Genomic DNA, 72,089 nt, shown 5'->3' with positions numbered 1-72,089 from the left:
AAAACAAAGAACCCAGTCAAAAATAGGGGGAAAAAATAAATAGATACGTTTACAAAGAACATATACAGAGGGCCAACAGGCACATGAAAAAATGTTCATCATCATTAATGAAGGAAATAAAATCAAAACCAAATGAGATATCACTTCACACCAGAGAGAGAGAGAGAGAGATCACTTCACACCAGGATAATATCAAAAAGATTAGAAACAGCAAAAGCTGGTGATGCAGAGAAAAAGAAATACTTGTTCATTGTTGGTAGGAAATTAGATTGGTCCATCCCTTGTGGAAAATAGAATGGTGATTTCACAAAATATTTAAAACAGAACTTCTCTATGATCCAGCAATTTTGTTCCTAGGTATCTAGCCAACGAATGAAAAATCACTCATTTGAAGAGCTAAATGCATTCTTATGTTCACTGCAGCAATATTGACAATAGCCAAATAATGGAAACAATCTAAATGCCCAAAAACAGATGAGTGGATAAAGATGTGGTAAATACACACAATGGAAAATTACTCTACTATAAAGAAAAATGACATCTTGCATGTGTGGCAACATGGATGGAACTGGAGAGGATGAATGAGACAGAATAAGACCAATACAGATGACTTCACTTATATGTGGGAAATAGAGAAACAAAGCAACAGAACAGACAAAACCAAACCAAACAAGCCCCAGAAGTTTGACTGCAGAACTGAGGGGGAACATAGGGATGGGAAACAAAATAGGGAGGGGGCCCAGTGGTCTATGGTTGTTGGTGTTTTGGATGTGGTGTGGTATGCTAACAAACATTTGAAGAAGTTTGAATCTATACCCCTAAAACACATAATGCATCGTAAACCAACATTTCCTCAATAAAATAAATAATTCAACTTTTTCTAATTTTAAGTAAAATAAAATGCTGTCAGATCATATACCTCTTCTACTCAAAATCCTTCAATAGTTTTCTGTATCACTCAGAGTAAAAGTCAAAGTCATAACCATTGCATATGATATCCTACATGATTTCATCTCCTATAACTGCTTTTCATTCAGTTCTCCCCAGCCAACACTGGCCTCACCCACCAATCTTTAAACACTCTTGGAACGATCTGTGCACTGGTTGCTTGCTCTGCCTGGAATATACTTCTCCCAGATATCCACATAGACTTCTCCACTTCTTTCACAGATGTCCCCTTCACATTTTGACCCTCCATGGTCCCTTACCTACAATTTTAACATACTACAAAAATTCTTATTTCTTTCCTTCTTAATTTTTCCCCTTAGTACTTACTTTGCCTATTTACCTTGCTTACTGACTGTTATTACAATTGATGAGTTCTATAAGAGATTTTTGTTGGCTTTGTTCACGTTCATATTTCAGTGCCTACAACAGTGCCTGGTATATATTAGACTCTCAGTTGTTCAGTGAATAAGCATTTTTAAACTCATTTGATTTATAGTGAAATTCTAATGCTAAATGTATTAATTGCTATTTTACACTCAGCTCCTTTCCATTGAGAAATTTTAAATCTTTCTGTACATTTTGTTCTAACAGACAAATCTGAATTGAATACAGACTGCCACTATGTGACTTTGGGCAAATAACTGAACCCCACTCAGCCAAGTTTCTCCATCTATAATATATTGACAATAGTAAGAGAACCTAGCTATTATAATGTTATGAGTTTATGCAAAGATTAAATAAATAAATGTCTAAAGCCTAGAACATTAAAAGGACTATAAACAGACAAAAATAATTCAAATTTTACCCTTATTCTTTAGGACTTTATGGTAATAATATGTCAATAGATTACACAAAAATTTATTATCTATATTGTATAAGAATTAAAAATCAGGTAGGAACATTAGCCCAAACCAGCATGAACATGGGTCCTACAAAACATTTTATTAAAAACAGTGAATATTGGTGACTTATGGGGTCAAAAAATGGTATTTGGAGATTGATTCTCAGTTACACAACTTAGTAACTATGCAGGACATAGTACCATTTCTGAAACCTACTTCACATAATACTTCATTAGGTGTTAATGAAGATTAATTAAGATAAGGGATTGATTAATAATATAATTAATCATTAAGAATATTTCTAAGATTATATATAGCAGACTTTAGCATAAGATCTGTGAATACTTTCACTTTTACCCTTCTGCCATACCAAATCAGTTTTAAAAATTCATCTTCCCAATATCGGATTATGTCACTTATATGTGAAATATAGAGAAATCAAACAAGAAATCAGATAAAGCCAAACTAAGAACTAACTCTTGAAAGCTGATTACAAAACTGAGGTTACCAGAGAGGGAGGGATGAAAATAAAGTGGAAAGGGAGCACCATACACTGTGGTGATGGACCATGGGTGTTTTAATGGTGGGTGTGATGTGGTAACAACACCTGAAGGGAGAGATCTTATATTTCTAAAACACAGACATGGTGTAACCTAATGATACCTCAATAAAAAAAAAAATTTGGTCTTTCCCTTGCATAGCCATATTCTACCTTCATTTCCTTCCATTGAAGCTTAACAAATGGAACTGAGTAGGAGTCTTACCAATACTTACCCATTCACCCAGTCATCAGTCATTGAGTCAGTATGTTATCAAGTTTCATCCTTCCTATAAGGCCCAACAAGATGAATCTATTCTCTTCATACCTGACCCTTGGATTCCAAAGGATTTCTCCTACCTCAAAATTTTTATAGCATTCTTCTGTAGTAATTTCCCAACTTGGGCAGCATTATTATTTGAGGCTGGATAATTTTTTTGTAGGGGGTCATCCTGTCTATTGTAGAATGGAATGTTTAAGAATTTGCTCCTCTGTTCATTCCATGAATGAATATTCCTCCTCCCACAGCTGTTCCCCCAGCAAATTGTAACAATATCTCCTATCCCCCACACACTTCTAAATGTTGGGGGGAAGGGAGAGGAACAAAAGCAACCCTGATTGAGAATTACTATTCTATAGCAACTCATTGTAAAAGTAAGTTCATGTGGAATTATGTCTTCTGATATTACGTGTGCTTTCTAATTGAATTATTGTTGATTTATTGTATTCTTCATTAATTATTTTCATGTAGCTCTCGTCTTTAAATAAATTATCTGATTAATTTCCCTATAGGAGATGTACTGTTATATTTCTTTGTATCTGCCAATGACTAATTGGTTCAGGTCATCTTCCACTGGATGACTTTGACATCGTGTAGAAGAGCAAGGGCTCTGGAGTCAGATGCCTGCACCTAAATTTTGGTTTTACCACCTACAGACTGTCGCATCAGACAATTTACTTTACCTTTTTATAATTTGGTTTTATATTGTATAAAAGGGGAGAATAATGTCTTCATAAAATTGTCAGGATTAAAAGCATTAATGCAAACAAAATAATGCCTCCCCACACTAAATACTATGCAAAAATGATTAACCATAATCTGCATAGAAACCACAGCCTGCAATTTAACAGAATGGGTGATTCCTGTTCCACAGGAATGTTTTATATGGCTGAAAAGACATGAAAACTATATCTAAAAAACTAGAAGACCACATGCACTGTAAAATGTTAAATATCTATAGGCAACAAGCTGGCATAATATAGTGTATGAATGATTACCAAATATTTGGAATTCAGAGAAGGAAAAATTACAGAAGAATAGAATATTGGAGGAAGGAATGACAGAAAGGTTAAATTTGAGTAGTGGATGATTTCATTTATATGTGAAACACAAAGAAACAAAACAAAGGGGAAGACAAAACCCAACCAAACAAATCCTAGAAATCTGACTGTAGAATTGAGGTCACCAGAGAGTGAGGGGGAAGGGAAAGCGAAGGGGAGAGGGCCCAATGGGATATGGTGGAGAACCTGGAAACTTTGGTGATGGGTGGGGTGTGGTGAGATAACATACATCTGAACAGGGTGAACTATACCCCTAAATCATACCAATGTGTGAACTAATGATACCTTAATTTAAAAAAAAAACACAATTATGAAAATATGAAAAAATTAAATTTGAATAACCTTTGAAAAACAAGTTGCGAATATATGAGGAAAAGTCTAGGCAGAGAGACAAGCCTAACTAAAACCTCAGGAAGAGAAAAATTATGGCCTATTCTGGGGAGAGTGAGTAAACATGTCTAGCTGGAGTAGATATTTGAAAAGAACAGTGTGTCAAAACAAAGCCAAAATCAAAGTCTGTGTTTTGTCACAGGAACTCCACAAACCATTCTTATACATTGTAACTAGTTGTAATAGTAGCCCTTGACAACTAGAAAGCCCCACCATTCAATATGAACAATTTTTAGCATGTCTCTCTATTTCAACAAAAATTATAATAACTTGTGGTAATTGAATATTTTTTACATACCAGATAACAAGCTGAACACTTTATATTCATTATTATATTTTATTAAATTAAACTTATGCTGTGGTGTGGTGGACCATATTTCACAGATGAAAGTACCACACATGTGCAAGTTGAGTAACTCCACCTGTGCTGCAGAATCGAGGTCACAGGAGGGATTTGAGCTGCTGTGCTATCAGTCACTGTACTAACAGCTTCCATAGGATCTTCTTTCTCTCGAATTTTCTTTATAATGTTTTCTGTTTCCTCCTGCATCTCAAATCTTCTGTCATTCTGAGATTTTTTTTTTTTTTGCTGTACTATGAACACAGCTTTACTTTTTCCGATGGTGTGCTGGTTGTTCTTTATAGAGGGATAGTCTACATTAATGACCTAGCTTGCAGCAGTTGCAGTAACTTAACACCTATCAGAAACTTTCCTAACACTATCAGAAACTCATTCATACACTCATACTAATTTCCAGGGTTTTTTAATTGAAACATTTTTTCAATAGGTTGTATTAGGATTATTCCTGCTAATTTTCTTAATATCATAAGCCAAGAATAAAGAACTATTTACTCTATGCGAAATGAGACCAACTTAAATGATTACAACAACCATCATTATTACTATATTAATGCACATAGTAACACACAAAGTGGGAAATAAGATTGGAAAGGTGAGTTGAAATGTTAATTTGACTTTCTAGTTACAGAGGGTGAACTTTTTACATTATAACCTTAGGAGTCCTTAAAAAAAACTTTGAGCAGGGTTGTAACATGTTGAAACCAACATTTTAGGAAGATATGTTTGGTATCAGTATGTATGTAGGAAATTAAAGGGGAAATAATCTGGAAGATGACAATCCAGGGTGATTGTAAAGGATTTTAAAAAAAGTAAAAGCAGCAGAACTTAGGATATATTGGACCTGGTTTATGAGCAAAGCATAACATATGAATTCTACCAAAATATCATTACTAGTATGTTAAAATCATTCTCATAAACCATAAAAGACATAATATATACATCCCATTGCCCAGTTTGGCAGTCAGCTAAGAAGTTTAGTTAAGTCCATGGACTCAGCATTAACTTCCATGCAGAAGAAATGCCTCCACCAGCTCCCTCTTCTACCTTCCTATGGTGCTTAGATACCTAAATTCCTGTTCTCTTCCTCTTCTCTCTCTCTCTCCTTCTCTCTCTCTCTCTGTCTCTCTCTGTCTCTCTTCTCTCACACGCACACACACATCTTTGTGGTCCCATGTGTCATATAGTTTCTCTCACAGAAAGAACAAATCAGTTGACACACTGAGCACACACTATGTGCTATGCTGCATCTTTATCATCTCAGCAAATTGAAAAACCTAACACCTGTGGTAGCAAATGATTACCCTTTTGTTACATAAGAACAAGCTGGGACTCAAAGAGATGTTGGAGCTGTTTAAGCACCAGAACAGTAATAAAGAGAAAACAGATACCGGGAGGGAGGGTGGCCAAAGTAATAATTGCCATTTCAACATCAGCTTGGTACAGGATTTCAACATCAGTTTGGTACAAAATATTTACAATCCTTATTTCTTTGCCTCTTAAAAATAATTCTGAGACTTTTCTGGAAACATAGCTTTTCAAGGAAAGTTTCTGGAATAATATTATTTTAAGGGTTAGGCCTACACTTAGGTAAGGAGACATCCTTCTCCCAAAATACCAGCTTCCTTAAAGTTCCCTGTAATTGACAAGATCCCTACTTTCCTAAAGTGTGGACTGACTCATCGCTTCTTAAAAAATGAATCTTAATTGCTTATCCCTACCTCCTCTGAAATCACACCTTTGGAAAGATCAAGAGGGGCAGAGAAATAACAAAAGCAGCAGTTCAATAGACATCCAAAACATTCTTATCTGTCCTTGAATAAAATCCATCCATGTTGATGTTAGTCTTTTAAGCAACACAGAAAAAGGTGACTTTATAACCTAGCTAGATTCTAAACTTTTGAAAATAGTTCTATTTAAAGGGTGAACTGAGAGTTGTACCCATCAATTTGATTGGTAGAGAATGTTCTGATTTATTCTTCAAGGAATTGGAACCAAAGTTCTTCCTGAAGTGATTATTTCAGAGGACCGCACTGAAATTTCTTACAAAAGTGTGGCTTTAGGTATATTATCTTCAGTACGAAAATATCTATGCAAATTCAAAGGAAAAAATACAGCATATTCATTATCCATCTAATAATTTCATTGTCTCTTTCAAGTCCAGAAATTTCTTTTAGTGTTTCTTTCTAGATTGTATGTATGTTGGGAGAATGGAGGGAGTTACTTTTACCACAACAAACATGAGTGAAAATCTTGGGAATACTGGCATGCAGTCACAAGTTTTATATGCAGATAAAAGCCTGCAGAAAACAGATAATGGCTTATTTTGCACCTATTTTACATATATTTCCCCCAGCTCACCAAAATGATCGTCTTCAGAATTTTTGTTCATTATTCCTTCAATGCCTTCCCCATAATTGAAACCTCTGAATAAATACAGGGACTGAGTTACAATTTAAAATAATGAGAATCCACCAGGTCAATGTCCTTGCGTGCAATAAAAGGGTGTGGGTAATTGCAGGAGCAGATTTTTTTTCCTCCTCGTTTTGCCTTACTTTGATTGGTGGGCTGGCACTTTAAATAAGGGTTTCAGTTCTTCCCTGAAATGAGAGGTACAGAGGGAATCCCAGGCACAGTCCAGAAAAAAATTTAATCTTCTTTTCTTAGAACTATCTTGGTTGGTTGGCATCTCCAGGCCCTGAGAGCACAGTACATGACAGCATTGAAGGCATTGAAGGTAAAATGTGATTTTATAATTTCCATATGATTCCTCTAAGTTCTTTTTCCTATCTCCAGGCAACTTTTATAGAGGATTTGTCTTTATTTGTCACCAGAAATTAAATAACTTGTTATAAATCATTAGCATGTACCAGAGAAGACGTGGCTAATACCTGCCAGCTAAAGGGGGGTGGAGGGAGCAGGAAAGTTGCTCTATAGACCCTTTTTTTTTTAACTATTTGTGATTATTAGTAACAGTGCCTAATGTAGGAAAGTATTAAAAGACAAACAAATCTCTAGACTAATCAGATTTCTGTGCAGAGATCACTACAGAATCTTTTGGACTTTTAGAATAAACTTAAAGAGAGAATTCACATTTGAAAGAGAAAAACTCAATTTTGGAACATTTTCCACTAACATCAAATGAAATTAAATATTCATTTCATTCTTATTAGAAAAAATGAGTTTTGACTTGGTTATCTGGAGAATCTAGGCATAGAATGATATAACTTACACATCTGCAAATAAAAGTTTGTTATGAAGTGATTTTGGTTGATTACATTTCCAGTGCATTTTAAAATTTTCACTGGAGGCAAGCGAAGTATACTCCCATGAATATTGCTTAAAGACCAAATTTTCATGTAATGGAAGGGATTTTTTTAATCATTTTGTGAACTAAACACAACATTTAAAGACTACCAAGTTCATAATGTAGTGTAAAGACATCAAGTAATTCCTATATATTTGTTCAGGTTGTCGGTAGGTTTTTTTAATGAAAAAAAAAACTTAGGTATTGTTTTAATTTCTTTTCAATTCATTCCAAAAACTAGTAAATGTAAATTAGTTATTTGGCAACATTTAGTTGTTTTTGTTGTGTTTTGAATCTGTTTGGAAGTGCAGTATTTCATTTGAAATAGTCTTTCAACCATCAAAATAAAAATTCATCTTCTTTAAATCTCCAACTCCACTCTGTTTCAGATTTTACTTTTCAAAATGAAGGACCTGATGCTGATCCTGTGCCTCCTAGAATTGAGTTCTGCAGTGCCGGTAAGTCAGTCTTTTAGAATGTTCCTAAAAGCTCTGCCAGACACAACACTGAAGGACATTAGCTTAGTGACCCTACAGGGACTCATTTGAATTAACCCACTGGTATGGTTCCTAATATGAGTTGAAAGTTATAGTTGACCAGACCTCATGCTACTATCAAAACAAATAAGTCAAACAATTTTTCTGTTCAAAAATATATTTAAAATATTGTTCAAACAATGTCCAAGTCTTACTCCATTCATTTAAAATTAAATGATTTATGTGTTCTCCATAAGCGTATTGCACATTGTTTTATCAACTACTTGCTATCACTATGAAATTGAAGTGGAAAGTGGGAAATTCTCCAAAAAGTAAAGTACATTTTCTTCATCATTTTTGCAAGAACAGTATTAGCCGAATTGCTATGGTTACAAAACTGAAATAACTAATTCAATTTGTAGCTAGTAATTAAACAGTGAATTTACCACATGTATATAGTTTGCTCTTTTGCACTGAGGTGGCTTTTTATTTTCAGTTTGCAAGAAAGTGTATCTACCAAAGAGAACTCAAAATTATTTTTGTTTCCATTTAGATGTTTCCTCAACAACCTGGGACACCAGGCATGGCTAGTTTGAGTCTTGAGGTATGTATTATTAGAATATTTACGTACAATCTTTACAATGGTGTGTTTCTGGAATAAGAAAAATATGAGGAACTCTTCTGTTTTTGTCATCAAAAGTTAGAGATTCTTATACTTACCTGGCAGGGGAGATACCATGATGATGAAGGTGGTTTTCCCAGACAAGGCTTATCCATTGCACTCCAGATGTGCTGACCCCTGCAATTTCCCCAATTGTGGGACACTCGACTGCATAATTTGTGGTAGTGGGGACTGCGTTCACGCTCTCCCCTAAAAAAAAAAGGCAGATACTCTAACTCTGCAGTCCTAGAGAATCTTATATTTATTGTAGATTTATCTTAAAATTTTACTGTAATTTCACACTCTCAGGTGTTTATTAATTTGAGGGCATTTTTGTTTGGGAAGAAGGTGGGAAAGGTTTAGGAAGAAAGGAAGTATTGTTTTGATTTGTTTGTCTGTTTTTTTTCAAATTGCTCTTCAGCCTGAATTTGTAAGAAGCAAAGTAGGTAAATGGGGGATGAAAAGAATCAGTGAAGCAATGTCCACAAAATTACATGTGTATTTCAGTTGAATCACCTACTCTACCATGTTTCTATGTGGTCTTAATTAAACTTTTTCTCTCTTTTCATTAATGATAAAATGCAAGCTCACTATTTTAATAGAAATAACAACAATAGCAGGAACCACATGTATTATTTACCACTTTTCAGTGGTAATTTATATCTATGTTTATTTTATTCAGATTGACCCACCCCTAAGCTTTGTGCAAATAATACTATATGTTAAGAAATCAGCTGTGTTACACAGAAAACAAATATATGTGGTCAACACTAACTCACATTTTTTTCTTGACAGACAATGAGACAGTTGGGAAGCTTGCAGGGATTAAACATGCTTTCTCAGGTAAATTTATTTACAACTGTTTCTTATTGTAGGTAGGAATGATAGTGGTGGTAATAACAGCAGGAACATCGCCATTCATAAGATTTGTTTGAACAAACTATCTTAAAAACTGAAAGAACAAATAAGTAATTGAGAAAACCTAAAACAAAATAAGATTCTGGGGTGGAATACAAGGGTCAACAAAAGCAATATTGAAATTTATTTACTTAAAAAAATCCTTTTTGCTATTAACTTTACTATATATACAGCCTAAAATAGTCATTAATAGCTAAATCTCAAAGAAGTTTATGAGAATACTGAATCAAATTCAGATGAAATATAAGTCTGTTAAAAGAGTGTTTACCATCCATAATAATTTAACCAGTATCACTGTTACTTTTGTTATTTCTTATTTTCTATGGACCTTTTATAATTGAAAACTACATTTAAGCTAATATTGATATATAGCATGCTTTGTTGGGATTTTTTTTTTTTCCTCCATATATACAGTATTCACGATTTGGTATTGGGAAGTCATTTAATTCCTTGTGGATGCAAGGCCTCCTCCCACCGCATTCTTCTTTCCCGTGGATGAGACCAAGGGAACATGAAACTCAACAGGTAAGTTAACTACATCCATGTGTTTTAAATGTCATACTTGGGGCCTCCCTGGTGGCATAGGGGTTAAGTCTCAGCGCTATCAATCTGTCACCATGTGGCCTGGATTCAATCCCCAACCAGGGAGCTAACCCATATATGGTAAAGCAGACCTCTCCTGTCTCCCTTCTGCTCCCCTTAGCAGTGTATTTCAGTACATCTGCCTCTTCTGTGCCCCACTCTGTCTTTGGTGAATAGTCTCACACCCCGCACCTCTGGCCTACACCCCAGTTCTGCTATGCATAAATAAATAAATAAATATTCACCCAAAAAATAAACAAATGTCAAACTTTAAGTCTTTCCTACTTGCCTTCTCTATGTTGTCATAGACTAGCCATAGGTAGCTGATAGTAATGAACAAAAAATTATACAATAAAACAAAAATCTCTATTTTTAGGACTTAAAAAGATAAAATAGCCTCAATTTTCAGCTGATTGTATATTTCAGATAGGAAGACGTGGCCTCCAAAAGATATGAGACCTGTGTTAATGATATTAATAATAACAATCCACAAACTATCCTATAGTAGGCTATATCCTGGGCAATTCTCATCTTTATCAAAATTGCCTAAGTAGTTTTTCAAAACCACATTTAAAATAATGCCAAATACCCTGGTTAAAATACCACAAATTCGATAAAAGTCAATGTCTATATCAGTCAGTTAGCCATTATGTGTTTAGAGCCTAATAAACCAAATTGTAGGTTGGGAGTGAAAATTAAAACATTTAAGAATGGCTCCAAGGCTCATGAAATGGCTCCAAGGCTCACTTCTGACTGGGAGATAAGACGACACAGCACAGTAGCAGGGGCCACATTGTGAGGGGCACATAGTGAACATCGGGAGAGTTAGAGGTGTGAAGGGCTGAAGAGCTGAAGCAGAGCCAGGTTGTTGGAGGAGTCTGCCACCAATTTAAATAATGGGGAGCCATTCTTCATAGAATGATTGTTTTAACTGGAGTTTTAATTCCATATGGCCTTCCAAAAACATGTAGTATTGCCCACCAAGTCACATTTAGTGGAACAGTAAATTTTGTTAATTATGATTATTTTTCCACCTGAGTGTTTCCAAAAAGGACTCCATGATGCAGGAATTTGATTGATTTCTTTTCCACTTTCCTTTCTCCTTTCATTAATTGAAAAAAAAATTTAAGTCGCTTTCATGTGTCAAGCACCTATTCAGAGCTATATTAAGTCCTGGGGTTATAAAGATAAATAAGACATTTTACTTTATCTCAGTTGACTGGGGGATAAATACAACAAAAACTTATAATCCAGTGAGAAAGTGGTAAAATAAAGATATATCGAGGCAGCTATGGGAACCCAGAAGACATTAGTCATTCTACAGGAAGGTCCATGGAGCGTTCCATCTTCATGAGCAGTGGTAGTCCCGGAGGAAGTGGGGAAGTCAGACATACACAAAACCTCTTTAAGTAACATTGACTCTATGTAATCCGTGCTTTCTTTATAAGCACAGCTTCCAGACATGTCCCCTAGACTCCCTTCTAAGTAGAAAGCTCCCCAAGCTCTTTTGCTTTAGAAATTCTAGACACCACAGTTCAGTGAGTCATCCCTTCCTGACACTCGTTTCAAATTTCTCTGCAGTATGAATATTCTTTGCCTGTGCATCCCCCACCTCTCCCATCGCAGACATCCCTGCAGCCTCAACAGCCAGGCCAGAAGCCTTTCCTCCTGCCCACCGTTGCAACTGCCATCCAGAACACTGTGCAGAAGGGAGGACCTCAGCCTCCAGTGTACCAAGGACATCCGCCCTTGCAGCAAGCAGAGGAACCAATGATTCAACAGCAGGTGGCACCATCAGATACGCCACCAAAGGCCAAGGTAATTCCCCTCTCTGAAATCAGACCAGGATATAACTTGCAGAGAGAAAACTGATTTGCATAGTACAGTTAAGTAATTAGAGCCTTTAGGCATAATGCATGAAGATACCAATGCGTTTTTAAGCAGTGGACACATCTAGGGATAGAACATAAACGTCTATTCCTGTCTTTTGCCATTAGAGACAGTTCGTGAATTCTAAAAGATCCTGTGCCTGTAAATCTGATTTCTTACTTGCAAAAGTTGAAAGCTTCCAGAGGAAATAGGACAGTCAGAAAAATCTAGGCTTCCTATCATCAGGGTTTCTTTCAGTTTTATAAGGACTGATAGGGATGATTGATTCCTCGATTTTGCAAAAAGTATTTTGCATTATTATTTCTCTCATAGTAGAGAAGACAGTCATACAAAAATACAAAGGATAAGTACAATCAACAAAAAAAAAAGAAGGTACCACATAGCAGGTATATTGTAGGAATTTAACATTTCCCCACAATGTCCTGACTACAGTCCTAGAAGGATAGGCTCCCTATCCTTATTACCCTTTTTAGAAGGGTTTAAATACCGATTTTGAAATTATGAATTTTCCCATTATTGCACAAAAATTCAATAGCAGATCCAGGCCTCAAATTAACCCGGCATTCTCTAACCCCAAAATTCTTTACTTTCTAATCTGCAAAACATAGTGAATCCACAATAAACAGACTTCATCTCCCTGCCTATTATTTCAGTTATACCAGAAAAACACTACTATAATCTCTTGCGATATAACCCCAGAAGACTGAATGAAAGTGAAATAGAGAAACTCATCTCAGATTGTTTTATCATAATCATAAATAAGAACATGTTCAGTTCACTCTTTCTGTTTTGACTGTTTGATAATTTTAATATTTATCTGTGATGCAGCTTCCAGAAGTGGACTTTCCTGAATTACAAGGTCCATCTGTAAGTAGGGATCTCAATGAACCCTTTTCTTGGGGAAAATATCTATACTGCCAGAAAAAAGAGTGACCATTGTAAATTGTCCCACTTACTTATGAAGTATAATGGGTTCCTTTTAAAAAAGAGTATTTTATATTTCATACTAATCCATCTTAAAATGTGTTTCATATAACTCTTAGTAATGACTGTAAGGGATGTATGTGTGTGTTCTAGCAGATATGAATTACTTACTCTGTTTTCTACCACTTAAAGTTATTCCCAATAGCCCGTTTGATAGCTCGGGGACCAGTGCCACAAAATAAACCATCTTCGGTAAGTTTTTTAATGCCACTTCTCTGTCATTTACTTAAGAGTTTTTCCCTTGGAAATGCATTTTGTGATCATTATTGTATTGTATTTATATTTAGCTTTATCCAGGAATGTTTTTCATGTCTTACGGAGCAAATCAATTGGTAAGTCTATATTCTATGGAAAGTATGATTTTTATTGTGTCTTATAGTAAAAGTCAAAATTATAAACTCCAGGTCTCACAGAATAGATTCCATAGTATATGAATGCCCAAGTTAACAACTGAAATGATAAGGCACTTCCTATTTGGATAATTCAGGACAGAAAAACAGACATACACTCAAAGGTATTAAAGAAAAAATAAGAAAGAAAAAATATAAAGAAAAAATAAAGTTTCTATCTGAATTACCCAAGATGGCCACATTTATTAGACTTTCCATTTTACTCTGTCTCTGGACACAGCATTAATATTAAGCCTTCAGGAAAAACTCGATGACTTTTTACTTTGTCCTGAGTAGCTGATGGTTCATAATATGATGCAGTGTTTGTTTTTGAACAGAATGCTCCTGCCAGACTTGGCATCATGAGCTCAGAAGAAATGGCGGTGAGTAATGTCTTCAAACTCCTATTAAAATAGTGGCTAAGAGGACAGTCAGAGGCATTGGTCATAAAAGTAGCTGAATATAGAGGATGAGACTCAGATTGATCCACTCCAAAACCAAAAGTTTGATTATGAAGTAATCAAATAGCATGTGGAGATTTCAACACATTCCTTACATAGTCATTTTTGAGTGAGGGCCATTCTTGAACAGAGGGGTTTGCCCCATTTCTTAAATATAAGCAGAGGAGAAACCCCTCTTGAAAAGTCATCAACCATTCAACATCAAATCATTTATAACTCAAAACTGGGAAATGAAAAAAAAAACAAACAAGTTTAAAATGTGATTAATAATTTTAGACTACCAAAGTACAGTTAGTACAAGCATCTCAAAGATACATCTTTCTGATACACTGTGATTAAAAGTAGACTGCCTAGTTTTTTTCTTTTTTTCTTCAAATAATCTTTTTATTACTATATTACTTTTGTTGCAACATCATAATTCCAGAGGCTGATATGTCCACAACTTTTAGGTTAGAGAATTTGAAAAAAATTATAATTTATTTTCTCCTTTTTCAGCTTTCACAAATTATCTTTGTGTTTTAAAGCATGTTTGTTATGACCCTGATCTTTTACCTGTGTCTTGAATAAGTGGTGTTTAAGTAGCAATAAATTAATTAATCTTAAGATGTGATTATTATAAAATATCAGGTACAATAATAAGTTAATTTGAGTAGATTCTTACTCTGTTAGCTTTGTCCATGTGTATTACAAGTCTAAAATTTGAGATCAGTCAACTCACAATTTGACTTTTTTCCTCAGAAATTTCTATTACATGTGTGAGAGCATAACACAAACCCGCCCCCATCTTAGCAAATCATTATCAACTAAAAATCTTATCAAATTAATAACACACTGGTTCTCTCACTGGAAGAAAACGTGTCTCCCCACATTTTTGAATGCCCATGTGCGTTAGACGTATATAAAGGTGTTATGGAGGTAAAATGACTCAGACAATGTTGCTGTTATCAGGATTTTACAGTCTAATCATTAGAAAAAATAGGTGCAAAAGCAAAGAGTGTCAAATCATGTTGTGTAAGAGAATTAAGAGAGGGGAAGGGAGTGTCAGTTAACTTAGCCCAGGGGCTCAGAGTGCCTTCCCTGGAGGAGATGAGGTAAAATAGGACTTAGAGAGTGGAGACCAGAAGAAGGTTAAAAGGAAAGTATATCTATATGGTATCCATCCTAATGGCTGAAATTCAAAGGCTAATGATCATCTTACAGCTCTACTTAATTTATTATATTCTGCTTCACCTTCAAAATATTTTGCTGTGGCTTATGAAGAGCACAATAAATATAACAAAAAAAGATCAAAGACAGAGTTTGAAATGAGTCAAAATTTTGAGGAAATGAGAACACAGATATTAAGTCACAAAGCCCTGCATAATTGCTGTTAACAGCCCATGGTTTGGACCCAAAGTTTTTGTTAGCAAAAGTGAAAAAGGAAACATGGTCCATTCTAGAGTTCCAAATGTCCACAGAAAATAGTTTACAGACTACTTCAGTTCCTCCAGACAAATCAAGATTTTATTTCTTACATGTATTCTAGGAGAGAAGGAAGGGAGGGAGGGAGGAAAAGAGGGCAGGGAAACATCCTCCAAAATATCCCTCAACAAACTCAGATATGGATCAGTTTCTGTTTTATAAAGGTGGTGCCATTTCTGCTGCTTATTGTTTTCTTAAAATTAAATTCAAAATTATCTTATTGTCTGTAGTCTTGGTTCTGCCCTACTGCCACGCTTCTCCCCTTCTACCTTTCAGCCAGAGGTAGCAGAGGGTCTCCAGCTACCCTTTCACAAAAGTAGGCATCCCCCACTCAAGAAAGTGCAGAATCTTCCCCCTTATGTTTCAAAGCCACAAAATGTGCTTACAAAAAGCTATCAGTCTGTGTTCCCTATCAGTTTTTTATGGTGTCTAGGTATAATTACATGACATAGTTGATAATCTGTGATAACAGTGCCTTTGGTAAATGTTTTTTTCAAAGGGAGGAAGAGGAGGCCCCATGGCTTATGAAGCCATGTTCCCAGGATTTGGAGGCATGAGACCCAGCCTCAGGGGGATGCCCCACAACCCAGCCATGGGTGGAGACTTTACTCTGGAATTTGACACCCCAGTTGCTGCAACCAAAGGCCCTGAGAAGGGAGAAGGTGGTACACAAGGCTCCCCCATGCCCGAGGCCAACCCTGTTAATCCCGAAAACCCACCTCTCCTTTCAGAGGTAGCACTTGGTGCCCTAGGGGGGCTTCTTGCTCCCCCTAAAGGCAGTGTTCCCAGCCTGGTAAAAGGCCCTGCAGGGCAGAGTTGGGGAACACCCAAGGTCACCCCAGCAGCAGCTGACCCATTGATGACTCCTGGATTAGCTGAAGTTTATGAGACCTACGGTGCTGACATGACCACACCACTGGGTCTCCAGGAAGAATCAACCACAGATGCCACTGTGTCCCCAGACACTCAGCAAACATCGCTGCCAGCAAACAAGGCCCAGGAGCCCCAGGTTATGCATGATGCCTGGCATTTCCAGGAGCCCTGAGAGCTCTGAAATGTCAGCTACTTTCTGTATGCACAGGCGCCCCTGCTTTGTCCCCATAGGATATCTTTTTGCTAAAATACTTTTTATGCTTCTGCAGCAACAGCAGTAAAAGCACTAATCATATATTAATAAATACAAGTGGTTAGAAATAGTCTAGGTACCCTTCTTGCTTTCCTTCTCTTATTGAAATAAAATGTGTTACCTGTCTCTGTGATTTAGAAATACTATTACTATCATCAGACAGAGTCTAAGTGTCTCTGCATTTGAAAATCACTGTTTCTTAGCTCTCTTAAGCATTATAGAATTTCTCTTACTGACATGACACTGTTATATGCAGGAACTGTGATGCTGCTTTGGAAATTTTTCTCTAAGCAAGGCACATATTCTCAGAAATATAAGCTATTTCATTGAAACATTATTAACAGGAATTGGTGGACAATCCCTGACTGGTACTTTGGATTTAAAATTCTCATTTGTAGAGCATTTTATTTAATCAAGTTTAAAAAAAAACATTTAGCCTATTTTAAATAAAGAATGTTTCTCACTGAAAATATCAGGAATTATATGCTTATTATTTATATATATTTAAATGATTAAGAAAGGTATACCCATCCCCACCAATTCTGCTCTTTAACCCATTTCATTCAATCCATTCATTATTTCATGAAAAATGTGTTGGGTATCGGGCCTCCCCGGTGGTGCAGTGGTTGAGTGCTGGGTTGCGAAGGTGCCCGCAGCCTCTGCAGCGCTGGTTTGATCCCCGGCTGCTCCCCAGCCACGGGAGGCGGGTTCCACATGGTGCGCAGACCTCTCCTGCTGCCCGCTGCTCCCCTCAACAGTGTACTTCGTCAGTCTGCCTGCTCTGCTGCCCGCTCTGGCTCTGGTGAATTCTCTTACCCTCCCGCGCTTTTGACTGTACCCAGTGCTTATATAAATAAATAAATAAATCTTTTTAAAAAAATGTATTGAGTATCTACAGATGATCTAGACACAATGCTAGGCACTATGGGACAGAAAACCACAATAATAACTTAAATGACCACTCTAAGCCAAGCCCAAGTACTTTAGAAGTATTATCCAATATTACCTCGCATTGCAAAATAGAGACTCCCAAGCCCACAACACACCTAAAATGTGCTATGAACACGCCAAGCACAGGATGCTTCCAGAGTCCCAGAAAAGAGGCGCCTAATGGCCCCTAAGGGACACTGGAAAGACTGGGGGCAGAGAAATCAGACATGTTTTCTGAAAACAGTATGGAAAACATCTGCAGAATCAGGACGCCAAGAAAAAGAAACCCATGAGTCCTGCAGGAGTCATGTGAGAATTAGCTCATTCTTGTGAAATGTTAACAGTAAAAGAGGACCCAGAAAATGATCATTACTTGTCACCAAAGCTAAATACATTATCAGGCAGGGCTAGTATCCTAAATTATGAAGTTCCAAGGTCACATCTGGTTACCCTCTAAAGTAGCCTCCTACTCCATCCTCCCAACTACTTCCTAAAATTTCCCAGGTATTACACTGCAGAGAAATCAGACTCTCTTCAGTCCTCTGTGGAGATTTTGGGGGTGCAGCAAAAGGAAGGAACACTGAGACGTCTCCCTACCTGGGATACTTTAAGAGACTTCGCAGAGCACACAGCCGCCACCTGTCTCCTACTCTCCTTTGAGCAGAGTTCTGCTAACCTCTACTTTATAGGCTAGAGTTAAAGGAGAAATTCAAGAAATAAAAATTCCTCTGCATCCCCTAGTGACCCTGGGAGGTGCATGGTGGAAGATATTTTCTTCTTACATTGTTGTTTACTTTTGTAATGATAGTTGATTTCTCCACTTGTGTGTAGTCCCCATAAATCGTCCATCACCATAGCTCCCATGAACCATCACAATAGTCCCTTATGTTCTTCCCTCCCCCTCCCCTGTTATAAGCCTCAGATCTAGAGTTTACCTACAAGTTTCGTAGTAAGGAGGAAGATTAACCTCACAGTAGCTGACAGATGCCAACTAAGACCCACCTTGGCATTCCAGTCTCCTAAAAAGCTGTATGCTAGAAGACATGCAGACAGATCAGATCTGGGATCAAGCCTTATGATTAGCCTCATCTAATCATTATGAATCTTTGGAAGTGACTCTTAACTCCCCTGAGCCTGTGTTTTCATTTCTGTAAGACAGCTACACCTAACAAACCTCACAGGTTGTTGTGAGAATGAAGTGAGATAAAGAACACAAATAAAATTGCTAAATCATACCAGTTTCCTTTATTTCAAAAAGAGAACCTAGCAAAGTAGCAACAGGAACAATTGAAGAACGGAATTGTCTCCATTCGCTGATGAATTTGTGCTTTTCCATTCACATCCCACACATTGCCCTTCTGATCCCTTTTGTAATTTAGAGCATGCATTTGTGTAATCATATGCATATTTCGATATGATGAATGCTGTCATATCGAGGACGCTTTGTTGGCCTCTGCTACTGGCAGGCTAGGCACTTAATCACATTAATGGTTAGAGCAACTTTGAAAATGGGGGAGATCGTGTTCTTGAGTCCCTGAATAACCCCTATCCCTACTGCCCTAGCCACTTCAAACCTTAATCCACTAAGCAAACTCGAAGGCCATGGAAAAAGGCTAAATGTCACCACAGGAGTGATTGTAGTTAGTGATAATTTCCTCCACTGAGCACTCCTTCCACCAGGCATTTACAGGAGAAACAATTATCTTCTTATTACATCACATTCTGAGAGATCGATCCAAATAAATTAAAGACCTCTTTTCACTAATCTACCAGTTTTATTCTTTTCAAATCCCCAACAAGCTGACCAATCTGGTACTGACCCTGAGTTAGTGTAGAGCTGTATCTCAGACCATATCTCCTCCCATACAAACAGGCAATCAGACGAATGTACCATTTAAAGTTGTACAGATATAAGACTTCCCCCATCAAGACAAAACTTTGGATTGAGGCAAAAGCACCAAAGTTATTAAGAGGAAGTACACAGAATTCTGACCCGCTTGTGCAATCTACTTGAACTTTGAGAACTGCTGAAGTCTGCTGTCATATGCAGTTGACCCTTGTACAATTGGGTTTGACTATACAGGCCCACTTATGCATGATTTTTTTTCAATAAATGTATTGCAGTATTGTAAATGTATTTTCTTATATGATTTTTAACATTTTCTTTTCCCTAGTTTATTGTAAGAAAACAGTATAAAATATATAAGACAGACAAAAGATGTGTTAATCAACTGTTTACATTATCAATAAGACTTCTTGTCAACAGCAAACTATTAGTAGTTAAGTTTTGGTGGAGTCAAATGTCCTACGCAGATTTTCAATTTGCATCTCTAAGCCCTGTATTTTTCAAGGGTTGACCGCACATAATTTTCACTTACAATGGAATGCTGCTCTCTATTTTCAGTTTGGGGTTCAGTGACTCTTATATGACCTAGTTCAAGATGGGCTACTCATATATCATAATCACTTGGCATTTCATAATCAAGCACATAACCTCTACTGGGGCCAAAGAACAACACAAGAGCCACTTTTTACAGAGAAAACATTAAGATTTTAGGTCCTGTGCTGTATGGCTTGCTAGAGCCCCATATCACTATAAATTCTTCAGTACTTTTGGGTCACTGTGTCATGACACCCAAGAGACCGAGAAGCACATGCTACAGCTTGGACCCCTTTCTTACCCTCAAAACTGTCAGCTTTTCCAGTTATACAGAATGCAGTATATATTGCCTTCAAAACACAAAGAGGTCCAAAAAGCATTGTGTTTTTCTCTTCTTGTAGAGTGGTGCAAGTTGCGGCAATTTGTCTTTAACTTTCCTGGCATACCCCAGACTACTAGACCACTAGAAAAGTCAGCAACTCCACAACAACTTTTGTAGTAGTGTTTATCTTCCACCCTCTGGCTTACTGCTTCATGCTAATCAAAACCTGTTGTGCTGTTTTCAGTATAATGGACTTGCATGGTGTCTTGTGGGATGTAAAAATAATCAAGCACCCTAAGGACTATATTATGTCAGGTCATCAGAGAAGTGACACAGTGCTGAGAGGTCATGTTTATATTTGCCCTACCTTTTAAAAATAAACCGCTTCTCCTATTTCTTACTGATTAGAACAGAAAGAAAGAGTCTGCCAGATCAGTAACTACAGATCAGGTGCGAGGAGCTATGCTGATGTGTTCCAATAAAGTTACAACATTTGTGGAATATAGAGAAACCAAACAAAAGGTCAGACAAAGACAAACTTTAAAACCAACACTCAAAAGCTAACCATAGACCGAGGCATCCAGAGTGGGTGGGAGAGGAGAAGGGATGAGAAGAGGGTGGAGGGGGAGCAAAATACACTGTGGTAAAGGACTATGGGTGCTTTGGTGGTGGGTGCACTATGGTCACAATGCCTTAGTGGGGAAAGCCTATACTTTCAAAACACTAACAAGCTACTTCAATAAATAAAGTTACCACATCTGGAATGGCAGCTAAAATAGAAATTACCACCTGAGTTTGTGATAATCCACTGTGATTTCCCATGACCCATCTAGTTTTTGCATCAAACAGGTGAGTTTAATGGGCATGCGGTGGGACACCTACCCTGTATCTCTCAAGTCTTCAATGGTGACACTATTTTCTGAAATCTCCCCTATAGAATTTACCCTCCTATTGGGAGGTGGGGGTTGAGGGAGAAGAGGAATGGAAAGAATACAGTTTCAGGAGCTCCCTTCCATTTGGCCCTTCCTACCATAACAGCTTTCATTCCATTGTTGTAGGAATTGGTGTGGGATTCTTCCATTTATTGGGTATATCTAGTATCACTCTGTATGTTCTGGGACAGGGAAATAACCACAAAATAGATACATTGAATCCACTGTCAAATGTGGACCAAGATTCCATCTCTCTTCTGATTTCCCTATACCTCAACTGGTAAATTATGGATATTTTCAGGTTCAAAATCACCCCTAAATTTCCAAAAATCTCAGTATTCTCCTTCCTGCACACCACCTTACACATTCACCCTAGTAAACTGTTGCAAGTCCCTCTGGAGAGGCTTAGGGGAATTTCCATGCCATACATATGTGGTCAATTGCAGAGCTTATCATTACTGTTCCCCTCAGTTGAGGGGCTGTAGGTCTGGAAATGACCAGAGACTGTGGATCTCACTATGGTGACTGAGCTAGTTTCAGTGAACCTAGAATTTTCTTGTCTTTTTATGTCAGGCAGCACCTTAACAAGATGTCCACCTATTTTTTTTCTAGAGCCCCATGATCTGCTACTCAGCACACAGATCCCTGCTGGTCAAGCACCCTGGCTACCATTCCATCCTGTGATAACTGCACACTCCTTGTCTCTGAGAGAACAATCACTGCAGCCATGCTCTGTGATCTCACAATCTTAAGTTTCTTATTGAGATTCCAAAGCAGCATCTACATAATCATAACCTCCCTACAGTGGATAAAATCACAGAGGTCTTCACTATGCCTTAGTGAAGGTAGTGTTTTCTAAAGCTTTCTGGGTGAAGAAGGGCAGAAAGTGAATTTGAAGAGATAAATATGATATATTCATCGCATTCATATTATATGTAACAACTACAATCGCTGTAAAGAGAATTTGTTTTTAAAAAAGACAATTTTATCTAATGCATGAATAACCTTATTTCTATTTACATCAGGTTATGTTGGTTTTTCACTTATAAATGCAAAAATGAGGTTCCTTTTCAAATAAATTTTTAACTGTTTAAGAAATACTAAGTAAATAATAGAGGTTATAGGGCCTCCCCTCGTGGCGCAGGCAGTTGAGCGCAGCGCTGTGAAGCTGTCCGCAGCCTCTGCAGTGCCAGTTCGATCCCGGCCAGACAGCAAGGGTCCCACATGGCACAGCAGACCTCTCCTGTCACGCCCACTGCTCCCCTCAGCAGTATATTTCGTCAGTCTGCCTGTTCTGTTCCCCACTCTGTATCTGGTGAATTCTCTCACCCTCCCGGGCATCTGGCCTTTACCCCAGTTCTTGTATAAATAAATAAATAAATCTTTAAAAAATAACAATAGAGGTTATAGTAGAAGACAACAGTCACTAAGGCAGTACATAAATGACTAGGTACTTGACTATAATTTGGGAAAACACTGATTTACTTCCATTTTATCTTATATGGGTGAAGAGACTAATGCACAGAAAAGGAATGTATTTTTGTCAGTTCTAGTTGCCACTGGAGGCTGAGGAACCCAGGCCTACAGCTTCCCATTAAGCACTCTCCCACACAGACCCTCTATAGCCACCAAGCATCCATTGGAGATCTAATGGAAGTTATGAATCATCTCTCCTAAAAAAGTAAGTAGAGAGAATGCACAAAATTCTACCCAGAATTTAAGTGATTACTCAGACCTCTTAAAAAGTTTAACCACTCAAATACCTACCAGCATATGATATTATTCAAGTTGAAGCAAATTTTCAAACCAACCCAGATTCACAATCTGAATTGTTTTTAAAATTTGAAAGTATTCTCCAAGGGAAAATAAATCTGAAACACATAAAAGGTTTGAATTCCTAAGTGGGTTCTGCTCCATCCAAAACTGCTCAGCACAAAAGAGTTGACTCTTCAACATGTCTGCAACAGACAAACTGCTCTGCATTTTGCACAGAGGGAGACCACACCACCAGTTTGGCCCATTCCTTTCTTCCATAAACATCAGAGATTAAGGGAAAGAAGTATCACCAGCAACCACACTCCACAGAACCAGACATTAGAACCTAAATCCAGCTTTGAGAAATGATCATTATGATGTTGTCTGCCATAATACCTTTTGCTGATGCCTTCAGCTCTCGCCATGCGCTTTCATCTTTCCCCAGGTTTCAGCAGCTTTCTAGACCCTTCTAACAACCGGTTTGATAATGACTTAAAGATCTGCTACAGTGAGCACAGTGAAGGAAATGACTGTGGGTTTTCAAAAGGGGATGGAGAATTACATTCTAATTTATTCACAAACTAGAACTGTGTACGTGTCATTTAAATATGAGTTTAAATGAAAAACTCATAAAAAAGGTCAACCCTGGAGTTATGTGTCTAGCACACTTTGCACATCATTTCAATGTCTAGGGCTCTGCTACCTCCAGGAAGCAATGAAGACTGGTCCGAGATAACAGAAGCCACAGTATTTCTACCTTGTGAAACATGGAAGAGGGAAATCCTGATAAAAAATTATCTCTCTGGCTTGGACCTCTGAGACTTTCTTTCTTGTCCTCCCAGTGCCCAAATATGCCAGGTCAACTACTTTCAAGCTAAGTTTTTAAAACATGGTTTTTCCTTTAAAGGGAGATTCTAAAACACAAAGCATTTGTCTTCCTTTCTGCAGTTTCAGAGATGTTAGCACAGAGCAAATCTTTTTGTGAAAGACCCCAAGATGGTGCTTAGTATTGCCACCTACCCCAGTCTCCTGGAAAACATATCTGTTCGACAAAGTTTCCAGTGAACACCATGCATTGAGCACTGCTTTAGGAACTAGGAAAACTGGAGTGAACAAAAAATCAAATCTGTGACACAATGGCAGGTAATGATAATCCCTGTGAAGAAAACGAAAGTAGGAAGAAGGAAGAAAAAGGAAGAAGGGATGAGGTTATGGTCAGGGAGAGTTCCCCGAGGAGGGGATATTTCCAAGTCATGATTTCAAAACTGAAAATTTCTTAGAGAACTAGTCAAACACACACAATAAAATATGTTTAATCCACCAAATGCCACCACATGGCCACCATGTGCAGCTCACCAAGCTGGCTAGGGTCACAAAATTGCTGGGCAGGGGCAGCTCGCAGGACAGTGCACACAGGTGTGGATGGAATACATGGATGACACGAAGCTGCTCCACCATTCGACATGGTCCCCCTCCTGGAGTCAGAGCAAGAAGCCTGGAGACTGCACTGAGCTCGGTGCTGGGTCCTGGGTGATGTCAGTGTCGACCACCTAGTCATACAGGATTAACTTGCCACTGTTAATATTTTTAGTATATATAAAAACTGTATTGATGATGGTGGCAATACCTGATGGGGGAATCCCAATATTATCTCAATTAAAAATTAATTAAGGAAATTCTATGGGGACTCATCTGAGGGGTGGGGGGAAGCAAATATTGTCTAAAATATATAGAAAATGATAAATGTTAAAAATAAAAAAATCTTAAAAAATAAAATAAAAAATGTATATAATAAAAATTTTTTTAATAAAAAAATAAATAAAATGCTGACTGCTGCAGCTAAATAACTTGTTCAAGGTTATACAGAGAATATGGGACCCATGGTTAGAAGTAGTCTAACCAAAACATTTCCAGTCTGGTATAACTATGCTACATTCCACCACATTCTAAAGCACTTTCTTAGTCTTCACATTTAGATGAGAGAAAACATGAAATTCAACCTTGATTCTATGTCTGGACTTCATTGGGACTTGAAGCTATCCCTCCTTACATGTGTACAATACAAGGTAGCATAGCAGTTTAAATTCCATTTCTGCCCTTCCTGGCTTATGACCCCATGACTGAACTCTCTGAGCCACAGCTTCCTTGCCTAACTACAAAACAAAGGCTAAAAGAGGTAAAATTCAACATGTTAAGAACTTCCAACAGTGACTTGCATATTAAGAGCTCAATAAATATAGCCATCCCTTGCTTTTTGAAAGTTTGCTTTACACCATTTCATTTTTACAAAAATCTGCATTAGTTAGCCTGTCCACTGAAAGAAATCTGAAGGGGATTTTGGCTTTTATGACAACAGGTAAAACATGAAACTAGCATCAATGTTTGTTTTCCATCAGCCATTCTAGAGGCAGCACATACCCTGAGCAGCAAGCACGGCCCCATGGAGTGCCTTCCCTGGGAACTACCTTACACAAGCTGAGTATGTATCATATGTTCCTAGTTTCACTAAATATTCATGCTATTTTATGGTTTATGTGTTATTTGGTATGATTTCATAAGTTAATTTTCACATCTGGGTACACTCAAAATTTTTTCCACATAGGGCCTCCTTGCTAGCGCAAGGGGTTAAGAAGCAACCTATGAAGCTATCCGCAGCCACTGCAGCATGAGTTCGATCCCTGGCCAGGGAGCTACCCACATGGTGCAGCAGACCTCTCCTGACTTGCCCGCTGCTCCCCTCAGCAGTGTATTTCAACCATCTGCCTGGTCTGCTCCCACTCTGTCTCTGGTGAATTCTCTCACCCTCCCGTGCCTCTGGCCTGTACCCCAGTTCTTGTATAAATAAATAAATCTTTTTTAAAAAAATTTTTCCACATAAACTAATGGTAATTGCTTCTTTGCTTTATGCCATTCAACTTAGGAAAGAATACATAGGAACATTCTACTTTCAGATAATGGGGGAAACCTGTACTAGGTATTCTCTGCTTTTTAGAATTTCTGCTATATGTAATGTCATCTGTTATTACAACTATAATATACTAATTATTTGCATAATAATTGTTTAAGATCTGCTTCCTATGCTAGCCTGTGGTGTATCTAATGGCAGGGATATATTTGCTTGTTTACATTGGTGTCACGAAACCTCAAAACAGTTCCTGACTCGGAATGTGTTCTCAGGAAATATTTACTAATTGAATTGATGAATTTAAAATGCATGATTGCCACAGTTAGTAAAAAGGAAGAAATGTTGATGAGGATTTTATCAGTAAAAACTGCCAGTGCACATTTTGACTTAATAAGGTTCTAATCAGGAACTTGTTATTGAAATAGAAGGGCTGACTTGCCAAACCTAACTTTATATTGTAAATGCAGCTCCATCTATATGGTCCCCTACTTCACATTGCTCAGAATCACTAATCATATGAACTAAGTTCAACTCAACTATTAAAAAGATGAAATTGTGCCATGTGCAACAGCATGGATAGATCTAGAGGGTATACTGCTAAGTGAAGTAAGTCAGGTGGAGAAAAACAAATACCATATGATTTTGCTTATATGTGAAAGCTCAAGAACCAACACAGAGCCTCCCCAGTGGCAGCAGGTTAAGCGCCGCTGTGAAGCTGTCTGCAGCCTCTGCAGTGCGGTTTGATCCTGGCCAGCTGGGGAGAATCCCACATGGCGCAGCAGACCCCTCCTGTCTCTCCCGCTGCTCCCCTCAACAGTGTATTTCAATCAGTCTGCCTGTTCTGCTCCCTTCTCTGTTTCTGGTGAATCCTCTCACCCTCCCGCTCATGTGGCTCAGCTTTTGTATAAAAATTAATAAATCTTTAAAAAAAAAAACACACACACACAATAAACAACTCTTAAATTATAAGAAATTGTGGTTACCAAGAAGTAAGGGGGGAAGGAGGTAGTAGGTAAGTTAGGTAAAGGGAATCAATTGTATGGTGGCAGATGGAAGCTACATATTTTATGCAATCATTATGTCAATAGTACACATACATGTCAAATTATAATGTTTCATACTAAACCTATAACATTACAACCCAATGCTACTTCAATAAAAAATTTTAATAGAAAAGTTAAAAAATGAGTCCTATTAAGGTGTTGTGATTTGTCTTTATTCATTCAGCTAACACATTTTGGATTCTTACTAGGCCATTGCACTGTGCTAGCTACTAGAGACATGATATCCAGATGAATAGGTATTCAGATGCTGTGATAAATGACACTACTGAAATAAAGACTCAAAGGACAGAAAAGCTGTCTCTGCTGAAAGACAAGGGAAATATTTCACACCAAGTGGAAGAAGTAAAGAAGAAAGTCTAGGTTCCACAAACCACTCGTGCAGATGAACAAACGTGAGGAAAGACCCGGAGGATCTTGGGTGGAAAATTGAACAATATAGTCAAAATGTCAAGATGTCAGAAAAAATTCTGTTTTTGAGTTAGGAAAAGTCATGAAGAAGATGCTGACTTGCCAAACTCAGAAACTTGAGTCTTGGGCCTCCCCTGGTGGTGCAGCGGTTGAGTGCTGGGCTGCAAAGCTGCCCGCAGCCTCTGCAGCACCGGTTCAATCCCTGGCCACCGGCAAGGGTCCCACATGGCGCGCAGACCTCTCATGCTGCGCCCACTGCTCCCCTCAGCAGTGTATTTCATTGGTCTGCTTGTTCTGTTCCCCGCTCTGGCTCTGGTGAATTTTCTCACCCTCCCGCACTTGTAAATAGATAAATCTTTAAAAAAAAAAAAAAGAAACTTGAGTCTTGCTCCGTAACTTCTTAGAGAAGAGGTATTATAGGATCAGAACTGTTTTGGGTGAAATTAACCCTGATAGCAATGTGGTGTGGGGCGGGGGGATCGGTGGGTGGGTGGTTAGGGTCAGCTTTGGGGGCATTGACTTTCAAAAATGAATCACATGATATTTTGCTTTGAGAAAGTCTTGAAAACTGACACTGCATTGTAGATTCTGTGCAATGTCTCAATCTAGATATGTCAGGGTAGATGCTAGCACTTCTGAAAAAAAAAAAATGATTAGACGATGTCTGGTAAGAAATGACGTGATAGACTCTACAAGCTTCAACTTACTCAATTATCTAGTCTGCTCTAAACTGTTTATTTAAAAGTTGATTCATCTTGCCCAGAATACAATGTTCTCCCAATACCAAGAAAGAACCTCTTGTTTTCAAGAGAAGGAAGCCGTTTTTTTGCTTTGAAAACATAACATTTTATGTAAGCATTTGGAATTAAATTTCACAAATCCATTTCACTGAAGTTCACATACCACCTCATTTTACAGAGAAGTTCCTTTATAGATGCTTCATCCTACTGCCTAGCATCAGTGGTAAAATCTTACCTACCATATGTGTCTACACTATCTAGAACAAAATGATTCACAGCAAGCAAACCTGGGTTCAAATTCCCAATTTACCACCTAGACTTGGACAAGTTACTTAATTAACTTCATTAAGATCCCCTTTTTTTTCAATAATAAAATATTTGTTAGTGGGGGGAATCCTAGTACCTGCCTCATACAGTTTTTTTGAATTTTGAATATAAATCATCTAAAGTATTTAACACAGTGTTCAGTACATATTAGATAAAATTGTTGTTATACATTAAAAGAATGTTAATCAGGCAGGATTTTGTGTCACTGTTTTATTTTGTTAGTTTTTCTATGGCTCTCACATCTCAAAAAATACTTCAGGCAGTTCATAACAAGAAACAGGACAAAGAGAGGGCCCTCCCTGGTGGCGCAGAGGTTAAAGTCTCAGCTCTATCAAGCTATCACTAGCCACTGAAGCATGAGTTCGATTCCTGGCCACAGAGCTTCCCACATGGCTCTCTTGCCACCGCTCCCCTCAGCAGTGTATTTCAGTAGATATGCCTGTTCTGCTCCCCACACTTTCTCTGGTGAATGGTCTCACCACCGCCCCACCCCTGTACCTCTGGCCTACACCCCACTTCTTGTATACATAAATTAATAAAAAATAAATCTTTTTTTAAAAAAGAAACAGGAGAAAGGTTAGTAAAATTAGAAGGTCAGCACAGCAGAAAAGAAGTTCACAGACAGGTTCAATATAAGGTGTTAGCTTTTGTAAAATTTCCCCACAATGGGTTAAAATTGTTGTCCCTTCCCACACCCATTGTCCCTCCACCATGTTTCTCCTAAATTCAAATGGGGTTGGAATAGACATGAACATTTAGGGGAAGTTGAGATGGGCGCCAACAATTTTGTGTTTAATATCTTTTATTTATGTGATTCACAATCAACTTCTGTATATAATGAAAATATCTTTAGCTTCCTATTGTATGGATGGCTTCCAGGAATATTCCTACTGTCTATACCTAACTTTCAACACCTACTCATTCTACTTGTGACCCAAAAATGCAGGTCCAGAGATCATATGGTGACGTGAATATGTCTTTGGCAACCGCAGTAGAAAGATGTGAGTAGTAGAAGAGAAATGGGCCTGGAAGTGAGGAGAGGCTATGATACAGATCAGTCAGTTAATATAAATATTAAGGTATTTCAGATTTTGTGATGTTTGCACTATTTGTCACTTTTTTAAAATCTTACTTTCTTACCTAATTTTTTTTCCTCAAAGAAAGCATCTAAAATTTGCTGTAAGGTCTTTTCTCATTTAAATAAGCATTTACATTCCTATCTAAACTTTTTTTTTTCCCTAAAGAAAATCCCTTAAATTATACTAGCTTAAGTCTTCTATAACCTGGAGCCAATGTTAATGAAGCACCAAATTTAACCATGAATTTCTTAGTAACCAGAGTGAAAGGAAAACACTTAATGTTACATTATGGAAAAGGACAAAATAAGTCATAGAAATAGTTACAGAGTGACCAATAGTCCTTAAACAAAATGTAAAGTAGAAAAACACTTGTCTGGATTCTTCCACTAATAATGTGACTTCATAAAAATAAATTAATATATGGCAAGGATAACAGCGTATCTCCTGAAATAAAAGTCTAGATGAAATTTATATTGTGGCGTTTCATATAATGCATATTAGGTGATATAGTGCAACTTTCAACAATATTTTAATGATTTATTTATTTATGCATACAAGAACTGGGGTACAGGCCAGAGGTATGGGGCAGTGAGAGGATTCACCAGAAACAGAGCAGGGAGCAGAACAGGCAGACTGACTGAAATATGCTGCCCAAGGGAGCAGTGGGCAAGACAGGAGAGGTCTGCCGCACCACATTGGTTGCTCCCTGGCCAGCCGCCAGGGATCAAACTAGTGCTGCAGAGGCTGCAGATAGCCTCACAGTGCCGTGTTTAACCCCTTGTGCCACCAGGGAGGCCCCTCTACAATATTTTAATGAAAAAGTCCTTCACTTGGCTTGAGATTCTATTTGACCCGTCACATTTCTCACCACTCCTACCTCATTAGTTCTTTTCTAGCCATTCTGTGCTCTCTCAGTTGCTCAAATTCACCTTTCTCATTCTTTCAGATTTCACCGAGACTCTCTGCCTTGAACACTTTTCTGTGCTCTTCAGACTACCTTCAACTCAGACATTGGGTTACAGCTTATATCTCACTTCCTCTAAGACACCTTCCTTAAAATTCTTTCTATGTGCTCTGAACTTCCCCAGTCTTATTCCTTATTACACAGTATTGCATCCAACCTTGCAATGTCCAGATCTAGTACTGGATAAACAGCTCCAGGAAGGCATGGGCTCTGGTGTTCTCCATTATGACACCATTCACTTGCACCCTGCCCAACATACACTGGGCACATAACAAGAACAGATTCCCTACACTTCTCATATGTGAGCACCAGTAAATGTAATTGAGTGAAGGTCATTCTTTAAAAGAAATAAATGAACCTAAAAGTGTGGGCTACTGATAGTATGGCTTGATCCGGGGACAGATGTTAGAGTTTTCAGGGGAGTAGTTGAAAAGCTGGTTTCCCGAAACCACTTCTCCCAACTAGGTATTTCATCAGAACTGAACTGCAAATATTTTAATGTTCTTTTAGACTGAAAATCCAGATCACTGGTAGCCTACATGGTTTAGAAAACAAGCAGACTGGCTCTTGTTAAGGAAACTGAACACAGTGAAGTTTAATTACATTCCCAAAGCCCCAGGGCTGGTGAATGATTAATTAAGAACTAGACATTCTGACTCCCTGAGATTTTTCTGCTCAATTAAAATTAAAATTGTGACACCCCAAAAGGGACAATGACTGTTGCAATGGAAGGAAAAGCTATAGAAACGGCTTCAATTCAGACCAAGGCAGCATGAATGGAGGAAAGAACAGGAGATCTAAAACCAGACTGTTTGATTTTTGCCACTTACTGGGTAATAATAGAACCGATCTCACAGAGTTGTTGTGAGGGATAAATGAAAAGTGCTTGAAGTAATACACAATACATACTGTAAATGGTCAGTATATGAACGTGTTATTTCTATGATGAGATGATGACCAATTTATATAAAATAGAAAAAGTAGAAAAACTATGTATATGAAATACTCTTACTGTGAGTCAGGAACAATTCTAAATACAGTGTACACATTAATCAATATGTCAAATCCCAAGGCCTGTGTTCTTAACAATCAGGTTACATTTTCTTCTCAATATAAACAGAAAATATAGAGGACAAGACAGTCTTCTTAGATACAGAATCATTTTTTTTTTAGATTTATTTATTTATTTATACAAGAACCAGGGTACAGGCTAGATGCACAGGAGGGTGAGAGGATTCACCAGAGACTGAGCGGGGAACAGAACAGGCAGACTGACCGAAATACACTGCTGAGGGGAGCAGCGGGCGAGACAGGAGAGGTCTGCCATGCCATGTGGGATCCTCGCCAGGTGGCCGGGATCAAACTAGTGCTACAGAGGCCGCGGACAACTTCACAGTGTGGCGCTCAACCTCCTGCGCTACCAGGGAGGCCCCAGAATCATTTTTAAATGAGTCTTAAATACATATAAGAGAGTTATTTTCCGAGCTCCAAGAAGTCAACACTACCTCTGAGTGTGGTGCAAATAAATAACCACCCACCAGCACCAACTCTCTGGTATCACAGAATAACTTTTTTATTTGTAGACCAAAAGCTGGATTTAAACTCTATAAATTGAATAAATTTTATGATGCAGTTTCTTTTTTCTGTATTCTGTTTATGTAGATGTTTGTTCCTTGGAAGGTTTTTTTTGTTTTTCTGCCTTTGTTTTATTTAATGAATAAACACATGAGATGAACCATTCCTCAAAAGTCTTTAGGAATTTTGTCAGTGGCCAGTAATATGCAGCTACTGAGCATGCTCTGATCATAATCATAAGTGACATTTATATATCTATCTATACATTTATCTGAACTATGTGTTATGAACTTTAAATGAATTCTCTCACTAAATTCTCAACAAGTCAGTGAAGGAAATACTATTATTCCTCCACTTGACAAATAAGAAAACTAAGGCTTAAAGAGCTGAAGTCACTTGACCAGGATTTTAAACCAAGTCAATCAGAAAAGTTAGAATTTGAATCCACTACTAAGTTTTGACTCAGAAAATTTCTTATCCTGATAGCTTATGCAGGACAGGGTTGCGGGGGAGGGGTCACCTAAGTTGGGACTTTGCATGAAGAGGCTGCTCGGAAAATGCTTGTGCAGTAAAACATTATTAATTATTTAATCTGTGAGAGATTAAATTACAGCTCTTCTTCTCTTACAAGAGAAATGCTTCTCACCTTACAGCTCCAAGAGTCTGCTAAATGAATGGTTTCACAGAAAAATCAAGGTTACTGGTGCTTAGAAACTAATTGGCCACCAATAATGGATTCCTAAAACATTACTTTATCTCAAGTGCTTTATTCTGTAATTCTACAGTTTGGAGAGTGCTACTAAAAACAATCCACAGAACTTCAGTGCAACAGCTGTGCTTTGAACAGTGTCTGTTTGCTCTCAGAACTATGACTAGCTTTATTTCTCTTAAATCCTTAGAAAACTAATACACTGTGAAACCAATACCTTCAGGTATTTATCAGTAGTCACTGATCATCATTCTGGATGCCAGATTCTTTACATAAGTTATTTAATTTACTTCTTAGGAGAAACTTATTACCCCCATTTTCCCAAACAGAAATTGAAGAGCTGGATGATTTGTGGAAGGTTTAAGTTCAGATTTGGCAACTCCAAAGCCTAACTTATTTCCACCATATCTGGAATAAGAAATAAAAAAAAAATTCTACTGTCAGCAGCTTAAAATTATGGCAACAAGAATATCTTACTAATTTGAGGCAAAGAAGAGTAGGAGGTCATAGACCCTAGGAGGATACAGATTTTAATGTGAGGGGAAAAAAAGTGCATTTACACCAAACACCCAATACACACAAGTTCTTGTATATAATTTCATAGATTTACAGCTCCCTATTCAGAAGTCTTTTTTTATTTATTTGTTTGTTTGTTTGTTTATTTGTACATGCACTGGGCACAGCCAGAAGCGCGGGAGGGTGAGAGAATTCACCAGAGCGGGGAGCAGAGCAGGCAGAAGGACCAAAGTACACTGCTGAGGGGAGCAGCGGGTGGCAGGAGAGGTCTGCGCGCCATGTGGGACCCTCCTCTGGTGGCCGGGGAGCAGCCTGGGATTGAACTGGCGCCGCAGAGGCCGCGGGCAGCTTCGCAACCCAGCGCTCCACCGCTGCGCCACCGGGGAAGCCCCAGAAGTCTTCTTTAATGGATTAGAAAGGAAATATATAGAACACAAACTTATAGAGGCACACTTTGAAAAAAATAAAAGTAAACCATAGCATAACCACATTCACAAACAATTGTGTTTGGAAAGAAAAAGAATTTACGAAATAGTAGAGAAAATTGAAGTAAATAAGAAAATGTCACAATGGGCTGGCTTGAAAACGTTCTAACTAAATAATAAGTAAAGAAGGTAAATACTTCTTTCATGTTTGTGTTTACGGGGAAAGGGAGACTGTTAGTTTCTCAATCCATCACTACAAAGTGTTCACCCATTTAACCCATTGCTTACATTTTAAAAACATGGGTTACTTCATGACCACTCACCACCCTTGTGGTAGAGGGAACAAGGGTAAATAGAGAAAGACACCAGAAGTGAGGTTTAGTGGCAGTTCCCAATAACCTATATGACTGACATCACAATCAAAACTGTAGCCTCTACATGAAGGGCACAGACAGAGACCAGGATCATCCAGCCTCACAATGCCTATCACCTGCATGGAAACACGATCTCCGAGTGTCCTATCACTTGCAAATCCATTTTAATACACAGTGATCCACACAATATTATAATTACTACTAGGTTTCTACAAAATCAAACTAAGCTTAGAACAGATAGAAATAACTTGCACATCCTGGATACATGCAGACTTAAAAGCTACTATTTAGAGGGCCTCCCCTGGTGGTGCAGCGGTTGAGCGCTGGGCGAAGCTGCCTGCAGCCTCTGCAGCGCCGGTTTGATCCCCGGTCGCTGGTGAGGGTCCCACATGGTGTGACAGACCTCTCCTGCCACGTTCACTGCTCCCCTCAGCAGTGTATTTCTTTGTCAGTCTGCCTGTTCTGCTCCACACTCTGGCTCTGGTGAATTCTCTCACCCTCCCGCGCTTCTGACTATGTCCAGTGCTTGTATAAATAAAATAAATAAAATCTTTAGGAAAAAAAAAAAGCTACTATTTAGAACTGAATTTAAAATCAAATATTCTAGGTCAGTTTTATTCTTTGTGTTACTAAATTCAGACAGAAAGGGGGTTAGGGCTCTGAGACAGTGTTACTTGATCTAAAGGAAGGACATGGCACTTTTCATGGCTTGGAAGAACAACGCCCTGAGCATCACTGGATGAACTCATGTACGTGGTCATGTCAAGCAGGAGCCAGCTTTTGACATCAAATTCAATCATTCTTAAATTTTAAATGTACACATTAAAATAAGCAAACATCAGTCATAAGGAATACAGCAGGATCCAAGTTCAGCAAAAACAGCAAATCTTGCTGTTGGCACTGAAAAGCATAATTGTTCTATTTATTCAGAAATGAAATACTTATTATGGAAAGTCAGATGTTTTAAATTTTTTTCATTTATGCATACAAGAGCTGGGGTGTAGGCCAGAGATGTGGCGGGGTGGGGGGGAGTGAGAAGATTCACCAGAGACAGAGTGGGGAGCAGATCAGGCAGATCTGCTGAAATACACTGCTGAGGGGAGCAGTGGGTGAGACAGGGGAGGTCTGCTACGCCATGGGGATTAGCTCCCTGGCCAGGGATCGAACTCATGCTACAGTGGCTGCTGATAGCTTCACAGTACTGAGACTTAACACCTTGCACCTCTAGGGAGGCCTGAAAAGTCACATTTTTAAGAACATTCATAACATAACCCCTTAAGTGAATTTTTCAACTCGTATTTTCATAACGTTGTATTATCATGACTAGTCAAGAGTTCATTTGCTATTTTGACAAACTCTACTACAATTCTGGATCCCTGGGCACTAAATAACTGTATGACTTCAAAAAAGAATAGTATGAAATTAGTTTGAAGAAGAAAGACTAGATGATTTCACTCATGTGGAATATTTAAAAAAGTAAAGGAACAGACAGAATTATAATGAAACAAACCCTTGAAATCTGACTGTAGAACTGAGGCTGCTAGAAGGGATGGGGGAAAGTGAAGGGTGGTAAGGGAGGAGGGGGCCCAATGACTTTAGTGGAGGATTATTGGGGTTTTTGTGATGGGCATGGCACCAAGTGATAACATACATTTGTAGAGGTGTGAAACTGTACCCTAAAACATAGACTGTTGTAACCCAGTGTTATGTCTATAAATATAATTTTTTAAAAAGAACTTAATATCCTGGTAGCCTTATATATTATGAGCCAAATCAAATCACTTTGTTGCCTATGGATATAACATTCTAGTTAAATTTAATTATATATTAAATATGTATTAATTAAATACATATATTCTGGCCTGCCTCTTGATGATGGTCAATGATTTACAACAATAGCATGTTATTACTCACCTATGTTCCTTAAACATCTTTGCATAAACAAAGTTTCTATACTTGAAAATCCCCAAATTCATCAAGGAAAGCGTCTTCCAAATGTTACTGCTGTAAGCTCATTTTCCTGGACTGTTATTATACATAATAAGAGACTTGATTTGACAGCTCCTATAATAACACATTACAAATTTTACATTGGATGTTGGGGGGTTTTTTGCCTTAAATTCTTGTGATGGCAAAACCATTTTTCTCAAAGCTGATTGGTTGTGGAAGTCTTCAGCAGTGCTTAAATGTGACCTTGCTATCCTGATTTTTCTGGCAAGGAGGAATCTTTTTATTTTAAGCCTTTTTGGCACAGAAAATGACATCTTTGTGAAGAATTTTTGTTTTATTATTAAGAAATAAATGTGTCTTACTCTTTGAGATCTCCCTGGCACCAGCAATTTGTAGTCATTTCCACTGTAGACCATTAAAAATATATTTCAAAGATAGGCTAGTGAAGTTCAAGTAAAAGTTATTTTTTTATATATTGGAGCTGCTAGCTGGCATTGGGTGAGTATTAGCAGTAATTAATATAAATAGAGCCAAATAATAAACTGAATTCATAGATGTTGACTGAAATCCTTACTGCATGCTTTGATGTTGGTTGTATAGTCATTGCTTGTAGATTCATCTTCTGATAAAACTTTAAACTCCTTGGTTTATTTGGTGTATTGGTTTTTATTGTAAGTTTTCTTCTAACCTAGTAAGGCCTCATTTAATACTGTCCTTCTGTACATTTCTCCATTGAGCAGTCAAGTTTTGTCAACATTCATTAGAAGTGTTTACAGTCCCTGATCACTTTCTTTCTGATGTAGCTTTCTTTCTACTCTTGAGACAATAGATTATGCTTGATTTTGAAGACATTCTAAAAAGGGTATAACTGGACAAAATCATTAATGTGATGTGCTGCCTTAGACTTTAAGCTTTGCTATTAGCTTATTCATTTGTTTTATTTCTATATTTGAGTTTATTTTCATGCCAGATCTGTACTTTTCTTTTAAGGCTTATGAAAATTTTGGCCAAAAAATGTTGCTGCTTCTGTGCAGGCATGGAACCTCTTTTCCTAAGCTAGAGAACCTGGTGAGTAATTTGTTTCTTTTTTTCTAATACATACAGGTCACATAATCTAAATATTGCAAAAAATACACTTAAGATGACAAAATATGTCAGAAGAAACAAACAGCACCTTTGCTCCCAGATGGGAGAAAAGAAGTAAGAACTTACACAGTCATTGTGCTCCATGCAATCAATGATTGCTCAATGCAATCATTGTGCTCCACTGTCATTTTCAATTCATGAAAATAATTAATCATTAACTTCCATCCAATCATAAAATTCTAGACATTGAAGGAACCTTAAAAGTCAACTAACGCACATCAATCTTACAAAAAGATGAGCTGCATTTTATTTTTGCAAAAAAAAAAACACATCTTCTTATATGAGTGTGTGACATTATCATGAATCTTAGTGACAGAGTATAGATATAAAAGTGTAGAGTATAGCGATAAAATGAATGATTACAAAATAGATAAATTAAACTTCTTTTAAAATCTAGGGCTATAATCTTAGAAAGCAGATTTAGAAGAGAGCATTTTAGTGAAATAAGCCAGAAAAGAAAAGATGTTTACCAGATGATTTTAGTCATTTTGCAGAATATAAATAATAAAAGAAAATAACTGACAAAACACAGCAAAAATAATGGTACATAAATGGTAAAAATACATTAGTATTTTACTAGTGCATTACCAGAGGGGTTAGGGGGAAGGAGAAGGGAATAAGGAAGGGAAGGTGATAGGGCTTTGGCACAGCAGCTCTGTGGAAGGGTGAGTGAAGTATATGCACATATGGGGGTGTGAAGTAATACTCCAAAATTATATAGTTATGCAAACAATTGGAAAATCAATAACATTTAAGGATAAAAAGGAAAGCACTCACCAATGTTCTCATTAGCTTCTTTGTGTTGTTGTAACCTATACTAAACAATTAGTTTTTGTTGTTATTTTTAATTCTCTAGAATGTATTGATTCTGAGAATTATTAATTAGCAGAAAAGGCATTTACATATTACTGCTTCCTTTGTTTAATTACACTTTCTTAATTTCGTTGATATCAAAAAGGTAATTAATGATGCCTACACTTCAGAAAAATGCTGGAGTTAATTTATATTGTCCTTTTGGGAAACAAACAGAAGGGTGAGCATTGGTTCAGTTCACTACTAAAAGCATTTAATGCCCACAAAAAAGAAAAGGGAACAAAAGGAATAAACTAGAAATATATTCTATATGTGTCCATATATGCTATACATGTCTATATGCTAGGAATTGTGTTGTGTCTGACATTCCATGAAAATTAGAATATTAGAATATTTATTATCAGAATATCAGAATAATTATTCTGATAAAATTCTTTATTTTCTTCTATTGTATATGCAAAAACAACAGAATTTTCCTATGGAATTAGCCAAGTAAATGCTTCAAAATTTATATAAGGGGCCTCCCTTGGTGGCGCAGTAGTTGAGCGCTGGGCTGCGAGGCTGCCCATGGCCTCTGCAGCGCCGGTTCATTCCCCCGCCACCGGCAAGGGTCCCACAAAAAAAAAAAAATCATATAAGACTTGAGTAATTAAAGTGAGGTTGTTGAAATACATGAAAACTATCTCCAACGTTGTCTGTTTCAATCTTTTCATCTATATATTGAGTCAAAGTATCTAACAAAGATAAATTTTGAGTGTTGCCTATTTTGACCTTTTTCTCTTACTAGTTCTTTTGGAGTAGTGATTTTTTTAGAGGATAAAGTAATAAGAGTAGTTATCAAAACAGCAACAGAGGAAAGAATAAAAGGATAGAATTGTGACTGCTTCTAGATTATTTAATTAGTGTGTATATAATGGAATGTTGTCTATAGCACCTTAGAAATAGCTACTGATTTTGGAGTGTTATCTCAACAAAACTGAGATTATACTAAAATATTCTGAATTATCTGAGGGAATATAGTCAGACATTACTATGCCTTCTTAAACTAACCAAGCAACTAGAACTTTTTTTCCCCCAAAGATTGATTTATTTATGCACACAAGAACTGGTGTGTAAACCAGAGGTGGGGCGGAGTCAGGGGGAGGGTTGTGTGAGGATTCACCAGACAGAGTGTGGAGCAGAACAGGCAGATCCACTGATATACACTGCAGTGGCTGGTGATAGCTTGATAGCACTATGTCTTTAACCCCTGCGCCACCAGGGAGGCCCCTCAACTAGGACTTCTTAAACAAACCAAGCAACTAGAACTTCTTAAAGTAACCAAAATCATCAATATTTGGTTGTGTAAGAGAGTAGTCCCAGAAAATAGGGAGGTTCCAGGATCCCTGCCTCACCCAAAGAAGGGTGGAGCTAAGCAGGGAGAAAAAGAAGCTGGAGAGGAAAATAAAGGAAGGAAACAGGATAGAGAGCAAGAAATAAACCTTGAGGAGACACACGAAACAAAGAAACATGTAAAGAAACAGAGCTTACCTCTTAGTCCTGGACTGGTTAGAACAGATGTAAGGTGAGAGACCAGTGAGAAGGTTAACAGCAGTTTTTATCTTAATTTTGATTTTGCTCTTTTCCTCCCAGACTTGTCTGTTTCTGACCCTTTTCTCTGGGTTTCTATTAAAACATGCTTTAAACTTGTGGCAGGCTTTAGGACCTTGCTGTGGGCCAATCCTGTTTGGCTGAACTTTTACCCACAAGGGAATGGGTAACTTTAGGTGCTTAATTTGGAAACTATATTCTTTATCTTTTATGTATTGCACACTAATTTTATTAAAGTTCCTTTCCATTAAAGGTTTATATGTTTTGTCTTAATGCGGCAGATGGCAGAATATTTAAAGGCAGGTTTAGGGGCCTCCCTGGTGGCAAAAGGGATTAAGCATCAGCATATGAAGCTAGCCGCAGCCACTGCAGCATGAGTTCAATCCCCAGCCAGTCAGAGAGCTACCCACATGGTGCAGCAGACCTCTCCTGTTTCGCCCGCTGGTCGCCTCAGCAGTGTATTTCAGTAGATCTTCCTATTCTGTTCCCCACTGTTTCTGGTGAATTCTCTCACCCCTCTTCCCCCACACCTCTGGCCTGCACCCCAGCTCTTGTATGCATAAATAAATAAATATTTTTTAAAAAAAAGAAAGCAGGCAGATTTAAGGGTTCTGGGTTCTGCCCCTCTCCCTGCCCTATAACAGTTGTTTTTTTGTTTTGTTTTGTTTTTAGGTTACCTCCAAATTTCTAAGTTCCACATTCTAGTGTTTTGAGCAATCTCATCAAATATCAATATGCTCTCCTCTCTCTCTCTCCCCCACCCCCCACTTCCCTCTCTCCTTCCTTTTCCTACCTCCCTCTTACCCTTTTATCTTTCCTTTTTAATCTGACCCTTTTGGAAGTTTACAAAAGTATTCCAGTTTACAAAAATAACTATCTAGCAATTCTTAATGTAATGTAAAAATGGCAAAAGTCTTATTTTTTTTTCCTGTACTTTCCTTATCATGCAGGAGGACCAGTGCCTAGGTTAGCTCAGAGCAGTAAGCATGATTATTTCACAATCCAAAATTAAATCCAGGGCCTCCCCAGTGGCACAGCGGTTGAGCGCTGGGTTGTGAAGCTGCCCGCAGCCTCTGCAGTGCTGGTTCGATCCCCGGCTGCTCCCCAGCCACCGGAGGAGGGTCCCACATGGCGCGCAGACCTCTCCTGCCACCCGCTGCTCCCCTCAGCAGTGTACTTCGGTCCTTCTGCCTGCTCTGCTCCCCGCTCTGGCTCTGGTGAATTCTCTCACCCTCCCGCGCCTCTGACTGTACCCAGTGTTTGTATAAATAAATAAATAAATCCTTTTTAAAAAAAATTAAATCCAGTTTTGTATTCCAGGTACCAAGTGGAAAAATGAAGATTCTCCTGTTCTTTCTAGGTCTTCTTGGTAATTCCATTGCTATGCCAGTGAGTATTTTTTTTTAATTAGGACTTTTCTTTGTGATCAATTTCTGCATAGCTTTGGGTCAATTATCAGCCTTATTTCAATTGATGTTCTGAATTTGTCACCAATATTCTTTCACTACCAGATGCAAATGCCCAGAATGCCTGGATTTAGCAGTAAAAGTGAGGAGGTATGTATGTATAATCTCTGGGAAGGCTTTCCAGAACCCTCTCCTGAGTTACCAAAAATGCTGGAGAATACTGGAATTTTTTTCAATATACAAAATTTCTTATGATAATGCAAAGTTTCTGGAAAACTTTCTGGTATGCAAAATTTCTTATGAAAGATGTAAAGGAAGATTTGAAAGAAACTCTCACATCAAAGCAATGTAGTAATTTCCCCAGCATCATCCTCCTTATTTACCTCAATACTCCTTTTTGAGTTAAACATGAATTTGTGTTAAAGTATAGTCAGTGTTAGATACTTTGCCACAGTTTTAAGCTGGTAAACATAGCCATTTGTACTAAGGATTGTTAGAGACGTAAGCATATAAATATCTTTCACATTACTCATAAGCAGCATCATTAACCAAATTAAACACACATCAGAAAGGAGATACATCTTTTCAGAGTTATCATGTTGTGAAATGCTGAACTTCTAGAGTAGAACATTCAAAAACTTCAAAGTAGATTAACAGTTTATTCTCTGTTATTCTGTATTTATTCTCCTCAAAATAAAATTTTCTTCTTTTTCCCAAATTATGTCTATTGTGATAAAATAGGTTTACAACATTGTGTCTGCTCTGGGGATTATAGGTTCAAATCTCTACAAATGTACACTACCTCACCCAGCTCACCACCAGTGCCCCAATAATCCTCTAGCACATTCTATTCGGTTCCCCCTCTCCCATTCCGTTTGCTTCAGTTTTACAGTTAGATGTTAAGAGTTTATTAGTGGTTTGGTTTTGTCTGACCCTTCATCATGTTTCTCTATATTCTGCATAAAGTGAGACCATCCTGCATTTGTCTTTCTCCTTCTGACATTTCATCAAAGAAGTTTTTTAATTGCATGCTTTCAAATTTAAACATGCTTTCACATATATAACTAGTAAAAGAGACTATGACTTATAACTTAAGATTATAAATTCAACTTATTTCTTATGATTTGTGGATTGATTCAATGAAAATTTTTCACTTTGTGTCACATTAATGGATTCTTTTGGTCACAGATGATGCGGTATAATCAGTTCAACTTTATGAACTCTCCACATGTAAGTCCCACTTTATATTATTTCTTATTTATATATAGGTAATTACCTTATAAGATTTGTTTTTGTTAATGAAGACATCGCTAAGTATCTACATGTTTTGATATATATGATATAATCATCATAAAGACTTCAAGGGGGTAAAAATCAGTTTATCTGACCCCTTACACCAAATTTTCTTTTTATTCATTACTGTTACTCTTTTATGCAAATTTAAATCATTTATTAATTGCAAGGGTTCTTTATGTCCAGGAGAAATTGATTCTGAGATCAATATATCACTGAAGATATATTCAAAAGTAATTAGAACAAAAAATAACAGTAATTACATGGAAATGGTAAATTTTATTTATTACTTTGAGAGATAACACTAAAATTTTAAAAAAGATTTTATTTAAGTAAATTTAGGTTATATTTACCACTATGTACTAATTCTTAGAACTAACTTATAATGAATCAAATATCGCATCTTTTGGCATATTTCCCTGATAAAATTATATGATAGCACAATGATAATATATATATACTATTCCATATACATGATATCTATTCCATATATGTGATAAATATATATCATTGACTTTTAGGACATAATCATGAGAACGATTTTGGGGATGGGGACCTCAAGGGCTTAATCAATTTTCTCTTAATCCTTTTCATTTAAGTCATTCTCTTTTAAAACCTCTCACCTAAAATTATCATTATTATCAATTTTTTATACTTCAACTATTGACCCTTTCTTTCAAGCTCTTGTTCTCAGTTTTTTGTCTGTGATTTGAAATTTTCACCAACTTAATTGTCATCAAATACTGCATCTTCATGTGAGATTTGCAGTTTCACCTTCCATCAATCCACACAGGCATCTACATAGTGTCCATCATCCAATAGACAGTGAGAGACTGATTGAGTGACTGGAGATAGAGAGAGTGTTAAACCAGGGAGGGAATGTGTGAATGAAAACTGATATTGTAAGAGATCAATTCATAAACTAGCATTTTTAGATTATAATTATTTCTGCTTCCCTGTCAAACTTGTAATTGTGGAGTTTCTGATCATTAAAAACTAACTGGGGGAATTCACCTTCAATCAAGAAACAAGGTGCCATATGAGAGCATTTACATACCAAATTTTCATTTTCTCTCTTTTTTAACACTCTCACTTCCTCTATCTTCTTTTTATTTCCCCCCACCCCACCCTTTCTAGACTATAACAAGCCAAAGGGATTTTAAAATTGACATGAGTTCCTCTGTCACCTGACTTGAATACTTCTCTCCTGAATGAGGCTTCAGAATTAGAAAATCATCAGCAAATTCTTAACCTGAACTGCTACAAATTTTTAAACTGAAATCTAATTGTGACTTTGGTTTGCTTGTTTCCCCAGAAGACTGAAATCTATTTCTGTAAGACAACATTTAAAGAAATGCTAGCTTGAGATGTTAAAGATTCCTTTGCCAAGTCAAGTTCCATAGGATTTTCAAGCTCCTTGTCTGAGTTTTAGAGACAGAAACTAAAGAGTGGAAAGAGCCTGAATCTCAGCCCTGTGTGATGTGACTGTTATTTGCTACTCTTTCAGATGGCACATCTAGGCCCCATGTATGGAAATGGTATGCAAATGCCTCAGCTCTTCCCTCAGTACCAGATGCCCATGTGGCCTCAGCCACCACCCAAGATGGGACGCCCACAGAAACCTTCATCTCCTTCATCTTCCAAACGCCAAAGCAAGACTGATCAAAACCCAGAGACCCCAAAACCCAACCAGCCTCAGCCAAAAAAACCACCACCAAAGCGACCTTTAAAGCAGCCATCACCTGCCCCAACTCAACCCCAAGAGGAAGTTCAGACACCTCAGGTGAGGCTTGCCCATAAAATTCTAAATCAGAGTCACAGATAGCTTCAGTGAGCGATGCCACTTCGGGATGCTCCTTACTGTAGGTACACACTTCTTCAATGCTCCTTACTGTAGGTACTACTTATGTACAAAACAGAATCTTTAGTTTGACACTTTCTTCCAAGGTGATGCTGCTGTCACCACCGATCTTAAACTTCTTGGCAAACCAACTTCATCTTTGGTTACAAATTATCCAAACACTACTGCCTTAAAAGAGACTCCTTTTAAAATAGAGATAACATGGTATAACACGAGCACCAACAGAAGAGTCAGGGAACAGAGATTTCAGTTCTGTTCCAGCCCTTAATAGTGTGATTGAAAGCAGGTCACTTCACTCTTCTAAACTCCAGTTCCCTGAGCAAACAAAATGATCTCTAAGTCCTTTCCAAATCTATGCCATGATGGTCAAAAGTATTGCCCTAAAAGATAACACTGCTTGCAGTACTTCAGAGTGGCATAAGTTAAAATCCTAACACAAAGCAACAAGATGTGCTATTGTTTTCTCAAAATCTCATTCTAAAAGTCTTTTAATGAATTAACATTTATTATTAGACATTATTCTAGAGAAAAATAATCAGATGAAAAGGTGTTCATGAATTTGAAACCTGGTTTCAATCATTTATCAGCTCAAAGATTTGGAGCAAATGACTTAACTTCTCAACCTCAGAATCTTTGGTGAATTGGGAATAGTGATAGCATACATCTTCCATGGTTATGTCAGGATTAAATGAGTCTACCAATGTAAAATACTTAACAAGAAACCTACATATAATTGTTCAATAATACTAATTGCTGTTTTTATTATCATCTCTGCTTAAAAATATAATATAATGTAATGAAATATAGACACACAAATTCCAAATAATTGTTTTTAGTAGGTTTGTTTCATTTTCGTTTATTCTACGCATTTCCACATCTCAATAATTCTTTCTTTCTCTCTAGGCCTTCCCACCATTTGGCAATGGGCTATTTCCTTATCAGCAGCCACCATGGCAAATTCCACACGTAAGTTTTTCTTCCCTATGCTAGAAGTGAAAATAATACGTCTCAAACTAGTATGAATCCATACATTCTAAGTGGAATGCCATATACCAATCAATAGAGGGCACAAAACAGAATCTTCACATCAGTAATCATAGTGAAAAAAATTTTTAAACAAAATTTTTCTCAAATTAGTACCATGAACACAGCCTAAATCATCACACAGCTAATAACAGCTTAGTTTAGGGATTAATTTTAAAGGCTTGTGCTACTTCATTATTTCCCACTTCCCTGAGATATTAGAAAATATAAACTTACCATCATTTAATGTAATGGGGAAACTGAGGAGAATGGAGTTTAAAAATCATAAGATAAACTGTGATTAGACTAAGATCTTTCCATCATATATTATTTCTAGCTACAGAGACATTTTATAAAGAATCTTGCAAAATAAAATTTATAGTTAAAATTAAAACCATTAAAATAAAACATAATGTTGAAATTGCATCAGAGGCATTAAAAATATGAATCATAATAAAGTGAAAATCAACATCAGCAAGCAACTATAAACCAGAGACACAATACAGGGGTGGGAGGAGGAAATAGGATGAAAACAAGGGGGGTGGGAATTGTACGGGGACTATAAGCATGAGGAAAATGCATGCATTGTACAAAAATGAAAAATGATGTAAAAAATATATGAAATAAAATAATAAATAAATAAAAATTTTAAATGGCAAAAAAAAAAAAAGAAAAAGAAGGAAGCAGTATTGGTACAAATCTCAGGAGCTAAAAACCTACTGTTCTGTAACTCAAATCTTACAGCTGAAAGAAAAAAAAATCATAAAAATATTTGAACAAACAGGATAGTAATGTCTATTTGCTGTTAAACTAACAAAATAAGGCATATTTGATGGCTCTTTATTCAGATATGGCATGAGTTTTTCTTATCTATAATTCTATAATCAAGAAGACTTCTTATCAACAAGGAATAACTAATTTCAAGGAGTGAGAGTCCCTTACTTTTTTCCGTTAAAAGACTAATTTCCCTCATTGGCCATACTGTACTAAGGAAACAGACAGTATCAGGTGAAGATTTAAAAAGCAGGTGAAATGATTCTTATATGCTGAGCTAGCTCTTAATCTCATATTCAAAGGATTTCTTCAAGGTCTGTGGGAGCTGAACTGCTTTTCTAAACTGGCCCCTGAGCAGAAACTCAGTCTCCAAGTTTGGTTAGGAAAATAAAACTCGGTCAAATAAAAATGTCACGGCAGTAATCCAGGAATGATTATCAGTTTGTCACCCTAAATACAAAATAGACTCTTTAAAAATAACAACATTATTTAATCTCCATTATCAGATGTTCCAGTGTGGATATTTGTATCCTAATAGCTCTCAAATCTCTCTCTCTCTCTCTCTCTCTCTCTCTCTCTCTCTCTCTCTCTGTGTGTGTGTGTGTGTGAGTGTGTGTGTATTGGAGATGCTGGGCAAGGCAATTGCTTGGAGATAGAGCCATATGTGGTGTTTAATTAAACTAAGAGCCACCTAAAGCCTTTATATTTAATAGCATAGGTTATGTTACAACTATTAATATCTAGATTAGGAGAACGAATGACTCAAAAGCTAATAATGTTAACACTCAATCACTGACTTGAACTATTTTGAGAGATGCTAAGACTTACAAACAAATGACAGCAATGGTAGTCTCTTGTGTTCATTGTCTTTTTCACTTTTCAGAGGGTACCACCAGGTTTTGGACGCCCACCAGTCAGCAATGAAGAAGGGGGGGTAAGTACAAGTAAATCTACATTCCTTGGTAAGAACTACAATCCAATAGTTGATTTCTGTCTAAGAAGAAAAAATTCAGTACATGAGCCTGTAGTTCAAGTGTCCGTGATTTAAGAAAAGTGAAGTAAATCAAGCCCAGTAACATAAGATAATTGTGACACATGTATTGAAATACATCTATACCTCTCTCTCTCTCTCTCTCTCTCTCTCTCTCTCTCTCTCTCTCTCTCTCTCTCTCTTTCTCTCTCTCTCTCTCTCTCTCCCTGAAGGCTAACCTAAAAAGCTTTGTTCCAGATTGCAGCTGACTCTAGAGTGACAGAGCAATTAGTATAGCTAGTAAACAGAGAAGGAATTAACTCTCTTTGAATGTTAACTCCAGAAAGGAACTAAGTAATCACCTAACTATTTAATTGTGCAAACAATTTGAAGCCCAGAGAAGATAAATTACAATTCTGCTTCACCAATGGAATTAATGGATAAACTCGACCTAGAACCCACATCTTCTGAAACCCCCTCCAGTTGTTTTCTCTTTTTAAGTATGCACACTAGTATACACACAGAGATGCATGTCAGAGTGATATACTAATAAAATGTTCTATATTGTGTCATCATTTTGCTTAGCACAATCCCCTCCATTTCCATCCATGTTATTGCAAATGGCAAGAGTTTATCTTTTTTTATAAAGCTGATTAATATTCAATGTTATATATATAACATATCATCTTATTCTACTCACCTGTCCTTGGGCACCTAAAATGTTTCCATAACTATAGTGCTGCAATGAACACAGGAGTACATATATCCCTTTAAATTAGTGTTTTTACATTCTTCAGGTAGATACATAGGAGTGAAATTTCTGGATCATGTGGTAGATCTATTTTCAATATTTTGAGAAAATTTTGTGTTGTTTTCCATAGGGGCTGAACCATTGTACATCAAAACAAATTTTGAAGTGTAAATATGGGAATAAAGTTGCACAGATTTCTAGAGCTTATTCATCTTGCTTAATTGATATTTTGTGCCCATTAATTAGTAACTCTTCATTTCCCTCTCTCAACCCCTAGTAATTGCCATTCCATACTTTGATTCCTTGAAATAGCCTATTTGAGATCCGTTGTATAAGTGGAAGCCTGCAGTACTAGTCTTTCTGTGACTGACTTGATTTTGTTTAGCATGTCCTCAAGTTTCATCCACATTATTGAATAGTGCTGAATTTCCTTCTTTTCTAAGGCTGATTAATATTCATTGCATGTATATAACACATCTTCTTTATTCACATGGCAATGTACATTTAAGTTGTTGCCTCATCTTGGCCATTGTGAATAGTATTGCAAAGAGTAGTTGTGATTTGTAACTGCATAAAGAGGAGAAGACTGAATGTGATAGCTATGAGCAGATGATTGTAAAAATTATTATTATTAACATTATTAATACACAATATGTAACTTTGGTACTTAAGACAGGCCACTGAGCTTTACATATGCTATCTCATTTGATCTTCATGACAATCTACAGGGTAGTTATTATTTTACTATCTCCATATTATTTTACTATAACCTGGCATTGGCCCAGAGTCAAACTATTGCTACTGATGGAACAGGGATTTCAACCCATATCTGTCTAGAGCCCCACTCTTTAGTACAATGCTATACTGTTTTCTGTGTTACCCTATGAGGTTTAGAGTTTAATCCTCTAAGAGGAGGGTAAATTTAATAGTATTTAAAGAGGAAAAGTGACAGAACTTTTCCCATACACCTACCACAATCTACTGTTTTGATGGCAGTGGAGAGCCAAGATTAGAGGAAAGTAAAATTATATTCAGAGTAACCTGTAAGAAAACTTTTTGCAATAGGCTAGGAGGAGGAGGGGACTAGGATGAAAATTTGTATCTTATAGAACTCAGTCATTAATTGTCTTGGGAAAATAAAGAGGAGATCAGAAACTTGGCAACTGGATAAATAGCTAGGGATATTAGGTATTGAATATTGGGGAAGAAAGTTTGGGGGGAGGTAAGGCCACTTCTGGGTACATTCAGTTAGGGATACTCATGAGGTCATGTCATGGACCAGTAATTATGGCTTTTTGAGTCACTGGTGCATATTCAGATTGAAAGATTGGCCGCAGCAGATTGCACAAGGCAGGTGTATTAAATGGAAACAAAAGAATGAGGAGGCTATGGGGCCTTCCTGGTGGCGCAGGCAGTTGAGTGCCGCACTGTGAGGCTGTCCACAGCCTCCGCAGTGCGGGTTCGATCCCGGCCGCCCGCAAGAATCCCGTATGGCGAGGTAGACTTCTCCTGTCTCGCCCACTGCTCCCCTCAGCAGTCTATTTCAGTCAGTCTGCTTGTTCTGTTACCCGTTCTGTCTCTGGTGAGTCCTCTCACCCTCCAGGGCATCTGGCCTATGCCCCAGTTCTTGTATAAATAAATCTTAAAAAAAAAAATGAGGAGGATAAAGGATGGCATCCTTAAAAAAACAAAAACAACTGAAATTTAGGGTCCAGGCCTAAGAAGAGAAAACTGAGACATAATGGGCAGAAAGATTGTCAGAATAGCAAACCAGAGGAAGTAGGGGCACAGAAAGCAAGGAGAGATCAAATTTCAAGACAGAAAGCATAGACAATGGGGTTAAAAGTAGCATGTGGCTATTAAGATTTCCTTATCACATTATAACTTCTAGTCAACACCCTAGTGGAAAACAGAGTTATTACTGATTTCCATCTTCTTTCCTACAGAATCCTTACTTTGGATATTTTGGATATCAGGGATTTGGGGGCCGTCCTCCTTATTATTCAGAAGAGATGTTTGAACAAGATTTTGAAAAACCCAAAGAAAAAGACCCTCCTAAAACGGAAAGCCCAGCCACAGAACCCTCATCTAATTCAACAGTTCCTGAAACTAATTCTACCCAACCAAATGCACCCAATCCTGGAGGGAATCAGGGTGGAAATGACACCAGCCCAACTGGAAATAGTGGCCATGGCCCAACTGCTGGAAGCAACCCTACAGCTCAAAATGGAGTCATCCCACCCCCTGTAGTTAATGTTTCAGGCCAGGGAGTACCAAGAAATCAAATCCCATATGGACCACGTCAGCCAAATGTTTATCAGCCGTATCCAAATCCTAACATCCGAAATTATCCTGCAGGAAGACAATGGCGTCCCACTGGTACCATCATGGGGCACAGACAGAATGGACCTTTTTACCGAAATCAACAAATTCAAAGGGGTCCTAGATGGAATTCCTATGCTTTGCAAAGTAAGCAAGCAGTTCGTCCAGGAACTCCAATTTATCGCAAAGCTTATGCTAACACTGCAAGAGGCAATTCTCCCAATCATGCAGGAAATCCAGTAAATTTCAGAAGAAAGCCTCCAGCTCCAAATAAACAACCCATGGGAACCAATGTTGCCCCTCTGGGTCCCAAACATGATACTGTTGGCCAAAATGAAAAAATTCAAAATCCAAGAGAGAAGCCACTAGGTCAAAAGGAAAGAATAGTCATTCCTACAAAGGATCCAACTGGCCCCTGGAGAAACTCTCAAGATTATGGAGTTAATAAAGATTATGGAGTTAATAAAGATTATGGAGTTAGTAAATCTAACTATAAACAGCCTCACCCCGAGGGTAATATGCTAATCCCAAATTTTAATTCTGTTGATCAACATAACTCATTTTTTCCTAGAGGAGATTCCAGAAGAGCACCAAGTTCTGATGGCCAGACCCAAAGTCAGAATTTGCCCAAAGGAATTGCTTTAGAGCCAGAAAGAATCCCATATGAATCAGAAACTAATGGGCCAGAATTAAAGCAAAATGCATATCATCCTGTATACCCTGAGGAAATCCCTTCCCCCGCAAGAGAACATTTCCCTGCTGGAAGAAGTACTTGGAACCATCAAGAAATATCTCCACCTTTTAAGGAAGAACCTGGCAGGCAGGAAGAACACTTACCTCATCCTTCCCTTGGCTCTAGAGGAGGTGTTTACTACCCTGACTATAACCCCTATGATCCCAGGGAAAACTCACCATACCTTAGACGCAATACATGGAATGAGAGAGATGATTCTCCCAATACTATGAGACAACCTGAAAATCCACTGTACCCCATGAATACTCCAGACCCAAAAGAGATGATTCCTTATAATGAAGAGGACCCAGCTGATCCAACTGGAGATGAAACTTTCCCAGGACAAAGTAGATGGGGTATGGAAGAGTCAAGTTTTAAAGAAGGGCCAACAGTTAGGCACTACGAAGGCAAGCAATACAGTTCATATCAACCAAAGGAATACCTTCCCTATTCCTTAGATAACCCATCAAAACCCAGAGAGGACTTTCCTTATCGTGAATTTTACTCCTGGAATCCAGAGGAGAATTATCCATCATATAATACAGCTCCCTCTGTTCCACCACCTGTGGAGAACAGGGGTTACTATGCTAATAATGGCCTTGGACAAGAAGAAAGTACTCTGTTTCCTTCCTGGAACTCCTGGGACCACAGGATTCAGACCCAAGAGCAGAAAGAAAAAGGGCCATATTTTAACAGAAATTTCTGGGATCAGCCACCAACTTCACACAAAGCCCCTGCTACTCCACCACACCAGAGAGAGAACCATCTCTATTCCAGCAACTCTCCTGCTGGACTTCAAAAAAATCCAAGATGGGGTAAAGGAGAGAATATGAATTATGAGATGCAAATTACTAAGTTAAATTTACCAGAGGGAGAACACTTGGCTTTTCCAGACTCAATTCCTCCAAATCACCCAGCAGGTCAGAAAGAAGCACATGTATTTCATCTAAACCACAGAGGCCCCTGCTGTGCTGGTGGCTCCATGGGGCAAAAGGATAATCCACTTGCTCTTCAAGACTACACTCCCTCCTATGGTCTTGTGCCAGAGGAGAACCAAGATGCCAGCCTTCTGCATACAGAAGATAGTCATACTAAGCATGCTAGGCATACCATCTCCCCAACAAGCATCCTATCTGGCCAAAGAAACAACTCAGAGAAAAGACTGCCTGGAGAAAGTCAAAACCCAAGTCCTTTTAGAGATGATGTGTCCACTTTGAGAAGGAACACACCATGTTCCATAAAGAATCAACTGGGCCAAAGGGGAATTGTGCCCTTATCTGAAGCCAATTCCCTTCAATCAAAGAATACACCTTGTCTCAAAAATGATCTTGGAGGAGATGGAAACAAGGTCTTGGAACAAGTATTTGAAGGCAACCAGCTCAATGAAAGAACTGTAGACCTTACTCCAGAGCAGCTTGTTATCAGTACCGTTGATGAAAGCCTCAAGCCAGAAGGAATCGAAAGTGATATGCCAGAAAATGAGGGTGAAAGGCAGCAACGAAGACCATCTAGCGTCCTCAAGTTACCATGTTTTGACTCTAGCTTAGCAAAGTATCACTCCTCCAGCACTGGAACTCCAACTAGCATTGGAAGGCATGGCCCATTTGATGGGGATCCAATCATGCCTACTGAAATCCCTGGGCTAGCTACTCAGGCAGAGTTTCAGAGTATAAATGTAGATCCTCTTAATGCAGGTGAACACACTCCATTTGATTCCCTTCAAATAGGCTCCAATCCACAGCACCATGTACAAGACTGCTTACTACTTCAGGCCTAGGGATTGCCTCAACTAAGCATTATTTGGGGAAAGAAAATACCTGATATTCTACAGTTTTCCCAATGTACCCCAAACCCCCAACTCAAGTAAGTGTCTGACCTTCTTGATGATCCTTAAGATTTTGCCTATTCCAGCACTATTAGTGGCCCCGGTGATGAGAATGAGGTTGGGCCTCTTATGTAAAAACTAGATCTGAGGTAATACATAGAGCACAGACCAAAAAAATTAAAACATTAATTAATTAGCTAATGCAGGAAGCCTATAACTACCCCTGCCGGTACATGGAAGCCACTTGTTTAGGTTATTTCCCTTTGCTTGTTGATTCTTCCTTTTCCTCTCAAAGTTCCATACTTGCAAAATTATCTGGTTTTGCAAGACAAAAAGGCAGATAAACTTTCCATTTTATGTATGGAGGTCTACATATCAGTGTAATTGTGATGCATTGTACATTTTTTCCCTATAGTTAATGATCTCTTTAGCATTTATTTTCTTCTACTACCTCTTGCTTTACCTCATTTCTTCTTTCTTCTTATATTAACCATTCATTATTTTACTTTCTTTTTTCTTTCCTATCTTTTGCTCTGTCACCTCCTACATACTATTTTCAACTATCATTAGTTTATATTTATCTTTTCCATGTCTTTCCAACTTTCTACTCTGCCTCCTGGTTTATCATTTGTCAAATCAATCCCTTCTTGGACTCCTCTCTATTAGTCTACCAGTTTTATACCTTCAGATTGCCTGTCTTTCTTCCTTTTTTTATCTACTTTCCAAGTCGTATCCTAATTTTTTTTCCTTGGCCCAATCTAACCATCATTGTAGAATAGATTTCAGAAATAGTAGACAGTAATACCTATTTGGCTTTCATTTTCTTATGGCCTTTATCAGATAAACACAATTCAGTCAGAGGAACACATTCAAGGAGGGAATGGGAAAAAACAGGCCAGCAACCTGGGGAAGAGGCTTAGGAAGGTAGGGCAGAAAGGACTGTCACTCTGACACCGAGCATTCCGATAAATGGAGTCAGACTTGCCACAACTCCTCACTAACTCATAATTTGCAGGATGTAAACAGTACCCTTTTTAAGAAACACTACCCTAGCCAAATAAGAGAAAGATTCAATGATTATTTTGCTATAAATGATTCTACTTGTATATGCTATTGCAAACATAAGGATTTCATGTCCTGGTAGAATTATTTGCAGACATGCTTTCCATATCTTGATTAAATAGTGTAAATTATTTTGTAAATTAGGTATTTCTATATTGCCTTGCTTAGAATACTGGTACATGTTTTTTGTTTTGTTTTTATTAGTGGCATTTTGGTCTACTATCTTTATATTCCTTTCTAGAGAAAGAAAAAGTCTCATTCTTTAAGTCTTCTAACATTCCTGGCGCAGCAGTGTCTTGCTCATAGTAGATACCCAATAAACATTAACTGACTGATTTTTTAAAAGCCTCAACACTCCCATGAAAATAATGCAGGGCGCTTTTCTGTGGTAAACATTCTGGGCTACAGAATGAGTCACCACACTGCAGTTTTCTATATTCGGCAGCATTTGCCTCACAGAATCTCATGACAAGAAGGGATCTGACAGGTGGACTAATGAGGTTATCCGATAGTTGCTTAAATCCACCACCATCAGTTTCATATTTTAATCACACATCGAAAAACCATTAAAGTGTTCTATATGAAACTGTCTCAAGAATTATCCTCATCAAAATAAAATTAGGTTGTTATATTTCACATTTTTTCCAAATGATTTCTCAATCTATATATGAGATATTCATTGTAAGATTATCATTCACTTTAATATTTCATCAAATTGCATGGATTGTGTGTTTTTGGAAGCTAGGTTGACACTTTTGCATCTATGAAATACCACAGTTCAAATTACCTGGAATTTAAAATGTGAGAAAGAGAACAATGAGACAAAAACATCTCAATTTCAGTAAAAAAAAAAAAAAAAAAAAGAGGGAAAATGTCCCTGAAAAAATAACTCCTCACCTCATTAGTATAATTATCCTTCTGCAAATATGAACAAGTCTAAATTTCTTGTAGTAAAGAAATCATTCTACATGACCTTCCTATATTATGGAAAAACATTTAAAATCAGCACAAAGGTTAAGGTGTTCATCATTATGATGACAGACTCTGAAAGTGGCTCCCCTTTTGTCCCTAGAACCCCATTCCACTACCATCACTCCATGAGTTCCTAACCTAGAGGCAGTCACCAACTGATTCTAAGATGGCTGGAAACATCCTGATGATGTCTTTAGATGATAAAGTAAAGCAAGAAAATGACAATAACACCCAAGGATGACTAACACAGGTGATAATCCAGTAAGGGTAACCACACCTACCTTAAGAGTTTTTCTGTTTTACAGCCTAAAATAGCTTTCTCTAGAGGGCATATTGTGGCAGCCCACAGCCAGCAAGACAGGGAGGCCAGGCAAGGGGGGCAAGAGGCCCAAGAGGCAACCGAGCCCCCTAATGCCCCCACAAATCTGTACTCTTTCTCTAGGCTGTCTGGCTTTCTCTCGTGGTCTTGCCTCTGTAGTCACACAGCATGTTCTCTTAGCTGTCCTTCCCCAGTGTGACACTGCCCGCTTATTCCCTCCCTCCTAGGCTCAAATGTGCACACTTGCACATGCACACACACACATGATCAGGTGTCCATAATCAGGCACTTGTGCCTCACACTAACGTGCCTCCTACAGTAACACAATCAAGGCCTCAGGTGATAGCCACAGAGGCCAATAGTGTCAAAAGCCTCATCAACTTCACTTACCCTACAGGGCAGTTGGGCATTGATCAGTTAGCTGGAGGAAATCTTTCACTTTTTCATTTTAAGCAGGAAGCAGAGTAGGATGACGATAATACACAGATTCTGGTTGCCTCTGAGAACAGTCTAGTAGCCATTATCATGGAGATTCTTCTTTTTGGCTCCCCTGAATCTGTCCTACTTTAGTCACTGCATCAGTCTTTATACATCTCTAAAGAAAATTCAGAAGACATGACCTTGGAGTTACTTTTATTTGTTTTGACATATTTTTACCTATTTGTTTTTCTCCTCCTTCACCCCAGTCTACTTCAGTCATGACCATATGGGCCCTGAAGAATATTCACCTTACACTCAGGAAACCAAAATTCATTTCTAAAAACCAAAAGAGAACCAGAAATGTTGGGATTAAAATCAACAGCCACATCCCTCCTTCACAAAACCTCCAAGGTTTCACTGTGACTCAGAGCAGCTGCCCAATAAAACCTCAGAAACAACGTGTACATGGTGGAAAATAGATAATCACCATCTCACAACAGAAAATAGCATTTGGTTTTGCCCACCTGCTCTTGCTTCTCTACCTCACTCCGAGCCCAGTAACATCAGCCACTGAGCCTTTTTTCTCTCACTTTGAATTTATAACCAAGAAGATTTAAAACAGGCTTCAGCTGGTAACAAACAAAATTCCAAGTTGGCAGAGCAGAATTCTTCAGATAAAGAAGCAAGAAGGAAGGGAGCTTTATAACTCAAGACAGACATAATTATGAAAATAATGAAGTTGCTCGGAATGACCCATCACCTCCCTAAACAAGTTCCTCTACCCTCATAGCACCCCATTTCATCTGCCTAAAGACCCAGCATCCTCCACCTCTTTGCTTCATCAGAAGCATCAGTGCTAACCTCTGAGCTTACCCAAGTAGCCAGGTCTCATTCCTTTCTGCACTGGTAAGAAGTTATTTGCTGCAGTTGAACTGGTACGATTCCTTCTCAAGACTTGGCTGATATGTAGCATTAGCATTCCCTAGTCATCTATCATGCCCTTAAAGAGTGAGTCTAATCATGGCACATTTAGGGAAGGATAATGGTAGAAAATGTTGTTTGGGGAGGACTTTGTCAGTCCCTTGATTGTCAACCATGCTGAGAGTTGCCTCCTTTAACTACTATCAGAGTAATGACCATGTTGCTTGCTCAGAATTTTTTAAGTTTTAATGTAGACATGTGTAGTGCCAGGAAGGCACAAAACAGATTCTCTATGATCTAGGCATATGGATAGAGGAGTCTTAGAGCCCTCAGTGGCTTTTTGAGGCTTTTAATGATCTTTCTACACCATTTGTGCAGGACAAGCAGGGGGTCCAGGAGGCCAGGAGGCTGGCAGGCCTCCCAGCTCCTAGGGAATCTTTACTCTCTGAGCTCTCTGGCTTTCTCTTGTAGTCTCTTCACTGGTCTCTACTGTACTCCACTGCACGGTCCTCTACCTCCACGCACCTCTGTTCTCTGCTGCCGCCCTTATATGTTTCAGTCGCTCAGCTTGGATGCACCCACTCACGCACGCCCACAGCATGCTCCAGGCCCACCATAAAGCACGCTTGCAAGACCATAGTTGTTGATCATTGATGCTAATTGTGGGGGGGGGGGGGCGGAAAAAACCTGATCACTTCCATTTACCCTACAACATGAATCTTGTTAAAATGATCTGGAGAAGGGCAACTGTGTAGCAGAAACATGCTCCCATGTGATGATGAATCAAGCCAGTTGGTAGGCCAAAGTTGGAGTGTCAGAGTGCTAGCCTATTTCCTGTAAATACGAAATGACAACATACTCACAAGGAAAGTAACAACTGAAAAAGCTGAATATCACTAATTCAAGAGGATGTGTATAGATAATGTACATAAATGAAAGATTGGATTTAAGAACACAAAAAGAAAGAGAAGCAAGCCCATGCTGTCTCTGTTCCTTCATTTGTGTTATGCTTCTTCCTGTCTCTGCCTGGCTTATGTAGTTCCAGCAAGATCTACTTCCAAATGAGAAACTCCTCTTTAATATCTCCCCCACGCTTATCTTAACGCTAACATTCCAGGCTTCCCAAAAGGCTCATAGCACTTTGTCTTTTATGTTTAAGTACACAATGTCTCATATCATGTAATAACTTTTTCTTGTGTTAGTTCTGCCTGCAGAAGGAGAAAGAACATTCCTAAAAACTGAGGCCAGTTCTTATTCTTCTTATGTATCCTTTGTAGCATCTAGCTCTATGCTGGGCACAGAGTAGATGCCAAATAAATGTCACTTTTTCTTTAAGTACATTTTGTAAATGAATATAAAAACAGAATTTCACAAAATTGAATTGATTTTTAAATAAAATTCATGTTTTCTAATTATAACTGTAGAATATTTGGCAAATACTGAAAAGTAAAAGAAAACAAGTGAAAAATAACACATAATCCTAGCATCCAATGTTAATATTTTGGCCTATTTTCTCTTATTTGTGTTTGGAAGCATATAATCAATTCCACTAAATTTAAAAATAATTTAAAACTTCACTTTCATTGCCTATAAAATATTTTGCAGTATACCTATATTATAATTCCCTTGACGATGAATTTAAAGTTTCTTATGAATTTTCACTATCATAAATAAAGTTGTGATAAATATCTTGACGCCTCTGTCCATCTGATAATTTTCTCAGAAATGGGATTACTGGGACAAATGGTCTGAAAACATTTTAGACAACATAACACACTGAAATGAGAGCACTGACTTTGGAGTTTTGACAGTTTGGGATCAACATACTACTTGTGAGATTGTGAACAAATTACTTCATCTCTTTGCATCTCAGTTTCATCATTTTAAAAATGAATATGGGGCCTCCCCGGTGGTGCAGCGGTTGAGCGCTGGGTTGCGAAGCTGCCCGCGGCCTCTGCAGTGCCGGTTCGATCCCCGGCTGCTCCCCGGCCACCGGAGGAGGGTCCCACATGGCGCGCAGACCTCTCCTGCCACCCGCTGCTCCCCTCAGCAGTGTACTTCGGTCCTTCTGCCTGCTCTGCTCCCCGTTCTGGCTCTGGTGAATTCTCTCACCCTCCCTCGCTTCTGACTGTACCCAGTGCTTGTATAAACCAAACAAACAAATAAATAAATATTTAAAAAATAAAATAAAATGAATATGGTACTTATTGCCTTGGTCCTTTGTGAGGATTAAATGAAACATTAAAATTAATATAGATTTCATAATTTAACCGCTAGGTGGAGCTAGAAATTCATAATTCCCAAGCAGCAGCAGCACCTGGGAATTTTTTGAGACCTGCAGTTGCTCCGGCTGCATTTTGTCCACCAGACCAGCCTCTCTGGGTGTGGGGTTCAGCAATCTGTTTCAGCTAGTCTTCCTGGTGAGTCTTGTTCATGCTAAAGTTTGAGACTTATTGGCCTAATGAATTTTACATTTTTCTCTAACTTGTCTACTGGGCAGAGAGAAGAACCAAAGATATTTAACACATAATAAGTGCAATTTACAGAGGGTTAAAGAGTGCTGTAACTGTAGTAAGTGATATACATAAATTACAGTGTGTATCCTTATTTTCATTTTAAAAACGAGATCATTGTTTTTACTTCCATTTTTCAAAGGAGGAAACAATCTTAGAATGAATGAATTTGTCCAATGTCATTTAGTCACTAATTAGTCTGTATTCCAACTAACGGTCATGGACTTACCCATTATACAATATTGCCACTCCAAAGCCAATACCTGGAAAATCCATTAAAGTATAATTTTCCTGTCCCACTGCTCTTAAACCAGGGAGTCCGAGCATGTCTAGTTAGAACTCTATTCCTCGGTGCATTTGTGATTGCAGAAGTGTAATTATAGTTCGTTTTGAATATCAAGTTATGTAAAACCATTAAAATGGAATGCTCTTAAATTGAGAACTGAATGTTTGGCTTGAATCTACTCGTTTCTACAAGTCTGGCACAAAGAAGCATTAATTATTCTCATTACTAATTAACATAATTTTTCTCTGGCTGGTGCTGAGTGTACTCACTGAGACAATAACTGATAATGACTAACAGAACTATGCAAAAGGCAAACATTCCCACCAATAGTACCCACTCATTCCTGTTTTTTGTAATATCATTCATTTAATTCAAATTAAAAGAGTGGACAAAAAGGTACAAGCAAAATTGACTTATTACAGGTCAATAAATTGGTCACATTAACCTCAAATGCCACATGAACTTTTAAGAAAATTGACATTATATTGGGCATGATTGCCAAAGAGCCTCGAATGATAGTTGTTAAGATTATAGCTGAGTGATTCAGAGTTTTCATGCCCTTTGCTAAAAGAGTAAACCAGTCAAATTGCTAGTTACCCACTGACTTGGCTTTCTCACTTATATGAAAGTAGTACCCGAAGAGCTATTATGAGGATTAAATGAAAGAACATAGGTGAATCACCTGGTAGGTGAAGAATACTCAAGATCATCGTCATTATCATTAAATCAGATACCTCATAAATGACTGCTATGTTCATTCAAACCCTGCAGAAGCAGACCCAAGATGAGATCAGATACAAGAAATTTATTGGGGAAAACACTTGTCATTCATCCATCAGAGGAGTCCTGTCTCCCAGGAACTGACCTGTCTTAATATCCTTGCTACACTTCATCATCACTGACTGAGAGCGTGACCTCACACAAACAAAGGCTGGATACCAGAGCCACAGGTCACACATTCCCTGCAAAGATTCCTTTCACGGCTGCCTCATCTACATTGATTCCCTGCTAAATCGTACAGTGATACAAGAAAAATGTGTGAATGAAACAGGAATGTTTTAATCTTTTTTTAATAGTTCTCAATGAAGATGAGATACTCTGGGTTTATAATGAATGAGTTCATAGTTACAAAATCCTAGATTACTGTCTAGTATATGGGAAATGCTAAATTGTTATTAATATAATGGTCTTAGAGTTGAACTGAACTTCTGAAAGAAGGTGTACCTGCAGGACTATAATTTGCAGTCCTCTTCTGCTAGCATTTAATGAAACAATAATGCTGGAATAGGGGTCTCCAATGTGCTAATAAAAAAATTTTTTATGTGTTCACACAGAGACAAATGGTGTTTGAGCTCACTTGTATGTGTACTATAAAACCAAATTCATAGAAAAAGAGGCCAGATTTGTGGTTATCAGAGACGCAGAATGAGGGGAGGGAGAACTGGAGGAAGGTGGTCACAAAGCACAAATTTGCTGCTATAAGATAAATAAGTACTAGGGATATAATGCACAACATAATGACTACCGCTAACACTGCTATATGATGTACAGAACAGTTGTTAAGGGACTAAATCCCAAGAGTTCTCATCAAAAGGAGAATTTTTTTTCCTTTTTCCTTTCCTTCTTTCTGTTCCTTTTATTGTGTCTATATGAGAATATGCATGAACCTATTGTGATAATCATTTTACAAGGTATTTACACAGTGATTGTCAATTATTTCCTAATAAAACTGGGGGAAAAAAGAAAGTCTCCCATAAACTCTCCTAACACACTGGAAGTCATTTTTTCCCTTTATGATTCTGCCCACTGACTAATTATTTATGCATAAGTCTTGTCTCCTCAACTATGCTGTGCTCGTGTTTATTCACTCAACAAATATTTGTTGAACATCTCTATGTGCCAGGCACCATGCCCATGATGAGAACTCTTAGAATCTGCTCCCTTAACAATTTTCTTCTATATTATACAGCAGTGTTAGCTGCATAATATATACAGCATGTGGGCCTCCCTGATGGCGCAGCGGTTGAGCGCTGGGCTGCGAAGCTGCCCACAGTCTCTGCAGCACCGGTTCGATCCCCGGCCGCCAGTGAGGGCCCCACATGGTGTGACAGACCTCTCTTGCTGTGTCTGCTGCTCCCCTCAGCAGTGTATTTTGTCGGTCTGCCTGTTCTGTTCCCCGCTCTGGCTCTGGTGAATTCTCTCACCCTTCCGCGCTTCTGACTGTACCCAGTGCTTGCATAAATAAATAAATAAATCTTTAAAAAATAATAATATATACAGCATGTGCTCAACAGGAAAAACGCCAATGCCTACCCTTGTGGATGATATGAGAAAATAGGAGGAGATAGACTGCAAACATGATAAAAACGTAAATCTAGAGGGTGAAAAGGGTGGTGGGGGAATAAACCAAGATAAGGGAATAGGGATTACAATTTTTTAAAGAAAGGATCAGTGAGCCTCCTGAAAAAAAACAACAGTTCTAGGCAGAGAGTGCTGAAGGTGAGTATCTTGAGGGCAGCTTAATCACCAAATTATCTAGCGCAGTTCTTCTCATGTAGTAAATATGCAGTAAATGTTTACTAATTACATAAAATTCAAAGACTTAGCTGAAACCACATGCTAGATTGAGAATTAGCCAATAATGATGTCTCTGGCATATCAAAACTATGCTTCCCAATGAAGCACTAGAGTTGTCTTAATCTTATCTCTAAAAAATACACTGAATATTTGGTATAAACAGAGAATAAGAAATTAACAATTACATAATCATTTAAAAAAGGAAAACAGAATAATGCCTCTTAAAGAAATTGACTTTTACTAACCAGCCTCCCATTATTTTAAACCCAGATTCAGCATTTACTTCCCACAGTGTCTTTAGATATGCAGGCCAGTTGGCACTTACAGTATTCTGCCATAAGGAAATTTTATGTGTCATGATAAACACTATGTTTGTCAGGCAGGACCTTGCCTTTTTATTTCATTTTAAGTTTAAATGACAAAGCTATTTTAAATATGGACATGCATAATTACATCATACTTATAAATTGTTTAGCAATCTATTTTAACATACAACAAAGTTAACACAAGCGAACTTTTACCCAATAAATTATTTCACACAGGCATATGCTTATGAATCTATTTAATTATTCAAACTGTGCTAGAGAATACATATTTTGGGATACATACTTGTTCAATTCAGTTACAACATAGATGATTTCCAGTGGGTATTTTTTTTCACTATCCTGATTATTAAAAAAAAATTTTACCAAAAAAGAAAAATCTATATCACCAGGTATTAAATCTGTATTATGTCAAAATACATTTTTCATTATGCCTTTAATTATGTAATTTTTAATTGACTGAGTTCACAAATATTAGTGATCCCTTGTAAATTATTTTTATATTTTCAGAACATGTTTTCTAATTATTATTCTTCTAATGAAGACATAGAATTGGCCTTTGTTTGCATATAAATTTTCTCAACACAGTACTACTTTTTAAAAATAGAATTAAATGTGCAAAAGCGCTAGCTCTCCAAGGCAAAGCCAAAAAAGAAAAAGAAAAACAAAGAACTTTCTTTTGTGGGTTCACAGAGAAATTAAGGCAAAGATGGGGAAAAACTAAATTTTCTCCTCAACTATGCCTCCTAATTTTTACTCTTTGAATTTTAATTCCCCCCTCTTATCCTTTTTTAAATGCCAAAAAATGTATTCTTAAGGATATACACCAATTCAGACAAGAGTAAGTGACATTTTTCAATACTTAGGAAGTAAATACACAGTTGAGAAGTAATTATTGGGAGTGTGTTTCACATTATCAAAAAATTCATGTTTTCAAATTGATTGGTAGTAAATACATTAACTTTTTAGATATAAATGGAGAACCTTTAAAGATAAGCAGTTGTGCAGTTAGCAATGACTTAAATTAGTCAGAATAGCAGGATTCCGGGGTCAAGGCTGCATTCACCATTACGGTCTTACCACCATAGGTAAATGGGACCTTATGTGTGTAGCACTTGTTTCTGTCATAAGTATAACAGGTCTCGGGTTCTTCACAGATAGTGCTTTGAGAGGCAGTAAATATCTGATTATCCAGCTCAACTTCAGTAGGATCACATTTTTTACAGCTGAAGAAAGAAAGATATACATTAGACAATGCCCATATAATGCTCCCTCAGATTTTGAGCAACTATACACGTCTATTCAAAATCTGTTAGTTCTTATAATTCTGATCTGACCTCAGCTACCCTACCTTAAAAAGTAGTTTGTGGAATTTTTCAACCTTTAATATATGAAAATTAGTTGAAAGAAAGCAATAAAATTAATGACACAATAATACCATTGTTTTGCTACACCATACAGAGACTTTTCCTCTGTTAGGTTTATTCCCAACTGTATACTAAGATTAAATGTTATTTATAGTGATAAGAAAGGAATAATTTTTTTAAAGAAAGTATTTGATATTGGATTCTATAGTTTCCAAAGAATCATCTACATATCAAAGCATCTGATATCTAATTATTGATCTATTAAGACAAATTGGCACTCTCTGTAGTAACGGCAATTTCTTTAGTAAAATTTATAGCTAAGTCTTATCTTTGATAATTTAATAAATTTATGATACCTAATAATTAACATAGGAGTTAATGTATTCAAATTATATTGGTAAATGAGTGCTAACATACTTAAAAAAACATTTCTACTAACAAGTTTAGGTTACTAACTTCCTTATTTATATTAATGTGAAGGAAAATCTCTTACAAGTCCGACAAATGGTACACAAATTGAGTTCTCACTGGTGAGGTAGGATCAGAGATATTCTCCCTGCTGTTCAGAGGAACACTGAAAAAAAAATAATAATTAAACTAGGAAATACTGTAACTTTTGGAATAGGTATATTGCTAGGACTACTTACTATTTAATTAGGACATTTAACACTTGGCACTCTATGAGGAATTTGCTATATTTTAAACATTTCCCATTTAAAATAAACTTCACAGCAACTCCTCTGTCAACAGTTTTGCTTCCTTGGAAAGAAGTCCCTAGCTCTTCCAGGTAATAGGGTAGCTTTAAGAAGGCATAAAAGACACTGCATGCAATGCCTCTAATTCTCCAACCTCATCTATCACCTTTTTACACTTCATACCAATTGTAAACATCTGTTTGTAATTCCACAAATTTACCCTGCTTTTCTCATCACCAGCCTTAACAATAACAAAAATAACAGTTCTAACATTACAGTGCCTGGTACTATGCTAAACATGTTACATGATGATCTCATATAATCCTCACAGCAACACTATATCCCTTTCCTGGAATGATCTGCCTCATCTATTAAACCTGTCACTCCCCACACAATTTTACTAGGTTAACTCCCATTCATCCAGCTAACAGTTACCATTCACTTCCACCACATGCCCTTTTTTCCTGCCTCTCCTGTCACTCACCACCCTATCATGATTAGACTGGAGGCCCCTCCTTAGAGTTCCTGTAACATTCTATGCCTATGCCTGTCATAACATTTACAAACACTATATTGTAATTGTCCCTTTGATTGTTTAAAGTACCCAGTTGGGTACCTTACTATAAAGTAAATTCTTTGATACTATGGACTCTGTTTTATATAACTTGTTGTAACCCCAGCTCCAATGCTCATTGGTATTCAGTAGCACTCAGTGTTTGATAAATGAATGCATCTATTTTTTTTAAGAGTAATTTTTTTAATTTTTTATTTATACAAGCACTGGGTACAGTCAGAAGCACGGGACGGTGAGAGAATTCACCAGAGCCAGAGCGGGGAACAGAACAGACAGACCGAGGAAATACACTGCTGAGGGGAGCAGTGGGCGCTGCAGGAGAGGTCTGTGTGCCATGTGGGACCCTCGCTGGCCGCTGGGGATCGAACCGGTGCTGCAGAGGCTGCGGGCAGCTTCGCAGCCCAGCGCTCAACCACTGCGCCACTGGGGAGGCCCAAATGCATCTATTCTTTATTAGACTGTAAAGGCTTCAGTAATAAAGGTTCAGAAATGCGTGTGTGTGTGTGTGTGTGTGTATGTGCACGGGCACATGCATGTATACATACATAATTATCTCTCAGAGTTTAGGAAACAGACTTGAATTAGTTAAGTACCTTGCCCAGCATCACATGGTTAGTAGTGATGTAGTTGGGAATAATGCCATAATGACAGAGCAATGGTAACAGGACTTTCAGAAATGATATCAAGAAAGCATCAACATACACCTGCCAAAGGACATGAAGTTACTAAACTACCTGATTTCAGTAACAATATTATCTCTTAAGATTCACATCATAAAAGAAAAAGAGTTAAAGAATCATGGGGTGCTCTTCAAAATGAATAAGGTGCCAAAGCCATGGATGCCATCCCTTCAAATCACTTGCTTCTCCAATTGCTCTCTTCCTTGCAGGAAACTATGTGGTATGGAGTCTGAGTGGTTGAAGAGAACCTGCTGGAGGAACGGATGTCAAAGCTAAGACTCTCAAATTAAGGAAGCATTCACAAGGCTCAGGGAGTTTGGAGGGAGTTTTTCAGACAGAGGAGCTAGAACATGCAAAAACAAGAGGAAGAAAGCACTGTGAATGTGAGAAAATAAAGGCACTACAGAGTGGCTGGATTTTCAAGCATAAATTGAAAAAAAAAAGTGACAATGCAATGTTAAGCATTATAGGTTAGGCTAAGGCATTTTTAATTTATCCTAATGAAAATGTTAGGGGAGGGCCTCCCTGGTGGCACAGGGGTTGAGACGCAACCTATGAAGCAATCCACAGCCACTGCAGCACATGTTTGATTCCCGGCCAGCCAGGGAGAAACCCACATGGCAGGACAGAACTCTCCTATCTCTCCCACTACTCCCCTCAGCAGTGTACTTTGGTCTGTCTGCCTGTTCTGTTCCCTGCTCTGTCTCTAGTGGGTCCTCTCACCACCCACCCCTGCATCTCTGGCCTGTACCCCAATTCTTGTATAAAAATAAATAAATCTTAAAAAAAAAAAGAAAACGTTAGGGGAACCACCAAAAGACATTTTAAGATTGTGATAACTGGCACATTGGTTGGATAAATATAAAAATATCAAATTTTTTTGAAAATGTGCTGGGAATATGAAAGGAATATATTTTCTCAATTGATCTTACAACTCTAGGAGATCCATATTATTTCCGCCCTACTTGAAGATGAGAAAGCTGAAATTTAGACTGGATAAGTAACTTGCATATAAGAGCACACAGCTATTAAGTAAGCCAGTCATAACTTGAAACTATTTCTTAAACATAACTATACATCTCCCACTGATTAAATAGAATTAAGTGTTATGTTCTCTTTCATAAGAAGTCCTTGACTGGGGAAAAGTGCTTGAGGTAAGAGTGGTTCACAAAAAAGTCTTACTACTGATTGAATCCTAGAGGAATCCTTAAACATGATTTGCATTTTTTATATTGAGTAAGACTCTCATAGCTTATAACTCAGAACTATGTAGGAAATGAAATGAACATCTGAACTTCAACCTACAATTGAAGATTGAATCAAGTTGGTAAACTTGATATGTCTACCTTACCTGAATGCAAACATTTGAGTACAATGTCAAATACTCTATAGTCCATATATGTTCCAAAATAAGGTTTTTAGTATTATCTTAAATTTGAGTTTGAATGGATGAAGGCAACTGAAAGTTCTGATTCAAACTGAAATAACTGTTTATATAAACAGAGTATATTAATGACTAGGTGAGAAACCTTCAGTTATAATTTGATCTGGCTGACTGGTTTTAGACTGTCTGGAAATCTTTGGTCCTGCCCCCAGTTTCTACATAATTGGTTCAAGCCCATTAACCGGATACAACTCCATGTACTACACATCAAAAAGTAGGATAAAAATATACTGGAATTACATTTTAAAGATTACTAATATCAGAGCGTATATGTATCTGCTTACAACATGAGAAAAAGGAAATATGAAATGCCACATACAAAATTTTGATGTTTCTCTCCACAATATCTTCAGAAGCACTTTCTGCAGTGATGATCCTGGAAGTAACCTGGACACACTGACATTTGTCGTCAGCAAGAACAATACTTTCATCTTCATCTTGAGCTTGAAAGATAAAACATGTTAAGAAAAAAATTCAATCAAGTGTATTTTTATAGACTGAGTTATCTTTTTCCTTGAGAAAAATGACATTGTTATGGTGAATCCATTTCTACTTTCTCCATTTGTTCTCTTTCCTAATCGAAAATAGCTCAGTGGAATTTCACATTATAGAGAAGGAAATACAACGTACTCTGAAAGGAATTTTCTTTGTTTTCATAGGATCAGTCTATATGAATGTAGGCTGAAAGAATGCTAATTTTCATTTGATGCTTTCAATAAAGGCACATCATCTTTGGCCTCCTTGGTGGCACTAGGGGTTAAGACGCAACCTATAAAGCTATCTGCAGCCACTGCAGCAAGAGTTCGATTCCCAGCCAGGGAGCTACCTACATGGCACAGCAGACCTCTCCTGACTCGCCCGCTGTGCCGCTCAGCAGTGTATTTCAGTCAGTCTGCCTGTTCTGCTCCCCACTCTGTCTCTGCTGAATCTTCTCACCCCCATACCTCTGGCCTGTACCCCAGCTCTTGTATGCATAAATAAATAAATCTTTTTTAAAAAGGCACATCACTGGTCCAACGACTATGCAGAGCTGTGTGGAGATTTCTTGATCTACTAAACATACAGCTTCCATATGATCCAGCAATTCCACTCCTAGGTATTTACCCAAATGACACAGAAACATTAATTCCAAAGGGCACCTGCATCCCTCTGTTTATAGCAGCACTATTTACAATAGCTAAGCTGTGGAAACAACCCAAAAGCCCAAAAATAGATGACTGGATCAAGAAGATGTGGTACATATACACAATGGACTATTACTCAGCAATCAAAAAAGATAAACACATGCAGTTTGAGGCAACATGGATTGAGCTAGAAGGGATCATGCGCAGCAAAATGTCAGAAAGAAAAAGAAAAATACCGGATGGCCTCACTCATAGCAGGAATTTAGAAAACCTAAATAAGGGACCAGGAAAAAGACTAATTAATACAAAGTAAAAATCAAAATTAACAAGCAGCTATAAACCAGAGACACACTATGGGGGTGGGGGAAGGAAAGGAGAGAGGAACGACTAGGGTCAAAATAAGGGGGGGTGCAATTATATGGGGAATATAACCAAAATGATAATGCATACATTGTGCAAAAATGAACAATGATCTAAAAATTATATAAAATAAAATAGTAATTAAAAAAATAAATAAAATAAAAAGGCACATCATCTTTGAATGATGTAACCTTGCAAAAATCAGTGCCAACTGCCAAAATGAGAGAGAAAACAAAAATATAGACTGAATTTCTTCCAGACCGAACTCATTCATTCAAAAGTGAACAAAAAGAAGTATTAACCTTTATAAACAAAATTTGAAGTGTCATATCCTTCCTGAACTTCCATTTACACTTTTTTTACCCTTTCCTTAGAGTTAAGAACAGGCATGTTTTTCCTATGGCAATCTCATTTTGTAACACTTTTAAATATTCTCCACTACAATTTTCTAAACTTATTTTTGCTTCTTTTTCATAGTATCAATTCTGTCATACTGATTTAAATAAGAAGATAAGTGCTATATTTAAAATAACACTTTAAAAAATATTACAAGGTATAAGTTATAATATACCTGTATATAGAAAAAAAATCAATAAATGAATGCATGGATGACTAATAAGTACTACAAAGAATAGTGAAGAAAATTTCTTACTATCTTTACTTAAATCAGTTAGCACATATTTGAAGAGCTGATAATAGCTTCATTTAATCATGTTAATTAATTTAATAATGTTAAATGTCTTTAATCCTATAATTTTAAATAAATGATCTTTAAGATATCCTTTCATCCTCAATTGACAAAAAACCAAATATTTAGCACATGAATTCAAGTTATAAAGGTCAAGTAATACAGATATATATAACTGTAAGTCTAATTATTACAAAGATGATCCCAGAGCAGAGAGGACTTAATTGTAGTCTGTCAATTTTTTTTTTTTACCAAAAGAAATTACTGTCATTTTATTTTATTTTATTTTATTTTATTTTATTTTATTTTATTTTTTCCTACAAACACATGCAATTTGCAGCAACATGGATGGCGCTGGAAGGGGTCATGCTCAGCGAAATAAGCCAGAAAGAAAAATAAAAATAACGGATGGCCTCACTCATAGAAGGAATCTAGAAAACTTAAATAAGGGACCAGGAAAAAGAATAACTATAAGAAAGAAAATATCAAAATCAACAAATAACTATGAACTAGTCTGTCAATTTTAATGGTAAGAGTCATTACAAAAATACTTCAAGATCATTTTTATTGTATTTATAATTGTCTAAAGGACTTTTAATTCACTATTATGCTATTTTTCCTGAGTTCTTAATAACTTCTTATAAAAGTCTGGTATTAGAAAGAAACATAATGAATTCAGTTCAAGAATGACATAATTATTTAATATTTCAAAAAGATAAGGCAGCTTAAAAGATGTACTCTTCCCTAATCTGATAGTCATGCCTCTTAAATGTTTTTCTCAGGAAAACACAAAGGAGCATATAATTCCTGCCCAAAAATATAGGTTGAGTTGAATATGTAACTTGACTAGTGAGTCTTACATAGAAATATCTGTATTTTATTCATAGTACATGATTGGTTTCCTTACCAGAAACCTAGGGGGAAATTATCATTACTATATATTATTATATATAAAATAGTAAGCATTATATACCTAATATACTTGCCAGGAAATATACAAATACCTGCAGTTCACCAACCTTACAGGATTCTAACATTCTCACTGACAGGCAGTATTTTCCCTAATAAATCCATTATTACGAACTGTGCCTTCATTCCAAAAATATCTGAGTCATAGTTAGTGCTCAATAAAAGCTTGTTAAATTTCATTTAATTCTGTTCAAACAAATAATAAAATAGGTTTAATAATACAGAATGATATAAATATAATGAGTTGACTAAAAGTTGATTCTCTTATACAACTAGACTAGAACAGTTGTTAAAAATGTGAGCTATAATGATAAGATTTGCTGGGTTCTACCTACCACATGCTTGCTGGGTGACCTAAGGTAAGTTTTTTCACCTCTGTAAATCTCAATGGGTTGAACTATATATATAAAAAAAATAATAATAAGGCCTCCCTGCTGGCACAGGGATTAAAGACAAAGCTATCACCAGCCACTGCAGTACAGAGTTCAATCCCTGGCCAGGCCCACATAGCACAGCAGACCTCTCCTGTCTAGCCTGCTGCTTCCCTCAGCAGTGTATTTTAGTAGATCCACCTGTTCTGCTCCCCCACTCTGTCTCTGGTGAATCCTCTCACCCTTCCCCCCTGTACCTCTGGCTTGCACCCCAGTTCTTGTATGCATAAATAAATAAATCTTTAAAAACAATAATAATAATACCTATCCTCACATGGTGAATGTAAGAATTAAATGGAATAGTATGTGTAAAGTGGTTAGCATAATTCCTGGAACATATGTGCTCAATAAAAGACAGCTATTATATATGTAGCTACATAAATGTGATATATGTTATAGAACCTATATGTTATATAAACATGGCCATATACATATGTATTTACCTATATTTATAGATGTGTGTATACTGCTCGTGTTTTACTACTCTTCATAATTTTACATAGTATTACAAGTTAATTACTCTTAATGTTAAATTAGAATAAAATATGTATAAAATAACTATTCTTAATTAAATTTCTCTTAATTACATCAATTCTTTTAATTACTGTCTGAAATAAGAATAAGTTCTGTGTTAGAAACAACCTAACCATATCATATCATTGCCAATTCATTTTCCCTTCTAGATGAAAAAAAAATTTTTTTTTAAAAGATTTATTTATTTATTTATTTATTTATTTATACAAGCACCAGGTATAGTCAGAAGCGCAGGAGAGTGAGAGAATTCACCAGAGCCAGAGCTGGGAGCAGAACAGGCAGAGGGACCGAAGTACACTGCTGAGGGGAGCAGCGGGCGCTGCAGGAGAGGTCTGCGCGCCATGTGGGACCCTGGCGCTGCAGAGGCTGCAGGCAGCCTTGCAACCCAGCGCTCAACTGCTGCGCCTCCGGGGAGGCCCTAGATGAAAATTTTTAAGTGTTATACTTCTACATTTAGAATGATTCCATTTTCAACAGTTATTTGAAAAATCAATAAACAAAATAACCAAAGTTCAACTATCAAGTTATACGCAACCTATATAACATTAAACATTGCTAAAGAAGTTAAAGAATTAGAGTTAATCTGTAGCTTCATATTTGGGAAAGTTATTAGCTATAACACCAGTCACTAAGAGAAAATCAAATCCCAATATATTTATGTTATACTTATAATAACTGTTATTTCATTCCTCTAGAATGTTAATTTAAAAGATATATGAAGAGGATAACTGAATTTCAAGTTTCAATATGTTTATTTAGCTATACTTATCCAGAAATACTGGTTTTCTTATTCTCAAAGTTGTCATAGGCAAATAAGAAAAAAGAATAAAAATAATTACACTAAGTCTTGTCTGTATGTAGATCACTGCCCGTATAAAGATAAGGCATGTTAGAAAAAAGGTGCCAGCTAGCTAGTCAACCAAAGCACAAACATAAATGTTAAAATCTGAAGAATAGACTTTTCTTTTTCCTGTTCTATTTTTCCTTTTATCTGAGATCTTTTTCAAAATTCCACATACCTGTCACAAGAACAGCTTTAACAAAAATGGCCAGGACACAGCAGAAAAGCAAATGGTTCTTCATCTTGACTTCACTTCTTTTGAAAAACTGGAGCTAAAAAGTCAGGGTTAAGGTAGTGTGGTCTATAAGGAGTGTGCAAATGATGGTGCTTCTGCTTTCTTAAAATAACAGTCCAGGCAGCTAACAAACTGAAAACAATCAGAACTGCGGTTTAAATCTGAAATTTAAATGTTGCCCTGGAAAGAAATACATGGCTCAGATATAAATTTTTCATGA

At 37.4% G+C, this 72,089-nt stretch overlaps 3 protein-coding genes across 3 annotated transcripts; 2 read left to right on the top strand and 1 right to left on the bottom strand.

The window, feature by feature from the left end:
• Positions 1 to 7,130: 7,130 nt before the first annotated feature.
• AMBN (ameloblastin) lies at positions 7,131 to 16,591 on the top strand (the record flags this gene model as incomplete). The annotated part of the gene is made up of 11 exons (XM_084232986.1): positions 7,131 to 7,154; positions 8,114 to 8,182; positions 8,754 to 8,804; positions 9,657 to 9,704; positions 10,194 to 10,304; positions 11,943 to 12,179; positions 13,080 to 13,118; positions 13,368 to 13,427; positions 13,523 to 13,567; positions 13,963 to 14,007; positions 16,046 to 16,591. 11 exons carry the CDS (start codon positions 7,131 to 7,133, stop codon positions 16,589 to 16,591), a joined length of 1,275 nt encoding a protein of 424 aa, XP_084089112.1.
• Positions 16,592 to 37,041: 20,450 nt separating this feature from the next.
• Positions 37,042 to 52,486, top strand: ENAM (enamelin; the record flags this gene model as incomplete). The annotated part of the gene is made up of 8 exons (XM_084233833.1): positions 37,042 to 37,095; positions 40,897 to 40,965; positions 41,088 to 41,132; positions 42,171 to 42,212; positions 43,783 to 44,058; positions 45,040 to 45,102; positions 46,817 to 46,867; positions 49,601 to 52,486. 8 exons carry the CDS (start codon positions 37,042 to 37,044, stop codon positions 52,484 to 52,486), a joined length of 3,486 nt encoding a protein of 1,161 aa, XP_084089959.1.
• A 10,465-nt stretch (positions 52,487 to 62,951) lies between these two features.
• Positions 62,952 to 71,876, bottom strand: JCHAIN (joining chain of multimeric IgA and IgM; the record flags this gene model as incomplete). The annotated part of the gene is made up of 4 exons (XM_084233117.1): positions 62,952 to 63,153; positions 63,788 to 63,868; positions 67,007 to 67,130; positions 71,813 to 71,876. 4 exons carry the CDS (start codon positions 71,874 to 71,876, stop codon positions 62,952 to 62,954), a joined length of 471 nt encoding a protein of 156 aa, XP_084089243.1.
• Positions 71,877 to 72,089: the final 213 nt, after the last annotated feature.

The sequence above is a fragment of the Talpa europaea genome, assembly GCF_964194135.1.
Source record: "Talpa europaea genome assembly, chromosome: 5".
NCBI classification, from domain to species: domain Eukaryota; kingdom Metazoa; phylum Chordata; class Mammalia; order Eulipotyphla; family Talpidae; genus Talpa; species Talpa europaea.
This window is presented reverse-complemented; position numbering and strand designations above follow the sequence as displayed.